Source organism: Crocodylus siamensis, chromosome 1 (assembly GCF_052110815.1).
Source record: "Crocodylus siamensis isolate JL-2025a chromosome 1, ASM5211081v1, whole genome shotgun sequence".
Taxonomy (NCBI): Eukaryota; Metazoa; Chordata; order Crocodylia; family Crocodylidae; genus Crocodylus; species Crocodylus siamensis.
Window position 1 is genome coordinate 227,686,242 of NC_143395.1, and position 72,089 is coordinate 227,758,330.

General features: G+C 41.8%; 1 long non-coding RNA gene across 1 annotated transcript; it reads right to left on the reverse strand.

Annotated features, from left to right (window-relative positions):
* Positions 1–16,355: 16,355 nt before the first annotated feature.
* On the reverse strand, positions 16,356–52,514 carry LOC149874228 (uncharacterized). The gene is made up of 3 exons (XR_016443607.1): positions 52,318–52,514; positions 41,843–42,062; positions 16,356–17,949 (listed from the first exon to the last, which is right to left on the reverse strand). It is a non-coding gene; the product is annotated as an uncharacterized LOC149874228 (long non-coding RNA).
* Between the last annotated feature and the right edge of the window lie 19,575 nt (positions 52,515–72,089).

The following is a 72,089-nucleotide window of genomic DNA, read 5'->3' on the forward strand; positions in this document are numbered from 1 at the left end:
TGACAGCACCCCAAGAGTCTCATGGCACCATGGTTAAAAACCACTGGCTCAGAAAGTAGTTGTGTATTCATCCAGCTAGTCAAAGAACAGAAACAGTACCCTACAAAGCAGCACAACTAGCCAACAAGACAGCAGCAGCTAATGACTGTTTAGAGCTCAGACAAACTCTATAAACAATAATTTGCATCATTTTTTTGTTCTAGCGAGAATGCTAGTAACTCATGAGATGAGAGCCTTAAATATATTCAGAAGTCCTCTGGGAAGTAATGGGATATACTGTACAGTCCCTAACCTGTATATTCTCATCTGAAGTGTATATTTGTGTGCCCAATAGGATGACATTTTTTGATTTAGTTGTCAGTGAATAGGACTTTATATTGTGCTCCTGTCTTCTTGCTTTCCTCAGTTGGCAGACTGCAGTGAATAAGGGTTATTCTGTTGGTTTTTTTAAATTGTTTTTTGAATAGAGGTATTTTTCATAAAGCCAGACCTGTTCATTATTCATAGGAAGCATATTGTTATAAAGTCTGGCATTATGCTTTGAGACCACTGGCTTCAGGGCAAAAGCTCTGACTCATCTCTGACTCCCATCCTGCCTCTCTTTCCTCTCACTCCCCTCACAAGACAAGTACTCATGGTGCTAGTAGTAAAGGGAAAGGGGATGATATCGGATGGTTAAAGCATTGTCATTGACAAACGTGTTCTTTCATTTGAATGTGCATCTCTAGTTGTTAAAATCTTACACTTGATTGAACCTGTAAAATGTGTATATACACATACATGCATGTAAAATAACTTGCACCTGCTACTGAAAGCACCCAGGCACAAATCTTTTTCCCTTAGAAGGAACCCATTGCTTTTCTACATCAAGTCAAGAACACTGTATGCAACAGGAGCTTCAAAAGGCTCACATTTAAAGTTTGGATAAACATCTAGTAACATTAGAGCCACAATTTTCATTTTTTCCCCATCATTTTCCTCTGGCTAAGAGATTAAAACCTTTTAGGTATAAATCTTGCAGAAGCCATGACATGTAAGGGGCTGGGTTAATTCCTAACTGTCTTTTTCTCAAGCAAAATTCCTATTTGGCTTCACTGACATCAAGGGAAGCATTAAAAGATTAGAAGTATAATAAAGATATTAGGATGTGGCCCACGAATTTTCTGGAGGATAATGGAATTCTGTGGGATAACATCCATAAAAGGCAGACAGTTCATTCCACTAAGCAGATGCACAAACATGAAAGAATAAGACAAGATAAGCTGTCTGGTTTCTTTTTACCCCTATGCATTTATACACTTTGATTTCAGAATTAAAACCATTTTACCCCACGAAGAAACACCCAGGGACGGTAACAGTTTATAGTCTTATCTTGTGTTATACAAAAATCATTCAACCTGCACAACACAGCCTCCAGTCTCTCTCACCAATTTTTACTTTTCCTTTCCAGTCTGCACCTATGTTACAGCAAGACCTTCAATTTTTGGACACACACTTTTATCAAGGGAATGTGCAGGTTTCCCACATCTCAACCCCCTTTTAAAGGGCACCAAAGACAGAAAAAGACAGCCTGGAAGTCCATATTCAATATGCCTCCAACATCCAGGTCTATCATTTTCCTTCTTGCCCAAAGGCCTCCCTAACTGAGCGATCAAATGAGTGAAGATCACAGAATTTAATAGTAAAGCTTGGCAGGCTTTAAAAAAAAAACTCAGAACAAGTGGTCTCTTACACAAGCATAACTCTTGCCCCCCTGATCATTGCACCCTGAAAGGTTGCCCATGTTGCCCACTGCTAGGGCGGTGACTGATAGTAGAACACCTTAAACCTTAGTGGGAGGAGGGAGGCAAGCCTTTTAAAATCAGGATGGTACCTATAATCTATCCAATAATATAGCTCAAGATCCTTATTTCTCATATTTGGATTTTCTGTTATTATTGACCAATGGTAGAAGAAAAGTAAGCAGTGCTCCAAAAGCTATGTTAAAATTCAAGTGTATTTCTAAAGCAGTGGTGGCCAATCTTTTTAGCAAGCATGACAGAAGATAAGTATGAAATATCAGCCACCACTGTGGCCCAATGCTGATGAGTCCCATCAACAACAGAACACCAATATCAACAGTGAATTGAGCAGCACCTACCCCCATAGCTCCCACACAGTCAAACTCTCAAGCCAGCACCAACCTCTGACTCCCACATAACTCCCCAAATGCCACTCCCACTTCTGTTGCCAGGTTCTCCTTAACTCAGTGCCTAGGGCTCACCTGCTAAGCACACCTGCTATCCAATCCACTTGTGGCACATGTGCCACTGGTTGGCCACCACAGCTCTAAAAAGTTTCTCTTTCTTGTCCTAGAGGTACTTATTTACACACATGGTACTAACTTTTGCAATGCTTAGTGCCAACTAAACCTCAAGAAGTAAGAAGGTTTGAAGGTCAGACTTCTAATTAGTTATTTGTCCCATGACATGATCCATTCTGAACATTTTACAGGCTTATTATTCAATACATTTTCCCTTTATATTTCTCTCCAAGAGAACTATAAAAAAAATATTCTCTAACTTCTACCTCCTCCTCTTTTATTCTTGTACCATGTACACTCTGTCTTTTTTCCACCATGCCTTTCTTACCATTAAGACTGACCCTCAGATTTTCCAAATAGGCAATAAAGGATAAAAGAACCTAAATGAATTACAGGATTGATAATAGGATATGGAACCTTTTAGTTTTATATTTCAAGTTCATATCTAGCCTAAGTCATTAGAGATAAAATCCATCACTATGTAACAGCTGTTCAGTGGCATGTGTGTTAAGAGCTGAAAGCCCACATCCAGTTGTTACTGGGCACTTGTCCACTGCATAAAATCTACCATTACAACCAGCATGGTTTTGCAGTCCCAGCGCAGAAGGCAAGACTTTAAATGAATGTGGAAGTTGCTCCAGGTAAACTTGCATCTCTGCTGCACATTTTGTAAAAGGAGAAAAAAAATCCAAACCAACTGTCATCCAAGATACCTGTGATTTTAAACATGCAGATTCTAGTGCCACTGTATTTCTCTTGACTTAATGTAATAATATCCAACAATGAAATAATTAATTCCAGTGCTGCAGGAGTATTTAAACAATGACAAATGCACTTGGTTTTGGTCTCTCTTACTCTGTTTTGTACACCAATATGTTCTGATTTCTACCAATGCTTGCAAGATCAAAATTGGGCTCAATGTGAAGAAAAATTGCCTTTGGCCCCCAAGGTGATTTGCTGCTGTCACCAAAGGTAATTTAATGCTCTTTTGGCAAATGGCAGCTCTCTCAATTGCTCTTCAATCACACCTTAAAGAAATAACAAGAGGTTGTTTCCTGTTTAGCTTAAAAATAATAGCACATTCAGCTCTCACTCCCAAGCCTGAGAGAATGCCATCTAGTCACAATCACCTCCCTTGAAGCAACTATAATGCTTGGTAACAGGAAACAGAAATATAAAAGTAGTATATTAGAGACACGATGAAAAAAAATCATTTCAAAGCCACCAATGTTATAGCTGCTTTGGTACATTTCTCTAATTCCCTACCTTGTTCTACTTTTTTGTTTTTTTTAACTTGTGGGGTTGATTTAGTATTTTCCTTAGTGGCATTTTATTAATATTCCTTATCCTTTCTTTACTCTGCAAACTTACTGCTCTGAATCTCTCCAAGGTTTCATTCTGTTTGCCTGAAAAGCTTCCTCCATCTTGATGATATCTTGAAAATGTGATCAGTTAAATATGTACGTAGAAAACAATTAAGAGAGCCATACAGGCATGAAGGAGCTACACAGAGAGGAGAGTGTAGGGAGATACTTATTTAAAGTTCAGTTCAGGTCAAAAAACCTTCAGAAACCCTAAGAGCCTAGGACTCATTTACAACCATGAGCAAGTTGCATTGCTTCAGCACTGACGTGCTTCACAACTGTGACAGAAACGAGCAGGAAGTGCTTTCTGAGCTCCTGCTGGTCAGCAAAACCCATCCGACAAAATCCTGACTAGGGAACACACAAGACCTAAGCAACACTAAGAAAAGCAAACTAGCACCTCAGAGTAATGTAGTCTTAACTATAATCCTACATCTGAAGAATGGTTTATATTAAACAGTCTACATTCATCCTCCCAGTACTTGAGGCAGTATTTGTGGGAATAGCTCCATAGTTAGGGGAAAACCTGAAGCTTCATTTCAGAGTTGCAAATATTGAACTTTTCATGGCCCCATCTGTCTACTGTATATGAAATGTCCCAAATTATTCTTTATTTTTGTTGGGAGGGGGGAGTGGTTGGGAGAAAAAAAAAGAATGGGATGAAGAAGAAAGTTGAGTTTGCATCATTCAAAAATGTTCATATACATATTGCAGGCTCTCTTTTCTTTCTTTCTGAAATCTATCTTTGGGTTTCACTTGATCTAGCAAGGTTGTCTGAGGGGGCTTGTTATGGTCAAGAGATTTGATGCATCTCTGTGATCAGGTCAGACTTATGGTGAAGCATTCAAAAGATGCTCAGGAGGGAACAAGAGTTGTATTGAAAACACATCTGGACAAAACCCACTGCAAATCCCGCCCCCCCATCAGATACGTGTTTCTCCCCGCAAAGTAAACTGGCATCTGGGGGGGAAAAAAAAAACTGGTAAGAAAGGAGAAGAAACAAAGAACCTACTAAGAATCAGCAAATTGACTTGAGAGCTAAGAGAACAGCAATCCAGGGTCATAAAGAAGAATCTGTTACTTGTGAAGGACAGAATGAAAATGATGGAAGAGCGCATATGATGGCAACAGGCCTGGAGATCTTAAAAAAAGTTCAGTTAGAAACTTTATCTGCACTGCTGCACCTTGGGGTTTCACCCATCGCTAGTTATTTCTATGCTGACATAACTCACAAATTAAACTTTTATTAAAAGCATTCATAAAACTTTCTATTTTTGCACATTCCAGGCACTTCAGATTTTCTATAACTGTCATCTAAAGAAGTTTCAGTCCTGAAGTACAGTAGGAAAAAAAATGTGCACTGTCTGTAGATATATAATACATGATGGCTGATCTCTGTTACAACATTTATCTTGGAATTCTGGTGACATGTACAAACCACTTGAGCTTTCCTCTTGTGGCTTTTTAAGGTCACTGTATTCCCCTTGGATAAAGATATTGGCTCACTAAAGATAGGTGAACTGAGTTTGAATTAACATCCTGACTTGTACTCCTCCTTTTGCCCTTGAACAGGGTATGGGCAGGTGGCATATTGTGAAGGAATATTTAGTAACCTTCATACATCATCTATACCCAGTATGCAAAATGTATGCTTTGTAAAATAAAAGGAGGCTATTTCAAAGATAAAAATAATATGCTGTCATATCACCCAGAAATTCAGCCATCACTCAGATTTTTGGAATAATGCCCCATCTCCTTATTATAGACATTACTTAAGTAGGCACAGGATTCATATATATTTTGCAGAAGATGCAAAATATCTAGTTAGTTATACATACCTGGAACGAAGTGTTATGGGGTTGCATAGGACTCTGGGTTTGTTTAATTAGTTATAAGGTAGTTATTTCTGAATATCAAATATTCAGTAGTTGAAAAGCTAAAACCTTGTTTTATGTATTCATTCACCTGAGTTCCATAATCCTTTACAGTTTATTCAGACTCCTGACTGCTAACAGACTGACTATAATGTGTTGCGTCTCAAAGCCTATTTTGTCACAATGTTATAATGCAAATTTCACAAAGGCTATGTTTAATGTATTACTTTTGTCAAGTGACATTTCTTTGGGAGCATTTCATCATTTCCCTGCTATGAGTTTTCATATGGTTTCATTCAGAAACCAAATATTGTTTTCAATGCATTTTTTAAAAGATGTTTAAAGTTTTCATTGTCAAGATGTAGCTTGACTGTCTCCTCTTTTAGATATTACTCTTTTAGAGTAGAATTTTCCTTTAAATAAAATAAAGAATTTTTAAATAAATAAAAGGATATGATAACTCCTCCCTTTGTAATTCATGATTAGAATTCAGCACTCACCTGGGGAAAAAAACCCGTGGGAACTGAATCTTAACTCAGGTCAAGGGGAAAAAAAAACCCATCAGCAGCTCTCTGAAACAAGAACTGAATAGGTGAAATTAGTATAAATAGTAGTCACCCAGCAGTCAAACTCCAGAACCAATGTAGCTGAGAAAATCTGGATCAATTACATTAGTTTTAGAATTAGAAAACAGAGCCATGAAAGTAATTGATAACGGTTTGTTCAGGAAATTCCACTTCTTTCCAAGTGTTGATTGGCCATGACGACTATGCTATTTAAGAGTATTCACCAAATCATTTCTCAAAACAGCTAGAAACATGGGGATTGCCTGACAGTAATTCACCTTACCAGTATACTGTCTCAGATATTGGCTAGCACAGATGCTATAAAGACAGATAGGAGAAAGCCTTAAATAGATTATTATGGAATCACTGGCCTCTAAGGGAAGTCTCTCCCCCAGACCCCCCTCAACACCATCAAACAGAAAGTGGTTTGTGGATGACATATATATCTACAAATTTATAGATAGATCTATAGGCTGAAGAGGAAAAAGAATGGGCCTCCTCCTATTCCACTGTGATCTCACTGGATTTAAGGCAGCATGGATTCTTTATCATGTCTCCCAACCAACATTTCTGTATGGTCTGCTCCTAATATTCTGCACAGGTCACGGCTTCCAGTGCTGGTGTTGCCATATATTCTGGGATGCATTGTGGTGCTACAGGGCAACTCAGGAGATGATCCATGGTTTGCTTCTATTGACAAACACACTGGTTGGTTATACAGAGGCCCCATGATTTCATGAGAAAGTTGCATCTGCTGAGATCCACTCTCCCTCTGTTCAGGCTCTGCCATGAGTGCTCTTTGTAATTGGGGCCGGATGCTAAATTCTCACTGGGGGTAACTCCTCACCACTCCATTCAACAGCTGTGTGTTGCCTAGTTTCTCACATTCTTTTGCCAGAGGGTAGTCCTGGCTGATTCTGGTGATGTGATCACTGGTATGGTAAGAGATAAAAAGCTATTTCTCAATGAGAGATGATAGCATCCTGGTTGATGTCCCTATAGGGCGTGGTAGCTTATGTTTACCGTATGGATGAATGCCTTTCATTTTTCTCGCATACTGTTCCAACTAGCTATTTTCTTTCACTGAAGCCTAAGGTTGTTCTGTACTAGCTACTGCTGGATTTGTAGGATGATCTTTAACAGTTCCACAGCTCTTCTGGGACTCTCCATGTCCTCCACTTCAGAATCTTTTGCCCCAATGACCCTGAACAAAAATATGATGCAAGGGTAAGGAGGTGCAGCCATAGGTTGATTAGCACTGTGCAGATGGAGAGCTAGGGTCATGGCTCTTCCTTCCAGCACGTGCTGTGGTGCAGATGGGTGTCTTATTCATGCCCATACTTGCTTATAGATAAGATCTATCATAATTCCAACACTATTTACTTTGCATTTTATCAAATCATTCAATTTTAATCCATCAGGTGGGAGGGTATTCCACTGACAGGGATAATGCTATTTGTTTGACATGAGATAAGGCAACCATGATCTTCAGTAAACCTGTGGCATCCATTAAGAACTTCCCAAAAGGCTCCAAAAGCAGGTACATGGAGTATCCTACTGTAGAGAGACAGTAGCATTTCTCCTGGGAAAAACCCTTTTTTCTCAGGATGCTACAGAGCTACATGTTCATTGATCTGTACTTACCTGGGAAGGACATGGAATAACACGTGCTAGCGCATTTTCCCAGGACATTGTGATGAGCATTTGTAAGGTTATTTCAACCCATTCAAGAGACAAGCCTGTCAGGTTATGTGCTGGCCTTCAACTGGTAAAGGATTTGTAGTTCAGCTTGGAGGGCCTATGTGTATAAGACTGTGGGGCACTCTGTGCTGTTCTAGGTCTTGACCTGTTTCAGTCAGGACCACTTATAATGAGATATCTATTTACAGCTTCAGTGCACCTGAATATATGTCTGAATTCAACATCTAGTTATAAGTAGGAATATGGTGGAGAGAAGCAAATGGTGGAAAAATGGTCTCAGTACATTGTATCAGTATATATTGGCCTGAACTGAAAACTTTGTACCAAACATTTGTATCAAACCTTCCCCAGACCTGGGGAATATTCAGATCTGAATTCAAAAGTCATAAAATGGGCCAGATGGAAATAAGGGGAGCCTAAACATGAGTGCAAAGGCTGCTCCGATATGCTGGAATTCCAGCACACTGGAGCAGACTCAATCAAGTCTGCTGGAGCATAGCAATTGCTGCACTCCAGTAGCATCCTGCGTCTTGTGTATCCGCATCCCTAATACTTCAAAATGGTGGCAGAGGTGTTTGAACTAAAGCTTGTTTGACAACCTTTAGTTCAAGCACTCCCACCACCATTTTAAGCATGGGGACACTAATGCAGGAGATGCAGTAGCACTTTAATTAGAGCAGCTCTCAGAGGTGCTCTAATTAAAGTGCCACCCTCTCCATCCCCAGAGCACATGTAAAAGTGCCTTGTTGCATAGAGCTTGTTGAATGATGAAAATACTACTCACAAGTAATTTATTTAGCAGCTGATGGAGAGGAACTGCAATGACTTTCTATGATGAATATTATCGAGCCATATATAAAGACTGGCCAAATAATGAAAAAACATATTCACAGATAATTTAATCATCAATTGATTAAAACAGCTCAATGCTGATTCTCTGTTCATGAATAGACTATTCATTAGTCTCCCAAGTTCTTTTAATTTTCTGAGTCATGGGTTTGGTACAGAAAAATGTACGTGAAACAAAGCAAAACAGTTTCAAACTTGACAAAACTAACGTGGCAGAAAAAAATTGCAAGTTTGGAAAATCTCTGCTTAAACCCACTCACACAAAATCCCAGTATGACGCAGAGCTAGAGTTTGTACATGGCTCTAGTGAATGTAGCAAGAAATGTTTTGCTTTTAAAGTAAGCCCTCTGGAGTACATATGTGCCCTGGCTTTGAAAAATGCCTCTGAATTCACATTGTTCACAGGCATGACACAAATAATCTTGCCAAGGCAAGGAAATGTGAAGACTCTTGATGCTTTTAGAACTCACAAAACAAGGTAATACATACTTTCTGCAACAGACAGATATCAAAGTCATTCACGTGCTACTGCTACAATAGTGTAGATTTCACATCACTGCATGAATTACAGACCAAACATTTACATATTTTTCCCAGTTAACAGGCAGGGACAGACAGACCATGTCATATCAGACATGCAGGACTGGGCCCAGATTTTTTTCTTGGAATCTCCAGCCATAAATCCTACTCTTAGGCATTTTTCATTTACTTCAGCAGGAATCCACATAAAACCAAGAGATCCACACTGGTTGATCCCAATGCAAGGTGGAATCTACTTACAACTTTAGCACATTTTGCATTGATTTTAACTACACCCCTGCCTCAACCCCCTCCACCCCCTGAGCAACTGCTAATCTCTAAAGAAAAGCCTTCCTTTTTGCTTGTAAGGAACAAAAGAGGTTATGGCCCCTTTAACAAATGATTAGACTAAGTCAGGAGTGTCCAACCTTTTTGAATGTGGGGCTGGGTCATAAACTTTTTATCACCCAGTGTGCTGGTGAGCTATATTCAAAGACCTCACAGGAAGCGGTATCACATCAGGAAGTGATGTCACATGACTTTTGACACCAATGAAGTTGCAGGAAGTGACAATGAAATGGGTCTGGAAATGTGGTTTATAATCCAAAATAAAAACAATATAAAAGCAATGATGAAATAATACCAAACACTTGACCAAAATAAACACTTTCGCTTCTACTAACTTCTCAATGAATGAAAGAAGCATAATGCAAGTTGACAGATCAAATGTGGAAAAGATATCAGCCAGAGTGGAAACTAATCAAAGCAACAAAATATGGGCATTTTTGAGAATAATCTTCAAGAACATTTACTTTTATTGAATTAACTTGTTAGTAACACATCTTTAACAAGTAGTAACAAGTTGAACCCCCAATCCCGCACAAAGAGAAACAGAAGCAAACACAATCCAAACACCAGACAGTATTTTTACAAAGATTTTTACCTGCTCCAAATTTATGCTGGAGCCCATATCGCCCATATCATTCATGATCTATTCTTGAGCATATTGTTCAGTCTTAAACAAGCATACAGAACAGCTGCAGGAGGCTTAGCCACAGATTGCCCTCCCAGTGTGACCCAGTTGGCCCATCCTGTCCCCTGTCAAGCAGTGGCTTCCCCATATGCTGTTGCACTTTCCCCCTACCTGTGCCAGCTGGTCCCAAAAGGCAGGAGGCTCCACCGCCGCTTCTACTGGCCAGTGCCAACCCAGCCGGGTGTCCCCAGCAGCACGTGGGAAGCCAGCTTCAGCCACATGCTGCCCCAGATGGGATGGGCCCAGCCGGGTTGGCACCAGCCAGGAAAAGCAGCATGCAGCTGATGCTGGCTTCCCACGTGCTGCTGGGGATAGGAGGCGGCCAGCCAGGTTGGTACCAGCCAGCAGAAGTGGTGGCGGAGCTATGTGCCACTTGGGACCGATGGGCACAGGCAGGGGGAAAATGCAGCTGAGCCCCTGCCACTCTGGCCAGGCTCATCCCGTCCCAAGTGGCACACAGCTCCTCTGCCACTTCTGCTGGTTGGTGCATACCCGGCCAGGCTGCTCCCATCCCCAGCAGTATATAGGAAGCCAGCATGCAAAGTGGGTTTTTGACTTTTCAAAGCTACTTCTTCTTGTGACAATTTCCCTGGTTTAAAACAATCAAAAAAAAAATTGAAATTGAAATTTTCCACACGATTCCATTTTAGCCTGGACTGCGAAAATATTATTGGGATAGATATATTGGTTAAGGGAAAGATGTTTTTCAAAATTTCTATGCCAACCAAAACCTCAGGGTAGATGCAATTACAGTGAAATAAAGATGATTTTGCCCATTTAACTTCCTTCAGGCAAGTATAAACTTTATCTATTACTAGCATTTTGGTAGTGCAGAAATGACAGTAGAAAAAATGTAACTAAAAACTAGGCCTTATTTATCAGAAAGAATATATGTTCCCTTGCCAAAGAAACTCTCTGCAAAATGGTCTGAATTTGATCTGCATTCACTGAGAGGCAATAGGACTAGCTGCTCTTGTATACTTATATATTTTTAAATAAAACATTTGTCAGGGAAAACATACACTTTACCTATTTTCCTTTAGAACTGAGGTATAGTATCACCAATCTCTTGCACATGACTACAAATGTATAGGAAATTAAAAAAAAAAAAAAAACTATTCAGGATAAAATGTTGTGCATTTTACTGCTTATCCAAGGATCCATAGTGACACTTCTGGATCTCAAAGGTCTCTTGTCCACTGAAGCAGTCATAACACAGGTAGCAGCAACTCGAATTTAAAAGTACTGAGTACAAAAATATCTTAAACTAGTTCTGGAAGGGCTAACGATAACGATAAGAGCCCCAGACTGTTTACAGGAAAATTTCCTGCTCAAACTATACTAACATAATAAAAATACTACATGCCCCTATACCAAACACTGCTAGACCACTAGACTTCACTGCCATGTGGAAAGAGAAGTAAGTTATATAGGTGCAAACCACCTTTATAATGGTAGTCTCCATATAAGAAAAGAAAAAGTAACCTCACACTGAACTCAAGCAGTTTTATCAGTAGAAACAAAACCAGACCAACCTGCATGTAGGCTAGGCCAAAGCTCCCAGGCTCGTTCTATATGCAACCTTTTATTTGAGAGTGCCCATTAGTAGTGACTTATAGTACCAAGCATGCTTATTCTTTAGTTTTTAGTCTAAGGAATTAGGCTTTGCAAGGATAACATTTCTCAGATTCTCCAGGTCAGTTCCAAAATCCTTCATCTTTCAGTAGCACCAAGGAAAATGGTGCATGTTCCAAGAGAAAGTACACAGAAAGATGAACCCAGTTCAGAGATTCCGTAAAGCAGTTCCCAAGTCATGGACCCCACCATTGTCTGAATTCATTGTAGGCTAAGAATAAAGCCTCTAACTTCCTATTTGCAATTACAGGAAGGTACAAAAAAGGTGGGATTTCATGTGGTATGAGCACCATCTGTGCTAGTAACTGAACTGAGACCAAAATCTTATTTGACAAAAGCCAAAACAACCGATGTACTTTTGCTTTGAGTATAACCCTTAAGTCATCATCTCCAACTCTATGTGTAAATCAGATACTCTCCAGTTCACTGCTGCCAAGGGAACTTTTGCTGAATGTATACCATAATCAAGAGGATAACATGAAACCTGTGGCTGTTTTCATCAGCCAGAACAGTCTGATGTGCTTGAGAACAATAAGAAAATATGGCATCTCCCCAAATGCAGCAGATACATCTTCAGGATTTTCTGTCACCCATTTTCCTCACACAATAGATGGATGAAAGCTTAAGGGCAGCACTGAACCATACATACCATTGTATCATTGGCAACTCACCTTCAGAGCTCTTTAAAAGAAGTCAGTCAATTCTGTTTTAACAATGCAACAAAGACTTGCAAAACATCCTTTTTTGAAGGTTTATACCAAAGAAACTGAGCAGCAATGACACCAGACATCTGCTAGAAGGGCAGCAATAAAGAACGAAGTCAGAGATATTAAGGATATAGGTAAGCTAGCCCTTCTCTCAAGTAAAGCCTGAAATGCTTTTCTCATGTAGTGAGCTCTAAGACACAGAGAAAAAAAATACAGTGCTAAAAATCAATTCTTTATTCAACAGGTGCTTCTAATCACAGCTTGAGTGGTGATTATATACTGTTCTCTTTTCAGAAAAAGAGAGAGGTTTTTTTTTTCCTTGCTTTTCCTTTTACCAAGTAGGTGCAGACAGCTGACCCCATTCTGCTGTTCAGGATGACACAAGAAATACCATTGCCCCTGCTCAGCAGCTGCAAAAGTCTGCTGAAAAGTTGGAGCGTGGGGACAAAATTAAAAAAAAAAAAACCCACCAAAAACGCACCGGGTTTGAAATTCACTCTTCATTTACCCTTTCAAATTGCTTTGGCATCAGGACTTCATCAGAGAGATTTCCAGTGGGAGTGTGTCCACCATTTGCACAAAGCATTTAAAAGCTTTCTAAATGTTATACCATCAGCTTTTTTGTAATGCAGGATATTTACTGAAGCTGGACTAGTCAAATTAAAAAAAAACAACACAAGAAACAAACACCCATGCACACACTATTTTATCTTTTTCAAAGTTTTTACATGATGCCAGTATTTGAATGCCTCGTTTCCTAAAGCTCTGATGTTTGCTCACTTGAAGCACAAGCAAATATTGTTTTGCTGATTTGAGATGGTCATCAAGGGTATCTTTCTCTTTACAACCCAATGCCTCACTGCACCTGCTGGAGGGGAAACAACAACATATCACTATTAAAGCAGATTGTACTTTTCTCAGCCTCTGAACAGGACTCTCAGTTATAACCTCTTCACATTTGCTGATGAGCTTATCAAATACTGTACAGGAACAAAAGAATATGCATTTTAAATTGTATGCTAATTAGCTTGTAATATCCTTTTTCGGCTCTTTTCAATCATTGTTTCTTTCCAGCCTGCCACTGCCGTAAGAGTTTGTCTATTAAAATTCAAATTAGATAAAGTGAAAATTGCCTTATGAATGTATGTTTTTTAAAATACAGTTTCTCCACAAGCTGCATCTTTGCCTGGGATTCCTTGTAAATATATATATTTACAGTTCATGGATTCAGTTGATGCATGTTCTTCTTTTAAGGATATCTGCCGCCACACCCTCCCCCCCCCCCAGTCTTTCCCCACTAACGCACTGAACAAGGGAAGGGGCTTAATTAGGAAGTTCAGCTTTCTGAAATCAACTTTGGTCAGGTTTTGAGCTGACAGCTGTGTGTGTTGAAGTGGATTCTGTACAGTAGGGGAGATGTGGTAACCCCATATAGGTTTATCATCCTAGCCCCCTTAGTTGTATGGGAAAAATCAACTTTTCAGGGCTTTGGGCAATGTGGGCTTGAAAGTTCCAGCTGAGCAGCACTCAACCCAGCATTCAACTGACATATGGAGTTTATGGGGGTGGCCATGCTGCTCCTTCGATGGCACCTCAGCCACCTCATCCTCAGATAATTATTTCTGGATTACTCACAGATTCACATAGTGGCTGGAGGCAATGAAAATCCTGCTTGACACTAGGTGGAGAGAAGGTGCTGACAAAAAATAAACCAGTAAGAACTGAAAGGAGAAAGGTTGGGGAAGGGAAAAAAAACCTCTGGGCAGCAGCCAAACTTTACCAAACTTAGTTACAAACTAAAATAGGAATTGCTATTTTTTAATGGGTCACATGGTTAAACTGACAATATAGCAGGGGAAAGGGTTTGATTCATTTTCCATTGCACTGGTGGAATATATTCAAAGGAAAGAACTTGGATAAACTGCCAGGAAAAAGGCTGTTTGTTGATCTTGAACTGCCATGTAAGGAGATCTCTTTGGTATGTAAATATCACCAGAAAGCTAAGCTACCTCCCACAAGCACCTTTTGTTTCACAGGTGTGTTTATTACATTGAATTTGCCCCCAGCCATAGTAATCACACAGGAATTCAACAGCAGAGCAGGGAGGGGGTTCTCATCACAGCCCTGCTCTGGATTTATGCCAAATGCTTCTCTCCTTTGACCCAGCTGCAAATGGGGATCTGGTCATTCAGACTGGGGACCAGAAGTAGCTGGACAAAACAATATCCAAATCACTGGCTTCCGTGCCATTGATCAAGGAAGTTGAAAGATGAAAGATTTTAGTTTAGCCCAGCCCTAAATACCTGATTTAATCTAAGAAGCACTGAAGATCCTTCAAAAGCCTGTTCCAAGTTATTCTTTTTAGATGCAAAACATCTAGATACTTTAGGCAAGTTTCAAACTTTTTGAGGCAACCAATTTTTAAGACTTGACTGTCAAAAACATCTTTTGAATCTTACAAAAGTATACTGTTTAAAGCTCCCCCCTGTATTTCTCCTTCCCAGCCAGTAACTAGACCAGTAGTATAAGCAGGGTGGGACTACAAAGGAAACCACCCTGTCTGCCAATGGGAATGGGCGGGGGGGGGAGCAAAAGCTTTTGCTCATTTTCACATTAAAGGATGTAACTTGTGGTAAATGAGATAACAAGCATCAGGTTATCAGGTCAGATCCTGATGGGTCACAGAGTCTATCAGATCCAGATGCTTAACCTAGAGTTAAGAGCGCGCGCGCACACACACACACACACTTTCCTTGTCCTCATATGATATCATGGTTCACTTTAAGTCTCAGGATTTGAAAACATTAAGATACATCATAGCATAGCATGCCTCTTTGTATGAGTTTGGTTCTTTCATCTGATGTGCTAAGCTTATACTTCATGCAGATGCCAAGCTGGCTCTGAGCCATTTTGGAAGAAGGCAGAGTAGATCTGCACCTTGTAGACCAGTAATTCTCAAGCTTTCTAAACTGAAAGCACCTCTGGTTAGACTTGAGGCACCACTCAGGAAATGCCAACTCTTAGTTATCACTCATTTTTTGACCACAGAAAAAAATAATAGAGCAGGTTTTTTTCTGTTGCAAGGCTCAGAAATCCATAGTTGTGGTTTTTCTATATGAAGCCTGTGGGTTTATCTTGTGAATCACATTTGCAAACTTAACAGTGCTAACATTGTATGGCAACCTGTGGCACCCTTGAAATGATCTCAAGGCACCCTGGCAAAGAATCGATGTTATAAACCAAGTAAATAAGATTTATAGTATAAGCTTTCACAAGCTCAAGCTCATTTAATGAGATGCTGTGCCATCTAAGCCAGTGTTTCCCAACATCTTCCAACCCAAGGCACACTTACATTAATAATTTTTTTCTTCAGCACACAATGCCCACCCCCCAGCACCTTATCATTGGTGAAGATTTAATGAGGGAACACCTTGAGAGGCTGGACATTCACAAATCAGCTGGCCTGTGTGGCGAAATGCCGGGCTAGCGGCTCCGGCACCGCTTAGGGGAGCCGCGGGCTTTGCGGAGTTGTGCGAGCGCGCGGCTTGTGGGGCGGAATTGAGGTAGCTCTTAGCCGCCCTCGAGGTTCGCCAAGTTGGCACAAGTAGACGACTTAGAGTAAGTAGTTAGTGTCTCTTAATCTATAGGGTGTCCGTTGGTTCACGAGGTTCCAGAGCCAGCCCTTGCGTTCCAACGGTGGAACAAGTCCAAAGCTAGGTGCGGCTGCCGACTCCTTAAGTCCCAGAACTGGTCAACGGCTCATTGATATGGAATGTTAGTCATAAAAGTTATTACGGAGTAGATATAGAGTAAAATAAAAAGATTTATTCACTCACCTGGCCTCACCCTCTTACAAGTAAGAGGGGAGGCCGGTTGGAACGAAGTTGCAGTAAATACAAGTATAGCGAGCGTAGGTATGCTGTCTAAGCTACGATGAGAGGCAGTCGAGAAGCGGAGTCTCCGATGTTTCTTCAGTTACAGTATGCTGGATACTAAAGGGGTCTGTTGGTTCACGGGGTTCTAGAGCCAGCAGCTGCCGACTCCGTAGTCCCAGAACTGGTCAACAGCTCATGAATGGGATATTCTATAGGGTGTCCGTTGGTTCACGAGGTTCCAGAGCCAGCCCTTGCGTTCCAACAGTGGAACAAGTCCAAAGCTAGGTGTGGCTGCCGGCTCCTTAAGTCCCAGAACTGGTCAACGGCTCATAATTGGGAAACACAAAGCAATACTGTAACACAGTGAATCGTTGTCAGTTGTCGGATTTCTGAGGCCTTTATCTTCGCTGGGATACGCCCAGGCGGGGAGGCTGAGAACCGGTCTGCGGGGTGATCAGGCCCACAGAGTTTTCCAGTTGTCGTCTCTGCTGCTTCCTGCTTTTTGCCTCTTTTATAAATGTTTGTTGGACTGCCTCTATGACACTAACTATAGTATACAGATAGGATAATTTTCTTTTACATAATTATTGCTAGGCAGATTTTCTACATAAGTTTCATTTCTGCAAAAATGACACTTTTAGTTAAGAAATGAAATTTACAGAATGCGCATGTGTAGCTTAATGCCAGTGGAGAGAAGTACAAAGCATTCATTTTGATTAACAGTCTACTTCAAGGTTACATAAATGTGAGAGTGCCGCGCGGCAGTTACACAAAAAAAAGAGAAAATAATATAAAGTCTTTGCTAAAAACTATAAGACAGTTACATGCCCCCGTGCCGTGGGGCAGTGAAACATTTATGTAGTGGTCTCATTTAAAAACGGGTTGATGGTGAATAGTTCTTCTTCGTTAGGTTCATTAGAAAGTTTGGTATAGACAAAGGCACTTACAGAGTTTATACGATTTTGGATATACTTCATAACACAAGAACAAATACAAAAGAAAATGATAACAGGTACAAATACTAAGAGGAGTGCTGAAAGTAGGTTAGATAGCCAAGATGAAATATTAAAACCCAGTGCATTGAAGACTTGAGAAAGTAGACTGTTGCCAACGCCAGCAATGCTGTTGACACGGGTAGCTATTTTGCGAATACTATTAACCTGTTGGTTAAGTGGAATGGAAACATTTGGAATTGCAATGCAACATAGGTCATTAGATAGGTGTAATAACTAGGAACAGGAAAACAGAGTGTGTCACTAACGATAGACATAGCATGGTGGGCATTAGCTTGTAGCTATAGTTCATTTACGAGTATTTTTAGACGTGACAGATGGTGTTGTATGGTGGTTACGACGGTGATACGCAGGGGTAGTGTCAACGGAACGATGAATAGGCTCGCCGATGTATCGCGGTAGCAGGGAATACGGCCACTTCTTCGGAGGAGTGGTTTCTACGGAGTCAAGGCGTGTATACAGGATAGGTGACGGAGGTTTTCCGAACGGCTGTCCCATGCGATACACTTGCCTGTAGAGAAAATAAACTGATTAAGGCAGGGTATAAAAGTTATATACAGAATAATAGCTAGTCTTTTATCTCGGAACGACGACTCAGCCAATTATGATGGGCTAATAATGTCTTATTGGGCGTGTCAGTTTTAACGTGATAAGTGTTTGGGTAGGTTCCTGCAGATTGTATTGTTCCTTGGTATAGAAGCTGTTTCTTTTCGTTAGGCCCTGGTATGGCTACCCAGACAAGTTCCTCCGGCTGGAATCGAGGCTCCCACGGTTCTGGTGTTTCTTGTTTTCTGTCAGTCCATAACGACTTGTCTTCATTTAGTTGGATCAGAATTTGCGGTAGGCGGCTCGTCCAATTTGAATATGTGCCGTTTCCTGTTAGACGGAGTTTTTCTTTGAGGATGCCTATGAAACGTTCAACGACGCCATTTGACTGTGGGTGATATGGTATGTGAGTGTGCCAGACGATGTTATAGGTGTTGCAAAAAACTGCTAGGGCCTTTGACGTAAAGGGTGGTCCCCCATCAGATTGGATCTCATTTGGCACTTGCCAGAGGCTCATGGCCTGAAGTAGTGCAGAACAGACGGTTTTAGCGGTGGTTTTCATAAGCGGGATGCATTGCAATTGTCTGGTGCCTAGATCGACTAGGACTAATGCCTTAGCCTGACGTTTGACTCCAGGGAGTGGTCCCATGAGATCAACTTGCCACGTCTTTCCTGGGGAAAAGTACTTTGGGTCATATGCTTGTTTGGCTGGTGCGGTTGGCGTAGTCTTGACTTTATTACATATATAGCAGGTTTGACTTCATGCCTTCCAATCTTTAAGTGTGATGGTAAATGGTGGTGTTTCAGCAGTTACTCGCTTCCATTTGAGATGAGCTTTGTTGGGGCTGATATGGCCCCAGAACTCATGTAGCCATTGCACTAAGTGTTGATTATTGACATCTGTCTTAGTGAGGATGGCTGCTGCAACTTGTTGTGGTCTATTTGCTGTTTTCTTGATGGCCTCTGCACGCTTCTCTGCATCTTGTAACACGGCATCGATGTGGGCGTGGACTGGGTCGGTGTCTGGTCGGTGTGAGCGGGTGTGTTGTAACAGAGGTATGGTTTTAAATTGAGGCAATATGGCAAAGATATCATTCCACAAGAGTTGGTTTTCTGTGGCTTGTGCTTGTCCAGTTAATATTTTGTAGATATATTGGGAGTCAACAGCTATTACAGGGACAGGTTCACGGACATTATGAGCGTCTAGGCAGTGTTGGAGGGCTCCTTTGAATGCGAGGAGTTCTTCCAGTTGTGCGTTTGGAGGTGGGGCTGCAGGTTCTACTTCAATGTATTGGCATGGGCTACAGAAGAATCCATGTGCTCCACCATGGGCTGTACTTCCGTCTGACGCTATCCAGGCAGGCAGGATGGTGCCATACATTAGTAGGAGGTTTTGGTGAGGGAGGGAAGGTGTTGAACTTGCTGGCGCTCCTTTCGTCTTCCAGTGGTGGAAGTGAAAATGGAAGACTTGTACTAATTCTTGCCAGGTGGTACTTAAGCCATGAAAAGTTGGGTCTGGTCGGTCGGGAATAAGGAGTGGAAGTAGTGTGACGCCTGATCCGATGAGGGTTCCAGTGGTTGTAGAGATGCTGGGATAGGCAACTGTAGCGAGCTGAGATGCTAGTAAGAGGGTTCCTGTGACTCCATACCGAAGTTGGGACGGTTGCATGGCTTTATAAGTTGAAAATACTAGCTTGTTATCGTTGGTAGTGCCGGTTGCCCAAAGTATTTGACTTGTATGTCCGAGGGCGACAGTTATAGACTCATTGGGGCTGACGCTGTGGTTGAGGTGGCTTCTAAGAGTTCTTGTAACTTATCATAGTCGTGAGTGGGGTCCCATATGCTTCAAGTATCAGTTTTAACGCGTAGTTGCTGATGTAGACATGCGATGACTTCTAGTTGACTTGTTGGTACATGTGCTCTGTGCCAGTTCAGCTGGCCTAGAAATTGTTGAATTTCTTTTTTCGTTGGGATAGTACCTTTGATCCAGGGGATGGTTGGAGTTGTATGCGTTGTTGCTTTGCAAGTGTTATGATCAAATACTTCGCCAAGGAAGGAAATGTGTGGCTTTGCGGTGAGTTGAGATTTTTGCATGTTTACAGTCCATTGATGGGCTTGTAAATGATGTATTAACTTTGCTGTAGTCTGGGTTACTACTTCTGGAGTTCTGCCCATGATAGCAACGTCGTCAACGTAACTCCAGATGCGAACATCCTCAGACGTAGAGAAGGCCTCGAGGGTAGCGTTGATGGCTGCTGTGGCCACTGCTGGAGAATTGCAGTACCCTTGGGGACAGACGTTCCATTTAAACATTTGTCCATTTACACACATGTTAAGTATCTGGACGTCATCGATAATAGGGATAGAGAAGAACATGTTTTTGAGGTCTAAGGTACTTCCAAACCAGGGGGTTGCCTGGTAGGCTATCATTTCACTTAAAGTCTGTGGTAGCGTCTTAAGGCTGGGCTGCGATAAAGGTTCTACTTGCTTGTTGGCACGACGATAGTCAACTACGAGTCGAGCTTCGTTAGGGCTTCCGGGTTTTGCAATGCCCCAGGCAGGTGATAGAAACTTAGCATGCGAAATTTTGGAAATACGGCCTGCTTCTTGTAGTTCATTGAGAAGCTTCTGGAGTGACTCTCGAAGATGTGACTTTGTAGGGATGGGCGTGTAGCGCCACAACAGGTGATTGATGACTTTCGGCGTATGGGGTGCGATGCTCGATGTTTTACAGGGTTCAACTGGAAATGCTTGTAAAAGTGTAGGCTTGAGATTAAATTTGAGGATCTCTGAGACACCGAGTAGGTTGACATCTCCTATCGCTGCTACGAACGACTTTCCTGTTGGGTGCTGTACACAACGGCCTAACGTGACACTGGCGATGGAGTTTAGGCCTTGTACGTGGATTCTTTTTTTAAGCGGGGTGTGGGGGGTAGATGGTTGGATGACTGAAATTTGTGCTCCGGTGTCTAGGAGGAACTTAATTGCTATTGCCATCTTGAGGCCTAGAGGGCCTTTATCGGATGAGTTGCTTTTGATGTAAATAGTTGCATAGGGGCGTTGATCATGCAGTTGTTGAGGTTCGCCACCGAGGTTAACTGCCTCGGTGGCTTCTACTCATTTTTTGGCTTTGACTGGCGGTTAGGATCCTAGTTTGATGGCGAGGGTTAATTGCTCTCCCTCTGATAACTTTCGGAGAGTCGCTTTATCTAGCCCGGATCGCCCCAATAGGAAGCCGAATCTTGCTCGCTCTAATGGCATTCGAGTAGGTGGTCCTTGGGCTGGTGGTTGTTGTGGCAAATTATGAGCGGAGGGATGACTTGGCTGTTGAATCGAGGGCTGTGTCCATACTGGTTGAGTTGTAAGGGCTGCTGGGGGAAATGAAGACGACTGAGATACAACTCCGGTGGGTGAAAAAGACTGCGGTTCTGCGAGTAGAGCAAATCGTTTTAATGTTTGACTGGCAGGGGAGTCTAGTTGGCGTTGTAAATGAAGAACAGTACTGCTAGGCTTGCCAACAGCAGTAATCATTACTAGGCGAGCTGCTTGCCCAAACCCGGCTCCATAAACTTGCTATGCTTCTTCTACTCCCTCTAGGGTAATTGGGACTTTACTAGGATCTGGTAGGTACTTATGTGGCCACTTGTCTATAGTGGTCCTGAAATCTGCGCTGCCAATTTGGTTTTCTCTAGGATCCCATCGCAGGAAAGAGCAGCCTATCATGGCATAAATAAGTGACAAAGCTCTTGGTTGTTCAAGTAGAGTAGAGAGTCCGTCATGGATTCTATAGGGACAGTTGAGAAGTGCCCCGACAGCTAGGGCAGCCGGCGATAACACTGGTAAGTCTTCTACATCTAGAATTTCGGTATTCACGCAGATTCCTCCACTCCACTGGGATTGTTGCATTAAATATCGCGCTTCTGTCTTGTCCAGCGTCTCCATAGCATGTACGACTACGAGACGGCCTAACCAGATGGCGGGGGTTTCATCTGGGCCAATTCGTGTATCCAAATAGAGTTCTCGTAACTCGCTCCGGTCGCGCGTTCTGAAGACGACGGTTGTACGTTCTGTTTTCATGGGGTTGCGCTTTCCCTTAGTTTTGTTATTTTCTGTATGTCGTTGGTTGCTCTCACCCTCGTTTTCTTCTTTTATACTTTCTTCTCCTTCTCCCCTTTCGCCCTCCTCTTGCTCCCCTTCATCTCTAGAAAATGGAAGTGTGTCATCCTCCTCTTCATCTTCTTCAGTAATAACTTTTCGAGTCCGGGTAGTAACAGGCAAGGCAGCTCTTCGAGTAACAGCTGGTAAGGTAGTTTTTCGGGTGGCAACTGGTAAGACGGCTAATGGCAGAGTTGTCGATGGTAATGGTGGATAAATTGACGATATTAGCGTGGTAGTAGTAGCAGAAGGGTTAAGTTCTGTAGTAACGACAGCGGCTAGTGGTGCGGCGGCGGCCGGCGGTGCGACGGCGGCGGCTGGCGGCGGCTGGCGGAGCGGCAACGGCGGCTGGCGGAGCGGCGACTGGCGGCGGGACGGCGGCTGGCGGAGCGGCGACTGCGGCTGGCGGGACGGCGGCCGGCGGAGCGGCGACTGGCGGAGCGGCGACTGGCGGCGGGACGGCGGCTGGCGGAGCGGCGACTGCGGCTGGCGGGACGGCGGCCGGCGGAGCGGCGACTGCGGCTGGCGGGACGGCGGCCGGCGGAGCGGCGACTGCGGCTGGCGGGACGGCGGCCGGCGGAGCGGCGACTGCGGCTGGCGGGATGGCGGCTGGCGGAGCGGCGGCGGTGGCTGGCGGGATGACGGCTGGCGGAGCGGCGGCAACTGCTGGCGGAGCGGCGGCTGCTGCTGGTGGAACAATAGCAACGACTGGGGGGTAGAGGAGCTTTGCGGCGGTGTTAACTGGAGGGTTAGGCTCTGAATACGGAGGTGGTTCCTTATGTTCGGTTAGTGTATATTCTGGAGCAGTTGGAGTAGTTGGGGGAAGGCATGGAAGTAACTTCGCTTCCTTTAAGCACTTAGGGCTCTCTTCTGGGTTGGTCAGCACGCTTGATGCCTTTGCGGCTGCTAGTTCTGTGGCATTGCGGCATGCAGTGTGGAGCTGCGACTCTAAGTCTCCTATAGCTCCTACAGCATTTATGAAGTGTCGCAACAAAACTTCTGTCACTCTACTGGGAATTATTTCTGTTTTGTTAAAGAGTCTTTTCTTGGCTCCCCTCTCGGCTTCTAGTTCGCGGCGGCAGCGGACTAGACTATCATAGGCCTTCCCAGTTTCAGGTATTCGCTGGGGGTTAATTTGGCCGGGGGGGTGCTTTCCTATGACATTATGAAGGAGCCCTAGAATAGAGGCTTGTTCTTCACTGGCCGATGACGCATCTCCTTTAGAAGGGAGAATACCTGCAAGGGCTCCGTTTCCCCCTGCGTTTGTTGGGGAAAATATAACTTTGGGGGCGGCCATTACACACCCCAGAGCAGCCGCAGCTAGTGAGCATGTCCAGATTCTACTTCCTGGTTCGTTCACCCAAATGCGACCAGAGATTTGAGTCTTAGGGTCGCTATCACCTGCCGCATGATAGGCAAGATGATTCCAAAGATCATCAGAGGTTAATGGGGCTGAACGGTGTCCCAGTCGCCAGGGACACATGCAGACTAGCATGGCCTGATCGTCTACTTGGGATCCTGTTCGTGACGCCATGTGGCGAAATGCCGGGCTAGCGGCTCCGGCACCGCTTAGGGGAGCCGCAGGCTTTGCGGAGTTGTGCGAGCGCGCGGCTTGTGGGGCGGGATTGAGGTAGCTCTTAGCCGCCCTCGAGGTTCGCCGAGTTGGCACAAGTAGACGACTTAGAGTAAGACTTACTTGTAAGAGGGTGAGGCCAGGTGAGTGAATAAATCTTTTTATTTTACTCTATATCTACTCCGTAATAACTTTTATGACTAACATTCCATATCAATGAGCCGTTGACCAGTTCTGGGACTTAAGGAGTCGGCAGCCGCACCTAGCTTTGGACTTGTTCCACTGTTGGAATGCAAGGGCTGGCTCTGGAACCTCGTGAACCAACGGGCACCCTATAGATTAAGAGACACTAACTACTTACTCTAAGTCGTCTACTTGTGCCAACTCGGCGAACCTCGAGGGCGGCTAAGAGCTACCTCAATCCCGCCCCACAAGCCGCGCACTCGCACAACTCCGCAAAGCCCGCGGCTCCCCTAAGCGGTGCCGGAGCCGCTAGCCCGGCATTTCGCCACAGCCTGGATAGATTGCACCCAAGAGTTCTAAAGGAACTGGCTGACATCGTAGTACGGCCAATAGCAAGGATATTTGAGAACTTGTGGTGCTCAGGAGAGGTTCCTGAAGATTGCAAGAGGGCCAATGTGGTGCCTATATTCAAGAAAAGGAGGAAGGAAGATCCAGGGAACTACAGGCCAATCAGTTTAACCTCAATCTCTGGTAAGATACTGGGGAGAAAAAAAATGTTAAACCATTAACAACAGGCTAATAGAATGCAACATTCTGAGAGACAGCCAACATGGCTTCATTGCAGATAAGTCTCACCTGACCAATCTCATTTCCTTCTATGCCCAGGTGATGCATCACCTGGACAAACGAGAAGAGGTTGATATCATTCATTTGGTTTTCAAAAAAGCCTTTGACTTGGTCTCCCAGGAAGTCCTCATGGTAAACCTAGGGAACTGTGGCCTCGACAACCTCAACGTCTGATGGCTGGGGAATTGGTTCCATGGTCAGCTCTGCGGTCATACCCAGAGAGTGATAGTTGATGGAATTGGGTTAACATGTCACATGGTGACCAGTGGAACTCCCCAGGGCTCTGTACTTGGACCAGTACTCTTTAACATATTGATAAATGATCTGGATTCAGGTATCCGAAATGGACTGGCTAAATTTGCTGAGGACACCAAATAATGGGCTAGCATGGTCACACTGGAGTATAGGCTGGTGATTCAGGCCAACCTGGACAGTCTCTCACGGTGGACAGATCAAAACCTGCTGGCATTCAACATGGAGAACGCAAAGTGCTCCACCTCAGGAGAAAAAAACCCACATCACATGTATAGGCTCAGTAGTCCTACACTCATGAGCACCATGACCAAAAAAGACGGAGGGGGCGGGGAAGTGTCATGATTGACCACAGGATGAATGTTAGCCACCAGTGCAATGCCACAGCTGGAAAACCAAACATCTTAAGCCAGACCCAGGAAGTTTTCCTCCCTGGTGAAACTGCAGCTAGAATATCGTGTCCAGTTCTGAGCTCCACTTTAGGAAGGATGTGGACAAGCTTGAGAGTCCAGAGAAGAGCCACAGGCATGATTAGAAGACAAGAGAACAGCCCTTATGAGGAAGGGTGAGAGGCATGGGACTCTTCAGCCTGGAGAAACGAAGGCTCAGGGGGGATTTGGTAGCTACTTATAAGTATATAAAGGGTGTGCATTGGGAGCTGGGAGAGCATCTGTTCACCAGGACAGCCCAAGAGAAGACAAGGTCTAATGGTCACAAACTCCGGGAAGACCATTTTAGGCTGGACATATTTTCCGTGCCCCCAAAGCCTGGAATAGACTCCCCCCCACACACCCCAAAGTGGTTCGAGCACCTACTCTAGACACATTCAAGAAACACTTGGATGCCTATCTTCTCAGATCATTTGACCCCAGCTGATTCCTGCCCCTTGGACAGGAGGCTGGAACCAATGATCTTGCAAGGTCCCTTCCAGCGCTAAAGTCTATGAAATCAATGAATTTAAACAAAACTTATTTTCATTGTGAAATCTGGGCTTGTTTTGATTTTCAGAGTTGTTTTATCCTGGCAAGAATGGATGACAGTGCAACTCAGAGCTCTTACTCCAATGATCTCAGACGCTCTCTTTATTTCATGCAAGTCAGGCTTAAAAAACATGACTCGCACAGTATATTGCCATTTTCAACAACAAAACCAAGACTGCACATCCTGAAAGTACTGGATATTCATTTGTAATAGTCAACCAGAATGAGTCCAACAGCATGTCACCAAATTTAATTTTAAAATTGCAATCTATCCTCAATTCGGTAAGTTGCTCTTGAGCCATTATTGAAATAGTCTTAGGATTTTCCATTGCAGTTGAACTTCATGGATCACGGACCTAGTAAAAAGTTCAATACAAACCAAAGGGAAATACAAACTAAATTTTTATTCAGGACTTTTCAAATGCTGAGAAATTACATTGGCGAAAACACTGCTAGTTAAATCTGCTGAATTTCCCAGAGGGAAAATTTCTAATTTGCCTTTTACTACATTTTCATGCCAGAGACCTACCTTAGATCTAAACCCATGCAGCTTATCAGTGCTGGAGAGAAGGTTTTCATTGCTTCCTTACATTTTCCTGTTCAGATCGTTGAAGTTTCAGAATGTAATCACCCATGTAGGCAAGCTTTGCGCGCCATGCTACATCAGCAATCAGGTCCGCATATGCAGATTGCTCTGAAGTTAAGAAGATTTTTTACTTCCTCTCTGAGCTCATACAAACACAACAAAACTTTCCCACAGGAAGGCTGGTGTACTGTGATGTTCTGCTTCCTTATCCTCACATAACAATGAGAAAAGGTGACATTTCAAGGGCCATGCTTCTATTAAGTTCACAATTTTTCTTGCTCTATCCAATGCTGAGGAGAGTTCTTCCAGCAATGTTTTGGCCACAAGCACTTCCTGTTGCAGGAAACAGTGAGTCACAAGCACATCGGGGGTTTCTTGTTTGACCTTGTTTAAAAACACTTTCACTCTCCCTGTCATAGAGGCTGCCCCCTCTGTGAAGACATTCAGATGCCCCCTCCTTAAGGTAAGCCATAGTAACCCTAAATGTTTCCTCTCCAGTCACGTTACCTGGTTTGCAAAATGAAAAAAAATATTTTATATCATCTCCGTCAATGTACCTGATGTTAGCCAAAAGCTGAGCATGACCACTGATGTCTATTGACTTGTTAAGCTGCAAAGCAAATTTTCCAATTGATTTCATTTTTTCCTTGAACAACAGTTTCAATGTCAGCAGACATATCATCAATGAGGCAACTTACCGTACTGTCTGAAAGGGGAACCTTTGTGATTTCACTGACTGCATGCCAGCCTAACATTACTCACTAGTAAAATTAAAGACTGCAATTGTATGTGGCTTTTTTGTCTTTATAACAAGCTCAGCGACCAAGTAGCTTGCCTCCAGTGCTTTATCAGATACCGTTACACTGTTTTTCATTATTCACACTTGTTTTTCATCTTGATCCTTCAAATGCTTTAAAAAAAAAGTCTTTATCCTTGTTGGTAAGAGACAGGTGTTTGGTTGTAAGATGTTTCAACTGACTTGGTACAGTGGTATGGTTTGAAAGTTTCTCCCTTCACATGAGACATAGTCAAAGAAGGCAAGCTGGTTCACCAGTAAATGAAAATCCATAATGCAAATGACTCTGATAGTAGAGTTGGCTCACCCCTTTGACTTCCTTGTCCTCATGTTCAGCTTCATTGATGCCAGTAGATGTGGAGGCATCAGACTCGTCTTTTCAATTATTTATCCATTTTCCCTTTCCTGTTCAAAATTTACCACTGACTACATACTCTGAGAATACTCCACTCAACACTATTTTTTTTACCATGTACAAAGTCATTAGAGCGTACGTAGCATGATGTACCATCTCATGTCTGTACACCATAACAGCAACACGGCACAATAGACTTTGCTTCTATCCACAAAACTAATTTATATAAACAATATATTTCATTTATTCATTTATTTTTCTAATGTATGACTTTTCCCCCCAAATTCCATGGCACACCTATTCATTTCTGGTGACACATCATAGTGCCATGGTACACCGAGTGGGAAACAATGATCTGAGCCATTGTACCATTGCCACACTTTCAGGTCAACAAGGGGCTTAAACTGCTACAGCATATCACAGAACAACCCTGGGTCTGCTCTAAGTTATAATGATGGTGCCTACAGATATTTGTGGAGGTTATGGGGAAGTTTGATAGAGTTAAAAATGACTACCCAATCTAGGGTAACTTAGATGGGGGGCTAGCAGGGGAGTTTGGGGAGATCAGGGGGGCAGAAAGCCTCCACAGGGATTATCAGGAAGATTGGGGTAGCAGGTGGGGTCCATGGAGGGATTGGCAGTGTCTGGGAGAATTTGACAGAATCAGAGAGGCTTGCAGGGTCCATGGGGAGACTTGGGAGGATGGGGGCCCCTCTCTCATATCCCTTGGGGACCAACCCCTCTACCCCCAGACAAACAACCTCCCCTCCCCCCCCCACCAGTGAACCAACACCCCCCAGGATCTCGCTCACCCTTCCCCTACTTACTTCCTTGGCTCCCAGCACTGGCAAATGCTGGTAAAACTGGCACTGGCAGTAGTTTTCAGGATGGGGGGTGGGTGGTGGGCTCAGGAGGGCTTGCTGGTCTGGGCTGAGTAGAGTGTACATCTGGGGGTGGGATGAAGGGCCAAGGGCCTAAAAATAGTCTGGTACCAAGGAGGAGGTAGGAAAAGTGAAGCCCCAGGAATGGGACTGGTAGCTGGGTTCTCTCAGCCCTGGGAACTATATTGCAGGGTTTTTAGTTGTAGCGATGTTGGTCTAAGGACATAGGCAGGCAAGCTTCTTTGGGTAGATGTGAAACCTTTTATTAGACCAACTGAGTAGTTGGAAAAAAGTTCTTTGCAAGCTTTTGGGCACAAGGACCCTTCTTCAGGCAGAGGGACTCTCATTCCTTGGAGATTTCAGAACAGCAGAGAGTCCCTCTGCCTGAAGAAGGGTCCTTGTGCCCAAAAGCTTGCAAAGAACTTTTTTCCAACTACTCAGTTGGTCTAATAAAAGATATCACATCTGCCCAAAGAAGCTTGCATTCCTGCCTGGAAACTATACTGAAATTCAGAACAGTTAGATTGGTCTAAAAATGGCCAACTTTATCTAAGTTAGATTGCCTTGGAAATGGAGTTAACTTACATTAGTTTGGCCATTTTTAGACAGATCTAACTTTCCTGAGCTTTTGTACGGTTTGCACTTAGATGGACCCAACTTGAAATCTAAGTATAAAGTCCACACCTGGGCAAAGAAAGTTAAATTGGATGGCCATTTTTTCTGTATACACTATTTCTGTAGCCAAATGCTTTGCTACTTGTGGGGGCCAATGAAGAGCTAGTAGCTGTAACTTCTCTTATGTACTCTTCCCAACTCTCTCCAGCCATAAAACATGCCCCAGGTCAGAACTGGAGGATTGGTAGCAGAGATGGTTATGAAGAGATTCTTAACTGTCTCTTCAGGGCAGTTCCTTGGCTGGTTTGTCTGGCTGTGCAAAGCAGGCAAAACAGGATTTGAGAACCGAGCACCTGGTTCTATCCACGCAGGAAATCCCTCACGCAAAGAGCCAGATATAAAAGACATTCTTGTCCATATTAATCTAGTCTATTTTATTTGATTAGGACATGTTTTCCCCTATATTGGGATATTTTATTCATTCTACCTTGGTATTCTGTTGTATTTCAAAATGCATTTATAAAACTTCATCTTGCTTTCTCTCTGTCTTATTAAGAAGCAGGATTTGAGCCTGGGCATCTGATTTCTAAGCCTAAAGGTTAAAATTATTTTAAAATGATTATTATTACTAGTAGTAGTATTAATAACAATAACAACAACATATTACCTCTCATTATAAAGTATTACCTGATAAACTTGTCAGGGGAGGATATTCCTTTTAAGTACACCCACAACCTCTAGAAAGAAAAGCAAAAGCTGTTTCCATCTGGCAGGGTCCACATCAATCTGCTTTTAACTTGGTTTATAATTAGACCTAAACAGATTTCTCAAATTAAGTACAAGTTTAACTCCTAATATCTTTGCAAACAGAAGTGAAATAGATGAGAGAGGCTCGGGCACCACCTACAGTACAGCTTTCTGAACCAGGAAAAGTAGAGCTTTATCAAAGCAGATCTACAAATCCCCTTCCCAATATCTGTTCAATGATTGCACCAGACTGGGCTGGGAGGTCCTAAGGTGGCTGTACAATGTTCAGAGTTGTGTAGCAGGAAAAAAAAATGCCTGGAGAAGTTTTATACCTTAATTTTTACTCCCCACAAGAGATATTCAATTCACTTCAGGCACCCAAGGATACAGACTGGGACTGACCAAATCGTCTCAAAGGTGACTAAGTCCCAAACACAGCCAATCAGGGGAGCATTGGAAGTTAGGGTTAGCCTCTGGGAGCAGGCATCTATTTTTGCTTCCAAGCAAGGTGCAATAAACACCTAAATGGACATTTATTGAATGACCTGGAAGAAAGAAAATATGCTTCAACAGGGAAGACAAAAAGGAGGAAAGGGGAAGAGAGGGAGGGGTAATTTCCCTTCCATGTATAGGTGTGCTTTGCTGGGTTTTCCTTCTTTTATTATGATTTTTTTTTTTTAAATAAGATCACCTGAGGCAAAAAATGTATAGTTTGTTAAGACTTAATTGCTATGGCGCATGAGAGAAACAAGAAAAAAGAAGAAAAAAAAGACCAAGAAAACACTCCGTTTTACATTATTATTAACATCACTTCAGCTCATGAAGTACCCAGACATATTAAACCAACACAATAATTTAGACATTGCAACACTTTTGCTTTTACACAAAGCTGATTGCTGAGTCGAGTGTAAAATCCTGGAGCAACCCAGATTCTTGAAGGGAATGCAGTGGAGGGAAATTCTTATTTTGGTCATAAAAAAAACCTATTATCTTCTCCTTTGCCACAAAAACCTTTCATGAAGAAAAAGGTAAGAGATGCACTACAAACTGAATGCAGAGCAAATTATTTAAGTTGTAGGAATTTCTATTACAAACACACCATTAGTGCGGGTCTGTGTACTGCATACTATTTATTTGTGGTTTTTTAGTTGCTGACATTGACTTTGTAAAAGCTCAACATAGGGTTTAAATCAGGAGAAAGGCATTACCAGAATTGCCTACCATTGCACGATGCCTTTACCCAGGCAATTGTTTCAAGTCTGTTTCAATCTGGTCAATGCAAAACTCCCCTCAGCTTGCCCTTACTAATCACCCCAAAACTGTTCTTAATCCATGCTTTTACTAACCCCCATTGGTTGAATACAGATAAGAAGAGAATGCAATATACAGGACATAAAGGATTAAATCATGCCAAACATCTTGTAAGAATGAAAGACCAGATGACAGAAAATAGTGCTCTTCTAATGTATCATTGTAGATTTCCTCTCAGCCCTCTATGACCAGCAGGAGGCTCATGATTTATATGTGGGTAGGCAGGCAGAATGGCCATCCCCCTGCAGTTCAGTGTGCTTCCCAACCTCCCTTGCCACACTTGGAGAAATAACTAGTCCAAGTTTACCCTCTGATGAAATAGGGATTTTACTACCCCATGCTATAGAACTATGGGCTATGTGAGAATTGGAGGTCCTGGAAACCATAAGAAGTACAGAATCTGCCAAATGTAAAATGAATCTGGTATCCCATGAAAGGATGGATCTGGGCCTCTGGAGATCTGGGACTCCCTGCAAGATGAGGTTACAAGTCCAATGTTATTCTATACGCAGTGCATAATGAGTAGCATCCCAATTTAGAAGATTAGAGTGATTGTATAGCTGTGATGGTTCAGGAAACATGCAAGAGGAAAAGATTTCTTTGGGCGATACATTTTATTGGGACAACTGCATAATTGAGATGGAACTAGACAAGCTTTCAATTCAAGGTGTTCTTCTTCAGGTCTGAGGAGGCCCATTATCCTCTTTCTTGTGTGGGAAGAATTCAGAAATCAGGTAGATCATGTGTGAGGAAGCCAATAGCAGTGTTAAGTCCTTGTTTCCTAGCATAAAACTAGCTTATGCATTTTTGTTCCCAAATTTGCTTTTTAAAGATGTGCGGTAGATTTCCCCTGAGAACAAAAATAGTGAGGTCAGAAAGGGAATAGTTTTTTCAGTGAAAAATATGTTTCTAATGGTTTACATATGTTGCTGTCCTTTATATTTTTTTTCCTCTGTAAGAAGTAGGTCTGTGCGAAGTGGCTAGTATTTGCTTTGGATTCAGCCAATTTGGGGGGACAGTGATTAAATTTAGTGATTCAAATCACTGTCACAGAATTGATTCAGCTGAATCTGATTTAGAGATTCAACTGTTGCCGAATCTGTGAATCAGCCAGGCCCATCCCCACCAGCCCACCCCAGCTCCTGGTTCTTTCGGGGGGAAAAAAAATACCGCAGCTCATCCAATCCCCACTGCCCCCCCACTGTGTGGGGGGCTCTACATGAGCCCCCTGACCTTCCCCCTCGCTCCCCCAGCCTGCCATGGGTGATCCACCTGGGTCAGCTCCAGCCCTTTAATAAAAAACCCCCAAAACAACAAAATGAAAAAAGCCCAGGGACTCACCATTCCTGCTGGCAGGGGGGCAATTCCCACTGCCCCCTGCTGCCATGAGCCCCCTGAAGCCCCAAGGCCACTGCAGGAGAGGTGAGTCCCCAGACTTTTCTTGTTTCTTTGTTTGTTTTTTTTCTTAAAGGGCCAGAGCTGGCCTGGGTGGGGCACCCATGGGGGAAACCGGGGGAGCTAGGGGGGAATAAGGGGGCTCATGGAAGAGGCCCCCATGCAGCATGGGGCAGTAGGGATTGCCCACCCTGCCCAGCAGCACCCGGTAAGCACTGGGGCTTTTCTTTAAAGCACCGGGAGCTGGGGCGGGTGGGGCACCCATGGGGGGGCTGGTGGAGTGGGCAGGGGTTGAGGGGGCTGGAAGTGCAGGAAGGGGCATCCCCCATAGTCCCCTCCCCCAGCCCCCACTCATCCACCCCTAGTACTTACCAGCTCTGAGTCTGGCTGCAGCTCATTGCTGCAGCCGCTGGGAACTGCCTGAATCAAAGCTCTCCAAATCTCTTCTGAAGATTTGGAGTGCTTTGAATCAGTTTGGACCTTTAAACTGGTCCCCCAATTCAATCTGGATTTGGAGATTCTGCCACCAGATCAGGCCAAATGTCCTCCGAACAAAATCACCACCCAAAGTTTCAGACAGCCCTAGTAAGAAGCTTCCTCATAAGCCTGTACAAGAAACATAACATTATCTGCAACTCTCTAGCTAACACACACAACTCCATATATGCAACAAAACTATTCTGGAGATGTTTGGAAAAACTGAGAAACCATCTTCTTCACCTAACCTATTCCAAACAGGACCAACTTAAACAATTAGCTAAAGAAAGAAGCTGATTACTGAGAGAGTAGTGCAGTAGCAGAAGTATGTCTGGTTTGTCTGCTACCCATGAGAGCATCTCTTCCAGGTGTATTTTATTATCACCATGCTGTCTTTTCTTCTCAGAGCTGAAGAAGAATATTTTGCATTCAAAAGTTTATCTAATTCTATCTTAACTATTCAATTGGCCCAATTAAAGAGACTGCCCCATGAAATCCTACCCAATTCAGAGGAACACTTACACAGAGGCTTATCTTTAAAACATCCTGAATCATTTTGACCCTATTCAGCAAAGCATGTAAATGCAATTTTAGTTTTCAACATAGGTATAGCCTCACAAATATCAATGAAGTGTAAGCAAATTCTTAAAATTTGAGCGAGTGCTGAAGTGTTTTCATGAAATAGCACAAGATATCTCTAAAGGTCTGGAATGACCAAAGCTACCTCTACTGATGATACCATTCTTGTTCCCCGCTCAGTTTCCATTCACACTGATATTTTTAAATTTAAGGAAAATGTAATTAATCTGAGCAAATTTTTTTTAACATTTCTTAAAAGTAGATTTCCTACACACAAATAGGCACTTTAGACAGCTGACATGGTTGAGATGGACTTGATAGTGAACACCAAAGGCATTCGCCCCCCACAACAAGTGAATTCTTATCATTTTTTTAATGACTGTATTTTAACTATGGTCAGTTCCTATTAAAAAGAAACTAGTTACTATTTCCTCTTTATATAAATGAATCCCTATTGTGAAAGTTGAGCACAATATAAAACACATTCACTGTTAAAGAAAATATTTAAAAATGCAAATGCATTCAAGCCCAGTACATGCTGTAATTAAACATTTCCTATAGAGCTTTTATTAAAAAAAAACTTGGAAAACGTGACACTGGCTGAGGACTCAGACTTGCAGATCCTAGATTCCAAGCCAAGGTCATGTGAGGATGAATTCTACATTTGTAGGGTGATGAAAGAAACTGTTTGCAGGTGAGGACTGGACATTGATTTCTCTCTCAAACTAATCTGATGACTGTTTCAAGCTTATGGGGTCCTTGCTACTTCTGATTAATGGAAGTATCTAAACCTATGGGGTGGGGAGAAATTGCACACCATAGTATGCATCATTTCGTGCAACTCCCTTCATACAAATCAAAATACAAAGGGCTCTCTAACTGTTAGGGTGATTGTCTTGCACCAAAGAGGCCAGAGTTTCATTCTCTGTTCAAACCAAAAGCTTCTTTTATGACACTGGATAAGTAACTGAATTTATTCTGTACCTTATTCTCCTCATCTTTAAAACGGGGATATTTCCTCTAAGTTTCCCTATACAAACAAGAATAGCATCACCAGGAAAAATTAGGCCATTAGGGTGGCCATCATAGAGGACATTCCAGTTTTCTGCTACTCTGGCCTCTGTCCTCTATTTATGTGAAACTGGACACCTTTGTGTCCTTTATTTTTCCCTTGAAAAGAGAAATAAAGGACATAAAGGCGTCAGGTTTCGTATCAATAGAGGACAGAGGAAAACCAGACTGTCCTCTATGATGGCCACCCTAGTCACTATTCTTTGTTATAACCCTACAGCCTGGGGGTAGAATACTCTATTAACATGGCATGTAAAGTCTTCTGGCAGCAAAAAAAATTGAACGTGGGTCTCCCACATCTTGGGTGAGCACTAAGCACTGGGCAAAGGCAGGCACCAAAACTACCTCCACCTCCTCTGCTTTCTCCATTTTGTGATTTTATTTATTTCCTTCACTTTCCTTAATGGTGTCCATAAATAAAATAGCCTGGCAGTTCAGGCAGCTTTGTAGGAAGGTTTATGAACCCTCAGGTTAAGGAAGGCCTAGAACCCAGGTCTCCCACTCCTTGGTCAAGTGCTATCATCAGTGGCAGCAATCCCTGCATTCAGGGATGATCTCTGACACAGGTTATTTATGGGTCCTGAGGTGACTTAAGAGTCTAGTCCTTGAGCCACAGATCTGCCTACAGAAGCTCCAGTTCTTGCCTCAGGAAAGAGTAGACTGTAGGCTGGGAATCCTCCTCTTTTCCTTCCTCTCTTCTCTGCTTTGAGAGCAAGACACTTTACCTCAACATGGCTGCCACTTGGTTGAGGTTGCAGCATCACTGGAGTCAGCTGCCAGCTCCTCCCAACTCTTGATGTCATCATACATTTTCTTGAGGTATTTCTTCAGTGTGTTCATTTAGCGCTTCCTTTGGCCACCACAAGATCTCAGGATGTAACTAGTGCTCTAACCACTGCACTAATGGGCAAAAGTGTCTACCACCCCACTTACTCCTCCAGGTGCTCTCAGCAAATGTCACTAGGCCTATTCTGTTCCTACCTAAGAAATCAGAGACTTAGAAGAACATTAGGCGCTGCCCACATGGATTTGAATCAAACAGAGCTTAGCCAAGAGTTCAAACACCTACATGGCCAACTGAGGTTACTTATAAGTATGAGCAAGAGTCCAGCTCTAGGTGCCCAAGTGCCTTTTCAGGAAACAATAACATTGCTCACTAAGTGTATTTGTTGCTGGTGGAGTAGGGATGATTCAGATCACTACATGACTTATGCAGCTAAATTCCATCTAAGTCCTATTCTGGAGACTACAAAGTCAACTTGGATGGGATTTCTACTTCTGAGCCATAGTTTCCCCATACATACCATGGGGATATTAATGCAACCCTACTACACAGGTAGCTGTGGGTAAAAACAGCTAGTTAATACAAATAGGATGACTGGTGAATCAATTCTGTTTTCCTGAACATATATTATTTCCTGAGCAGCTATTTCAGCCATCTGTGTGTACCCATACTTAATCACTGTCAATTCTTTCATTTTCCAAACATCTAGTATAATGAGACATTTTGTACAAAACAATGCTTTTGCCAGTTCTCTCCATTTGGGATTTGAACTACTAAACAATCCTCAGAAATCATGGAGAACTGCCATGTGCAATGGCCACATGACATCCTACCATTTAATTTGAGCTACAATATGTGCAAGTTGCTGCCAAAGCATATGGAGTTTTCTACAGGACAACATAATGCTCTGAATTCTGTCTCTAGCCAGCCACCACTCCTCCGCCTTCCCCTCAGTTCTGCACTTCAGAAGCTCCAGGGATAGAGAGGAGACAAGGTTTCCTGTGGTGTGGCCACAGAGCTGTCCAGCTTCAGAGTGGTTCTTTGGACACAGAGTGGCTCAGCTTCCCCATTTAGAAAACAAAATACAGGGAGATCTTCAAAAGATTTCAGTGTATTTGATGAAAACCTGGCCCAGGCTAGATAAGGCCAGGGAATACAGGGGGGCATAAGAATCATGAAAGCCATCCCAGGCCTTTGATGGAACAGAGGTTTGAACAAGCTAGGCTTTCCTCCCCTGTCATCACAAAGACAGTCTATATACTGAGGCCCTAGAGCATGCCCCGCTCTTTCTTTGACCAATGCTAAGGCAAACTTTTCTGAATTAGTTTCATACACTAGTCTCAGGTCATTCATTCAATAATCTTATTGCTCTCTCTTTTGAGTACAATGCTATGATACATCTCTTTGCAGTGTTCAGCCCTGTCAAAATAAAATAAAACAAACCATTTAAGTCCTATCACTACAGATCTCGAGATGGTTGAGGGAGGGGAAGTTAACCTCAGTTCAGGTTTTAATGCTATTCCCATTGTTGGAAATTGGCTTTAACATAAATTGGGGGGAAGGGAGGCAGTTGCAAAAATGATGACTATATCTTACCCATTTGGTAAGGCAAGCAAATCTTAAAATTAAAATCAGGAGGAATTCACATTACAGACTCATTAATTTTCTACTGAACATAATGGCAAGCTGGTAAAGCTTAACGGTTTTGATCCTTGCTCAGTAATACCTCTGGACTTTAGGGTGCCTACCCAAATCAACCTTGTAATACTACTATCCACATAGTTTGAAACGCATTACTTTCTCCAGTAGTACAAGAAGTGAAAGAAATTTTTGCTTCTTCACAGAGATTTATATAAAAGCTTCCCTCTCACCCATATGCCAATACACTTCTCAATATTTCCCTTTTGTATTTAAAAGATTATAGTGGAGTGTCTTTATTGAAAGATGAAATGGTGTCATTTTCATTTTGGTGAATATGAGCCTTTTATTTGCAAGAAAGCTTATGTTTTCCCATTAGACTCTTGTAAAAAAGTAAATATATTTCAAGCATATACAAAATTACGCATGTGAAAAACATCTGAAAAAAATCAAAATGTCTGAAACAGATGTAAGAAGAGTTTTTCAGTAAAAGCTAGCAACATTAAAATACTAGTTCTAATTACTCTACTTCATGCATTTAAATTTATTAACTTGAGGCCATATGTCGCCAGTGGAGTTTGGCTCTATGTTCATGAGTCAGTTGACAATGAACAGTTAAGTCTCACTAAATCGGAAAGGTGAAGTTGGGTGAGCTTAGCTAATGGGAGAAAATGATGCGACTACAAATCCAATTCACCATAGGAGAACAAAAAAATCTGCTATATGCTTCAAACAACAGCTAAAACCTTATATGGAAACACTGATTGTGCCACTGTAATTAAGAATGTCAGCACTTCCATAATAACACCGTATTTTCAAGGGTTAGATACTTGAGGTTGAAATCCCCATCTAGGATTAAATTGATGCAGCTTATTTCAACTCAATTTGCACTTACTAAAAGAGTTGGCCCATAAAACATAAAAAGTTTAAGTTACAAAGTACATGAAGTAATAGAACTTACCAACTTCTAGAGAAGAATTACAAAGGAGGGTTTTTAGGGCAAGATTCACTACAGCTGTGCATCTTGAATAGTCTTGTGGAGAGAGCATTGCAGGGGGCAGGATACAGCACCCCACTATTCTTTCTGATCCTGTAGCATGTTCCAAATTTTTTTCACTGATTAAATTAAATGAAAACACATCCTAAGCCACCATGAATTGGATCCTGAATATTCTGAAGTGTGAAATGCTGCTCAACAAATGGACTAGTAAATTTGGAATAGTCTAAAACATACAAAAATAGGGGCAATTATGTGGACAAGTAGCAACATACTATATAGAAAAAAAGCAGAGCTCCTTATCTGTCATATTGGATTCACAGAAAAGCAGGGGCTCAACATACTAACACGGTGTCCAGGAGATGTCTAGCTATTTTCTCTTCTTTTGGGCTCATGCAGTAACCAACATCTATAGGCAGCTGTAAAAAAAGCTACTAAGAAGAGGTAGTTACAGTGTAGGGGAAACCAGAAGAAAACTGGGACAATATTAGAGAACTACCAAATACTTCCATTAAATCTGCTTTTCTCTGAATAGGTTAGCCTATTCTGACTCTGTAGAGCTGTCGATCACCGATGACACTCAAGCCTTATCCAATCCCTCCCATTCCATGCATGTCCAAACGCAGCAGTTAGCCAGAAAACGTATCTTGGGTGCATGCCCTAGTAAATATGTTTTCAGGGAAGAGCCTTAAAATGCATTAGCGGGCATGTGCAAGACCTAAGCCACTGACTATGCCTAATGGCTGGATTACACTTGGGGTGCAGACAGAAGTGACAATTTTTGCTCGATCTGGCCACAGAAAGCAGATTATAGCTGTGACCAAACAAGTGTACAGCTGCAGACAGCTTCAGAAAGGGCCAGTCAGATGAAAACCTGACCCTCATTGAATGAGGTACCAGATAAAGACCTTTCCAAATGTAGTGTATTTTGTAACTTGTGTCTGCTGAGTTCCCAGCCTGCCTGCTTTCAGAATGGGAGGGAGAGAAGGGAGCAGAGGGAGTTCAGTCTGGGTGGGGGGCTCCAATTCACCCACCCCATCCCTCAGCACCAGCTAGGGAACACCAAGAATGAGCTGCCTCTGCTGCCTTCCCCGCCTTCTATTCTGAAAACAGGGAGCCCTGGCAGAGAGCTCTGCCATTGCTATGGGAACCTGGCTGCAGGCTCCCAGCTGCAAATAGATTCCCCTCTCCCTGGAACCAATAGTGAACTTCTGTTTGGTCTTGAGTAATGCTGTAACTCAGAACGTTTTGCAAAAATCATTTTGAGTTACAGCTGGAAGCTGCACTTCTGTCTGCACCCTTGGGTTTCATGGAATGGAAGTGAGTGGGTGGAGTGTGTTTATTGGCAACACTCCCAGGCAGGGTAGGATCATCAGATCACAGAAAAGTAGGGTTGGATGAGAACTCACAAGGTCATCTTGTCCACTCCCCTGCTCAAGGCAGGATCATCCCTGACTAAAGCATTCCAGCTCCAGATCTGTCCAACCTGCTGTTGAAAATTTCCAAAGGTGGAGATCCCACAACTTCTTTACATAATTGGTCCCAATGCTTGACTGTGTTCATAGTCAGAAAATTCCTCCTAATCTCCAACCTTAGCTTCTCCTGCTGAAGCTTGAGGCCACTACTCCTAGTCTTGTCCCTACAGCAACAGAGAAAAGGCTAATTTCCAGTCTATCGATAATTGCCCTTCAAGTATTTAGAAGACTGTTATCAATCATTCCTCAAGCTTTTCTTCTCAAGACTACATAACCATAGCTCTTTCAACTTTTCCTTATAAGTCAGACTTGCTTCCCAGGCCCCTAATAATTTTTGTTCCTCTCTGCTGAACTCTTTCTAAACTGTCCACATCCTTCCTGAAGCATGGGGCCCAAAATTGGACACAGTATGCCAAGTGAGGCCTCACCAGTGATGAACAGAACAGAGGAATCAGTTCCCTCAATTTGCAAGTGATACTTCTGTTTATATAACCCAGGCCTCTTTTTGCAACAAGAGTATACTGTTGACTCACATTGAGTTCATATTCAGGGGGTTCATTCAGTAAACCCCAGGTCCTTCTCTGCAATACTGCAGCCTAGCCATATCCATAGTGTCTAGTATTCTGAGACTTCAAAGAAATTGACAAATATTCAATTTATAAATATTGCACCAGATCCCCCTGAGGCATCTTGGGGAACTAACATCCTCCTTTAAAGACAGTCTTCAAGAGGAGGCTTGATAGTCACCTGGCTGGCGTCATCTGACCTCCATCCTCTTTCCTGCCAGGGGCAGGGTGTTGGACACAATGATCTATTGTGGTTCCTTCTGACTCTATAATCTATGAATCTATGGATCAGGGTCAACATTTTCATGTAGAACTGCCCACCTTGCAGCTCTTAGACTGAAATCTTTTGTTATCAGTTGTTCTTAGTAGTGGTGAACCTGAAATCTGGACCTTACTTCTATACCAAGACATTCCAAATTACACTGGCCTCATGTTAACCAATGCTGAGCTGCTCCACTGAAGTTAATGAGAACTGAGGGCTATCAAAATATCTGAAAGCCAGGCCACTCTGTTTAAGGTGGCTAACCACTTAACATGAGATAGAATGTAGGCATCTGTGATTACAACTTTTTCCCTTCATGAGATCCCCAAGACCATATAGCGATCACAGCCAGAACGTAAATGTTATTTATATTTTGTCACCTACTGTTTCATATATCCATACCATACACACAAACAAACTGTGCAATAATTTAGATTTCCTTTTCTCTCCTTCCAAATTATGGATGGATTGTGTTCTAATTATATAACTACATGACAGATGGGATAAATTCTGAATTAAGAAAGAGTCTCTAAAAAGATCTGTAGCTAATGTTTGTCATATTAAAATGCACAAAAGATTTTCATATGTTAATTTAGAGATAAGGCTGCAGTCAAAAATAGAAAATGAAAAAAAAAGTTAATGTTCTTAAAGTCATGTCGACTATATGGCACATACAGGTTGTTTTTCCTATTCTTGTCAAATTTAACAAATGTTTGTTTGTGTTATTAAATTTATATATCATAGGAGATCCAAGGTATAAAATACTCTGTAGATTAAAGGCAAAAATAGATCATTGTGTGTGGATTCCACAAGCACCTTGAGCCCTTACCTAAGGCAAGAGACCTCCTGTACCAAAAATAATACAGACAAGACAAGACAAGGCCAAGTCCCTCCCCTGAAGGACAAGGTAGACAAAAAGGGAATGGTAATAAAGGTATAGAGAGAGAAATAAGTGTGAAGGGTGAAATTACATGCTACATTCAACATCCCACAGAGTTCATAGATTGGTAGGGTTTACGTGGTGTTAAAGTTAAAATGTGCTGTGAGTAATCATACACTAAGCGTTAATACTGTTTCTTGCCTGAACAGCCCTGACTTTCCACTGGAGGGCTAGTAAACAGGGGCATAGCTAAGAGCCAGGACACCTAGACTTTATCCCTGCTTTGGGTGAGTAAGGAGGCTAGGAGTGGTACATCCTGAAATGCTGGAGAACTGTAAATTGCTCATTTTAGCTCTGTGGAACAGACTAGTTACCCTAAAACGAGCGAGGGAGCACAGCTCAGAGTTAACTCTTCCCTGAAATAGTGTAACTTTGAGACACCAAGAGCTTTAATGTGCAGGTGCTTTAAGTGCTCTTAGCATGATCTAAGTGTAATGTGTAACTTCGCCCTTAGTTACCCAAACAAAAACATCAGATTAACTGCCCAAATGGCAATAGAACCCAGGTTTCCTTCATTAAGCGCTCTTCTCATTAAGCCAGGTTACCGTCTTTTGAAATGTTTTTTTCAGCATTTGTTGTAGTTTTAACTGAGTGACCTTAACGGAGCACTTACTTCAAATGATAGATTGAATTTCTTTTTTTTTTTTTTTAAATAGTGCAGAGAAAATGAAGCATCCATAGGGCCCTTATGTGGGTAGCCCTTGTCAAACGTATGGTAGAATTCCACAAAGAATATCCTTCAACTGGAGATCTGACTCTGACATACGCTGTACATCAGCTTCTAGCGCTGAGGCCAATGTTCTCGTCTTCTACAGGGAGCACTTTTCTCCATCCTACAGGAAAAAGGAAAGGGATTGGAATCAAGCTATAAAACAGGAGAAAATGCAGCTTTGGAGAGTCAGTTTTTCCTGTGAAGTCCCACCCTACTTCTTATACAATGTTGTGCACAAAATCCATCCCTTGGTATCTAAATAGCCATTTAATTAGGCTTTATGTTTCACATGGTAATAAAGCATATGCAACAGGAGAGGCAAAAGTTCACAGCTTTGATGCTAATTGGAAGCAAGCTTGTTCATTGGAAGCAAGCTTCTGCAAGGCTGAGTTAACAGGGGAGCAAAGGTGCAGCTGACTATATAGTGATGGCTATTGTTTGGCAAGCGAGAAAAAAATGTAGGTCCTCATCCCATAAACATTTGTTCACAAGAGCAGCTTGACTCATGTAAATCACCCTACTCAGCTCAATGGGGTTAAGTATAGTAATGTATTTTGACAGAATTTTTAAAGGGCCTTCCATTTTTACATAACGGCTTATACGCCCAAAACAGAAGAAGAATGCAGCAGAAGTCACAGGAAAAACCTAAGATTACAAGATGCTTTTCAAACTCAGAATTCAGTTCTGTTGCCATTTTCTCCAAACCTCATTATTTTATCCTAAGCCTTGCACATTTGGCAAGGCTTTTTTATTATTTTATTTTTATTTTAAACCTTAGCTCAATCGGAGCTGTGTTGCTAGCTCAGGTTTCATTAAACATTTTTTTTTTAGCTTTGTATGGCTATGAAAAACAGCTGAGAAGCATGTGCCCTTGGAAATAAAGGTATCACTAGTCAAGGTCAATATTCAGTGAAGAGTTTTACTGTCACTAGTTTATGCAGCATATGTACTTATCCTAGTTTATATAGTGATCATTCAATCCCACTTGACATACCCAGGAGGTAAAAAACAGGGTATCATCCAGGGTTTATACACCCTTCGTTCTGCATAACAATACTTTTGTGGATTCATTTCATAAAGTTCACTTCATGACATTTTTTATGATTCTATTTTTCTAGATTTTAAAATTTTGTAGTAAATGTCATGCTTCTGAAATATGCCAGACAGGTAATCCCAAAGGTGGAGGCCACTATTTATGCCCAGGTCAGAAACGGTACTGGAAATGGAAGCCTTCCCTTCATCACACTGTATTTATGTGCCTCAACCCTGTTTGAGAAACTGGAAGGCTGGTTCAGTTTCAAATCAAATTCAGGTCCTTGGCATCTCTGCTGATTCCACCAACAGAAAAGAAGTATATCACAAAACCCTTAGGATACAGACCATATATTTTAATATGTGTATTTCCAAGTGTATTATTCACAATTAAACAAACAAGCAAGGCTGTTATAGTGCTGGATTTCTTTATCTAGTTTCCAAAAACTAGACAGATTACCAACTCATTTGACATGGGATAAACGGCAGTCTTGAAGAAAAGGCCATTCAGTTACCCCTAAACTGAGCTGCATGCCACAAAACCCATAATTGTGGGATGTCTTGAGTTTGTTTTATTGACATGGCACATGTGGTTTCAGCAGATTGGCGGCATTCAGCCGTATCATCCTTACGTTTGTATAGATTTTATATCAAATGCAACAATGCACTTTCTATAATAAGGCCAGAATTGCATAAGAAATATTTCCCAAATGTCACTCCCTAAATAGTTTCTTTTGCACTTGGGGAAGACTCAAAGCCTCACCATCTGAAGAGAAACAACCACTGAAAATTAGCATCCAACATGGGAGTCAGATAGCCAGGCAGACAGACCCTTGAGGACACGTTCTGAGGTACGTGAGCCAGACCCTCCAGCCAATGATGAATTCAGATGTTAAAAGTGAAGGTCCTAGTGTGAATGACATTTGCTAGTCACAATATTCAAGGGAGTACACTTCTCACAGGGGGAGCGTTAAGGAAGAGACAATATCTTTTGGATACGTCTAAAAGGAGAAAATATTCTTCTGGTCATAATGAGATCAGGAAAGTCTTGTGGTCTGGTAAACATACATACCGGGGGGCAGGAGGGAAGGGTGGAACTTATATACATAGTATGGGTTCCCCAAGAACCCAATGGAAAATATAGATAAATGGCCAGCTAAGAAACCATATTTAGGTCTTCTAAGGAAACCAGGGCTTGTCTAAAACTTTCTGGGTAGAAGGTGCTTTGGTCCCTCAGGTAGCAGGCTAAGTAGAAGTTGTACCCTTGGTTTTAAGATGCAAGGTAAAATCAGCTTGTTCCAAAATTTTCTTTTGTGCATTTGTTCTTCTGTGTCTGGCTGTATCTCCACATATGATAACTGATTTTTCGTGCTTGCTCTGGCTTTTCGTTATTTTTTGTAACGTACCTATTGTCAGTAACAGCTATAGGTATTTTTATATGTGTTGGAATCTGGTGCTGGGCGCTTTTAATTAGCGAGCTAGGCTAATTAAAAGCACCCATGCATCACATGCATCAGTATCACTGTGCATCCCTACAGTGAAAAAATGGCAGCGGGTCACTTGGAATTAAGGCTCAGTAGATGCGTTTGATTTCAAAGCGCACCCCCACCACCTTATCAACATGGAGATGCTGATAAATGTGATGCACAAGGCTGCCGGAGTGCGCCAATTTCTGTGCTCCAACAGACTCGATTAGTCGAGCACTGGAAATCCAGTGCGTCAGAGCAGGCTCCACACATGTGTATAGGAGCCCTGTGATTTAAGAGCATTTGAACATTTTGGTAAGGCTGAGGCACCACAGGCCAAGGAGTTGGCTCCTGGCACATCTTAATCTGTTTTCAGTGGTCTACCAGCAGACAACAGGCAGGAGTTTGGGGCTGAAGGGCACCCCTAAAGGTGGGAGAGCACCCCAGGAGTGTCTCTCAAAGGCGCACCTGACCATATCCAGGGTCGCGGTATGTCACAGTGCATATGAACAAATGAACTAGAGAGGAGAATGGATGGCTATAGAGTTGTATTCCTTCATATACTGTTTCATGCTCTAAGTGCCAGAAATTAGGTGTTTGATGCAGGGATTACAGCATGAATTCTGTGTCTTGTTTAACATGCACGAGCCATCCCAAGCAATTTTAATAGCTCCTCCTGGCTTTAAAATGCATTACTCTATTCAGAATTATAGGAATTATCTACAGCTTTCTGTGCAAGTACATTTATGTTATATGCTTTCAAAAAGAGTATCAGTAAAACACCATTTTTCCTTTCCTTACCAGACCAAACAATTGCTATATAATATTGCCTTAGTATAAAACTTTATCTGAACAACTGTTTCAGTACTATAACACCCAAATAACTCTACTAAAAATGGTAGCAAAGTGTCACTGCTGAAGGATACAATCAGGAAGAGACAAATCAACTTGGGTAAAGAGAAAACTGACTGGTCTGCATCAAACTTGAACCCAGTTGTATACATTTTTAACGTTCAAGCAAATTCTGTCAAGATTAATCACACAGGGAGCAGAGAACAGAGCAACAGGGCAGGCAGGGAGCATAGGTCAGGAACCAGAAAGCACAGAAGCAGATTGGGCAGGAAAAGAGGATCAAAATGGCCTATGAGAAAGGTGTAAGGCTTACCTTGTGGCTTGCCTGCCTAAAAGGTTGCCCCCCCACCCACCCCGGACGGTTCTTGCAAAATTTCTAGACTAATTTGGCAAATTAAAGGGAGAATTGGCCTCCCTAAGTCCTTAAACCCCAAGCAAACTGTTTCATAAAAAGCTGGTAGCAGAACCCAGGTTCACTGCTCACAAACCATGTAACCCTGCCATGTGGGAAGATTTGCCCATTGCTAGTTACACAAAAAAGGACATTCACAGAACTAGGATTTTAATTTGCTTTAGTGTTCTCTCTGATGCTTTCTATTTATAGTTTTCATGTCATTTTACTTGTTAGGGTTAAATTTACAATGACTCTTCTGCCTATTACAATGTTTATTTTCATTTTTATGGGCAGCTTGGTATAATGGAATCTCCCAAATAATGGTTTTATGTTGAGTGGTTTTGTGTCGATTTTTTTTAAACTAAATTTTGCTTAAGAAATAGGTGAAGAAATTATGGCCATTTAAAATCCACTTGGTGTTTTACTTCCATAGTTCTTATATGTGGAGCTGGTAGGAATCAGATTCTCCCATACACTAGAAAATTCTGCAATTTCAATTATTCCCATTCCAAAATGAAACGAGGAAGAAAAAAAAATAATATTTTTTCACAAAATTGAATCAATGAGATGTCATTTAATATCAAAATATTACACTTTGATGAAACAGAAATGTTTCAATTGTAATGTTTTTAATTTCTGAAAATGCTTTTACATAGAAAAAAATTATGATTTGCTTTAAAGTGATTATTGAAAACATGATTTGTCTTTTTAACTGAAAACACTGGACTTTGTTTTTCTCCCTTAAACAACATTTTATCTAAATTAATACATATTGAAACAATTCAATTTTGATGGTATTATAAAATGTTTGTGCAAAGATTTCCTCATAGTCCTACTTACTAATGATAATTGGGGAACTGAAGAATATTGGAGGCTCTAATTTTGTTGTTATCCAAATAGGAATATTTAAGCTTGCAAATATACTTAAAATATGCAAATACATCACCTATTATAATGCATTAACATTATAGCTTAGAGGGTTAGAAGACCACAGTGGAAAAAGAGCACAGAAAGTGCACAATTATGAGAGAAGGCTGAAAATGGTTGAGGGATTTAAGCAAGACATCTAGATATGCATGCTCAGGGAAAGGCAAAGTGCTCAGAGCTTTCCCATCTCTTCTATTCATTGTCCATGACACCCATTTTCCCCACACACCTATTACTGATTCACTAGTATCAGAGAAAAGGAACAGTTTCTGGTGGCCATCGCAAGATAATCAGAATAAGCCTTCCCCAACCTTACTTAACACAATTTAGTCTTTTTGAATGACCAACAAAGAGGGAACCCTCTACGCAAAGACTTGGTGAAAGGCAGCTAAAATTGAAACCATGTTTTAATGGAATCCAACTAACTCCTAGAAACACTATTATACTTTCTTTACCCAAGTCCTACTGCTAGTTTCCAAAAGCAAATGCATACCCCAAGGAATCAGCCTGGCATTGCTAGTGTATAACCTATGTAACACTGCCTCCTTGTAAAACACTCATCAGGCTATTTCAACTTGAAAGGCATATTCAGTGGCTGTAACCTGTAACTGTTGATTTTTAGTCTTCTCACTGTTCTATAAGTAGAATTGATCTATGAAAAACAATCCACTGCAGGCTGTAGAAGCAGTTTCAGATGAAGCTGCATCAGTGGAAGTTACCCAACAGAGGTTTTGTTTACTAATTCTGCCATAATGGTCCAAATACAACAGCTTATAAAATGTAATGCCACAATATTTTGAGTGGTAAACTGTGGCACTTGGTTTATAGAAGATTTTATATTTGATCACATCACTCCACAACACCCATGCTCTGCTATTCTAAGAGCTCAGATCACTAGACAGATGTTGCATTACGAACAATAATGCTAGTCTCATATTTTACATCAATTTAACCAATCAGACAAAGAGCAGGAGTGGCAAAGTGTTATGTTGCGAGTATTAGGGAGAGGTGCAAAAGCTAGAAAATATGATTTCTCATCCACTTGAACCAATTGGCGAGGAGCACAATAAACTCAATGAGAGATTTAGAGGCAAATAAAAGGTGAAAATGAGGATCACTAAAATGCTGTGCAAGTTTCAGTTACGTGCCACATAGAAAGGCAGCTTAATGCAAAGAGATGCTAACAGCATTAAAACAAAAACATGAAAACAGAAGTCAGTGGTAAGGTAGCTACACAGCTCTGAGAAAAACAATCAGAAGAATGTTCAAGAATGACCTGAGACACTTTTAAGTACCTGTTCTTTACATAAATCCCTATTATCTCTACGTCAGGTACACAGGAATTTGGATAGCTTCTTTTGAAGATTTACACACTTTAAAATCAAGGCCCCAAATACTCAAACTGCTACAATTAAGCATTTGTTGCATTTTTGCACAATAAAAAGCACTCGGTGACAGGAGGCCACCAATGTTTTAAAGAAGAGGCACCAAACAATTTGCCTGTGATAAACTCATATTAAAGTTATGCCTAGGCCAAAGATGGGGAGGGAATCACTGATTAGGGAAATATGCTTGTTCTTTCCATTAAAAAAAAAAACAAAAAACACTTCCTTATAAGTGCAACTACAGAATGAGACAGCACCACTGGCTGGGCAAACAAATTTAGGGTGTGTGCAGATGTTACACTTAGATCAACCTAACTAGAGTTGAAATAACTAGTTGGTTGATCTAAGTGCTGAACTGTACTTCCATTCAAGTTTAGATTGGGAAGAAAAATGGCTGGTGCAATCTAACTTGGTTCACATGAAGAGGTGCACAATGTAGATCAGGCTAACCTGCACCCAATCTAACTGAATGTGTATTAACATGTTCAGAGTGTAGCCTTGGGTCTAAGAAAGCCTAGCTCCTTGCCCCAGCCCTTGGACTGTGCTTCGCCTATTCTCCATCCCCTCACTGTCACTGGGCTATTTTTAGCTCTCCGACACTCCAAACCCCAAACAGACAACCTCTTCCTCCTGTACCCGCCAGCTGTCCTGATCCTGCCAATACCCCTAACCCATTAGTCCCCACCTCATCTCACCCACCCTTCCCCTGATTTAGACTGTATTTCCAGCATAGCTCCCAGCACCAGCAATGTGTGGACATGCAGGATCCCCATCTATGATCATGCAGCTTAAAGTCAGATCAGGTCCCAGGACTGCCTGTACATGCCCTTAGATGATGTGCATTTTAAGATATTAATAGGAAAATGTTTCCTCATTAATGTATGTGGTGAATTTTACAGTAATCATTAGAACTGGTCAAAACATTCTGTGTTTTTTTTTAGTTTAAAGTGGACTTTTATTTCATTAAAAAAAAAAAAAAGGCTTAGTAATCCCTTAGATCATTTCAGCTACCCTGTCTCCCAATGACAACTTCTTTTTAAATACTAAAACTGTCATTATATGAGTTAGGCTTAAGCAAATAAATATGATAACATTAAAAACTGATAATGCCACTAGCCTAGTATGTTGGAGACTGGGGTTCAAGTCCATGCTCTGCCACAGATTTGGATTTGATTCTATGTCATGTCACTTTCTCCCCCTCTATGACTCAATTTTTTAAATCTGTAAAATGGGGATAATGCCTATCAGGGGGAGCTGTTGAAGTAAATACTGTAAAGATTGTGGGGTGCTCAGTTACCAATGCACATTACAGGAATACCTAAGAGTGAGATAAAACAACATAAAAAAGCTACAAAGGAAGCTTAAAAAACCCCTACAATCTAGCTATGTGAAAGCACAATATATTTTTGAAGTTAGTATCTATGTGCCATCTGTGAATAAAGACATACTTATATTGGCTTTGTTCATGGTAGAGCTGGGCTACTGAAACAAAATAGCTATTCATAAACCTTTGTCCCAATATATAATGTAAATTCACTTTGATGGTCTTTGCAGTCCTACTTAAACACTATGCACAACTACTCATAGAGACAAAGACACATTTTTGTTTGAAGGGTAATCATAGGAGGGAATAATCTAAGTCCCATATAACTTAATAGTTTCTTTGTGGGTTTGGAAAATCAAACAGGCAGCCAAAACAACGCATCATGACAAAAGTGACCAATCACAGTAAACAGCAAAATTAGGGACATCAGCTATTCAAAGCAAGTCACAGGGATAACTGTGTAGTCTTTCCATAGGCCAAAGTATATTCAGAATAAAGCAATTCTCAGAATATTTTTTCAGTAACATGGAGACTTATAGAAACAAAAGTCTTTTCACAGATAATCCATGAACACCATAAAGGACTAAATTCACTGCATAAATTGTTTGTTTCAAATAAATTCCCTAGCTCAAGTTCAGGCACACAATGCCACCTACACTATACAAATACTGTAAAGAGACAGTAAAATACTATAAACAGAGCTTCAATTTGCTTGTGTTGTTGCTGTGCTGTTAGAAATGCCTAAGTAGCTCAATGACAGGAAGCCTAGTGGGAAAAGCAAAACAGTTAACCTGAAGGGAGATACAAATCCTGTTAATTTCTATTGACTCGGGTATTTCGATGGAAGGTTGTTAAATCAGAAGACATTGTTGGTTCCTGGGAGGAAATCCTCCAAAGTCTTCTTTGCACCAAGATCATTTGCTGGAAATTGCAAAAAAATGAAGGATTATGATCACTTAATAAGAAACAGTAAAGACCAATACATCCTCTACATCCTCCCCCCGCCACCCACCCAATAATGAGTACAGGTTGTTTAAATCCTAAACAACTGCTCTCTTTATTCAGTCCTTCTGTATTCTTTGATTAAGGTTTCATCTTGCCACATACCTAGCTTTTCATTATTTTTTTTCCCTTTGGAGAACACAACTATTGCCTTAAGTATTTTAAAATTCCACTGCTCCAATAGGTAGGGAGTCTCCCTTTTACAGGAACTCAATGGTATTTACCAGCTAAGGAACCTTTAAGCCACCCAAAATATACCTCATAATCAACTAGCCCACAGTCCTGGGAATATTAAATGCTAGATGACATATGTTCGACAACTTCCAAGGTGTTCCTCCTCCTCCCCACCCCAATGCTCTGCTAAAGCATCTCAAACTAGGCCATTACATACAAACACCAAATGTTCAAGTGGATGATCCTTAGATAAAGTAATTTTAACATTCCCCTCCCTGTTTTTATTATGTTGGCAAGTGCCTTTTTCTTATTCCCATTTTGTCTGCGGTACCATATCGCTGGAGTGCATGCCACACATGAAAAAATGAGTAGGAAGTAGCTGTCAAATGAAAATAGGGACAAGGAAATCTTAAAGCCTGTAAGTCACTGTACTGTGTAGTGTATGATGAGGGTAATCATTAAAAACACATCAATCAGTGGGAGCTGTTTTGTTTTTTTGGAAAAAAAAAAAAAGAGAGAGAGAAAGACAGAGAGAGAGAGAGAGAGAGAATTTGATGGTGTTGAAGGCCCTGAGCATTACATAGTCAAATTTCTCTGAACAATAACCTTGCAATGTCCTGCAAGCTTGCCCAAGGGCCTAGACTGGCACACATTCCTTAAGACACAGTTCATAATTAGTCTTTTTCTTCCGCATCAAATAAAGATGTTGATACCTCAGTTCTATACAGAATCCTGTTTCTTGTGTTGCAGAAAAACAGGCTTGTATTATGCCATGCCCTCACTGAGACAGACCCTCTTTTGGGCATTTGTGTGCATGCTAGACAGATGGCATGTCCCTCAGACTCTTAAATACGAAAATACTAAAAGACCCTGTAGACACCAGGAAAATGAAAGGAAAGCCTAAGCCCAGCAGTAATGGAGCAGCAAGGAATGAGAAGGGAGAGTAATAAAGGGTCCAGAAGGAATGTGTGTTTGAGGTGGTTTCATAACACAGTCAAATCCATGCATACTAAAAAGCCACCTTTGTTCCAGGCAGATTTTGCCTTGGAACTGAGAATACTTATTTAATTATTTCATCACACCTATAAGATGGCTCTTAAGGTTTCTTGCAATACTATTCTGTACCCAAATAATGTCTGAAATGCATGATATTTAGAAACATAAGGATTCCCAGTCCAGCTGAGAACTGTGGGTCCCTGTGGTCTACTAGGCTGTCTATAGCAGAGCCCGGCATTTACAAAGCAAAAGAAACTCTGCTGTAGACAGAATAAATCTTATCCCCATGTAAATGTTACCCCACTCTTTACTAGTAGAGACTGGCTTAAAGCCTTGAAGCATGAAAGTTTCTTGGTTTGTTTTTTTGTAATAGTCTGTTGCTGTTAGCCTTCCTATTTTAACTATAGAGTTTTTGTTATGTTTATATGCCCAGTCCCTGTTTGAAACATGTTAAATTCTTAATCTCAGCAACATCCTGTGGCATTTAGTTCCAATCAGCATTAACAGAGGAACAAGGAGGTCATTTTGGAAGTATGAGACCTGCCTTTCTGGTCAAAAATGTTCATCAGAAAAGTCCTCAACATTTCACACTTTCGAGCAAAGTTGCACAAAAACCCACAGATTCTGCTTTGCTAGATTTTCTTTTATTTTGACCAAGATCCACATGGGAGCAGAACCAAAATCTTCCAGAATTTCCAAATATCCATAAGGGTGTGTGCAGATGAAAGGGGGGCCCTAAATTGAAGTGGTGGGTTTTAAAAAAATACTGCTTCAATTTAGGGCCGATTAAACCCCTGTGTCATGCACGTATCGCACTGACTTACCTGCCTCTGCCAGGGAGGGGAAGGTGAGCTGCCAGTGAACAGAGTGGTCCCTGGGCTGCTGGGGGACAGGGGGTGCTGGTGCTTCCCTCTGCGGCAGCAGCAGCTCTCCCCCTCCCCCCAGGCACCCGGCTCCGGCAATCCTGGGGGGGGGGGCACTGCAGCCATGGAGGGAAGCGCTGGGTCCCCACGCAACTCAGGCAGGCAGGCTCCGGGGGAGGAGGTGGGGAGTGGGGAGGAAGGGGGAAAATCAGGCTTGCCACTTTTCTTTCCTAGGCTACTGCCAGGCTGCCTGCAGGGCTGCGGAGCTGCACATAGCCCAGTGCTTCGCTTTGTAGCTTTAGGGGCAGCAAACTAAAACTCCTCAGAGTCCAAAAATTATGCAAGAGGAAAGGATTTCTTAGGGTGATATCTTTTATTGGACCAACTGTGCAGCTAGGATCAAGTCAGACAAGTTTTCTTACAGGATGGAGTTTTTTCAAGAAGACTTTTGCTTTCCTGAATCAGCACTAAACATGTAACAGCTTAGCCTAAAGCCCTCCTGAAAAGTGTTCAGCACACTCCATATTTTATTATCTATATGCTAAACTGCAAGGGCTTACAAAAACTAGGAGAAATCAGAGTAGGTCACCAGAAGCAGCCATTGGCAGCCCTGCCTGCTTGTTGCAAAGACCACCATTCTGTAAACATGAAATGTGTTGTAGGCTGAATTGACTCCTTCCATTTCTATGAAAAAGGTTTTTGCCTAACCTGTTAAATATTCAGCTCTTTCCCTGCTGGCAAGCTGAATACTTTATTGTACATCTAACTTTCTGTTACTTTGTCTATACTGTTGAGGAGAGCAGTATGTGTGTGTGGGTGTGTAAACGCCCACACACACACGCGCTAACTACATAACTTAGCAGTTTCTCCTACTATCTTTTCCTTAAGTATGTATCCCTCAATTATTTTGCTTAAAGTATATCCAAAATCATAGTTATATACAGACAACATACAATAATCTATACAATGACACAAGCAGCATAAACATATACAGCACAATGTTGACTTTTCAATCAGATCACACATGCCATATCAGTAAAATAAACACAAGAAAATCTGCATGACACCCCATGAACCTCTTAAGATTTGGTGGAGTTTATGACACTGCTCAAATATCAAAGAGTAAAAATGGACTATGTACTGTAAATGGAAAAGCTGGGAAGATGCAAAGCATAATATACGTGTAGTCAGGTCAGGGTTACAAGTGAAAGATAAGGGTAATAAAACAGCAAAGTGTCTTAATGCTAGAGGAGAACAGAAAGGGCTTTTACAGATCCATCAAGCCTGTTAGATAAAGAGAAGATAATCAGCAATGATTATTAAATGTCGGAGCTACTCAACTTCTTATTTAATCAGTCTTTAACAAATTCAGTGGGAGGGGGAAAAGGAAGAAAGGTACTAAAAAGGACACAACCTAAATCCCAGTCTTCTCGCTAGTCCAGTAGATTCATCATCCTATCTTGATTCCACTGAAATAAATGACAGTCAATTTTAACAGAACCTAGATTTAACCCTACAAGTGTATGCATCTGATAACATCAGCCTGGCTCATAAGAGCCATTCACCACCTCAGGGCAAAAAGACACACGGCATGCCCAAAGGTTCACCCTTTCCCAGTGGAATCCATGCTCCTCGGGACATTAGCACAGCTCCGGTACCCAATATGTCCTTATTCATTTCTGGAAACACTTCTGAGTTCTTGAGCTCTTTGTTAAAAGTCCCACCACCCTACACATGTTTCACCCAGAAGAGGGACATTGTAAATAAAAGGAGAATGCTGATATTGCTAGCCATAATGCTCTCCTTCATAAAGAACCATAGAGCAGCACCCAAGGTGAATGTAAGGATATAAATCTATCAGTAACCACTCCATATAGACTAATAAGGGACTAATAATATTTGAGACTTTATGCTGTATTGTGATGGAGATAAAAGTATTGGCAAATGAAGTCATTGATATTACTTACCTTAAAAAAAACCCAAAACAACCAAAAGCATAGTCGGATTTTTTACCACACAGCTGCCAAATTACAATTGAATAAGCAAATAGTTTGCAAACTTATTTTTAATGTTTGACTTTCCAAGCTTATATTTTAATATACAGGTAGTTCTTTGCATCTGTATTCAGAAAATTAGTTAATGAATTTACATATCCACAAGCAGGTAACTGCGATAGACCACTGAGAACCTGGAAGGCATCAGAGGTTCAGGGAAAAATAATATTGTACATCATATTGGATAGTGTCTTTCATATAGGACCAGAACACATAGATGATAGAAGAGAGCAAATCACAAAAAAAAAAATGCATCATCTTAAAAAGAACTCCCAAGGGGAGACATCATTTACCAGTAGAGTACTTTCCCTACAGAACAACCTCTATTATCTTCCCCAGCTAAATCTGAAAAGCTCCAAGCAATGGTATCTTCATCACTTTCCTTTAGAGACTGTTTCACATTGAAACACAACTTATTCTTGAGATTATTTTTTCTGCTATTCAGCCTAAATTTTGTGTTTTTCATTTCATCCATTACTCTTACTTATACCTCCATTTGCCACACTAAATAATTCTCTTCCCTTCTATTTAAGCCTCCAAATAGAATGTTCCCTCTTAGTAAAATCATATCTATTTAGCATACATCAGTCTCTCTCATAAATTAATTATTCCATATGTAGAAGCATAAAGGTCATGGACTGGGCTGGGAGAGTACCTGCATTTCTCTCTCAGATAAGGATTGCTAGTGAAAAAAAAAAAAACCCAACAACAACAGGAGCACCAGCTCTGGTGAGAGTTCTAAGAACTATGGAGTGCCAGGCACAATAAAATCTATGATGTTTACTTACTAAAATTGACCTGCCCCCTAAATCTGGATACTTTATCTGTAGCAAACCCTACCGATTGCTCCTCTGCATAGGATTTGTGCAAACCTACTGAAAACAGTGGTCAGTTTTAGGTAATAATGAACAAGAAACTGACCCCACCCCCCGCCCAATATTAAATTTAGCTCATCATGGAATACAGTTAATGCTACAACACAGTGTTGAAACTCAGCTGCCACACTTGGAGAGAGGGGATCCACTTTCATTTAGTCTGTCCAGAAGTGCAATGGCACCTTCAGTGAATGAGCTGCATGGATCTACCTTGGCATAATTTCAACACCACTGGCAACCACAGGTAGCAATAATGTTCATTTCTTATAGCTTCTTCATGAATTAATTCAAAGCACTTTACAGTATCAGGCAGTAAAGAGGGAGGGAAAAATAAGAGTGCCCTGCAATCACTTCAGATATTCAAGGACTGTCATAAGCCAAATTCGAGAAATGTTCCAAAATGTCTGTCCTCTCAGTTTATCTGCTAAATTAACCCCCTCAGAATCTCACTGCTTCAACACTATTTCCTCAAGGAATTTCCCTGCCCCTAAATCAGTTTTGGAGTGCCTTATATGACATGTTTATCTGGAGTAAATTGGCTTTGCTCTGTTGTAAGTGGAGGGGAAACAGGGTACATGGCTTTATGTCAGTATAAGTCACTCTACTCTCAGGTAAAGTTGAGGCAGTAAATGAGAAAGCGAGAAGTATACAGAGCTGTGGGTGTGTCTACATATGTGGAGAAGCTTGAGAGGAGAGCCATGCGCATGATCAAAGGTCAGGAAAACAGACCTTATGATGAGAGGCTGAGAGCCATGGGGCTATTCAGCCTGGAAAAGTGCAGGCTCAGTGTGATCTGGTGGCCGCCTATAAGTTGATCGGGGTGCTCATCAGGATCTGCGGGAACGATTGTTCACCAGAGCGCCCCAAGGGATGACAAGGTCAAACGGTCACAAACTCCACTGTGACTGATTCAGGCGGACATAAGGAAGAACTTCTTCACTGTCTGAGCCCCCAAGGTTTGGAATGGACTGCCACCGGAGGTTGTTCAAGCACCCACTTTGAACACCTTCAAGACGCATTTGGATACTTATCTTGCTGGGATCCTATGATCCCTGCTGACTTCCTGCCCCTGGGGCAGGGGGCTGGACTCAATGATCTTCTGGGGTCCCTTCCAGCCCTAATGTCTACGAAATCTATGAAGTCTGTGTTTTAATGTGTATTAGCATAATTAGTACATTCACCTACTAACCTAAAAAAGTGGTATTTAGTTAATGCACATTAAAATAGGCTAATGCATATTGAGACACTTAAAAACTACGCTCTTTAGTTCACATGCGTTAAGACAGGCTGATACCTGTTTTTTTTAGTACCTCACAATGGAGGTACTAGATTTAATGCATATTAACTAAAGTGCATTAATGTACGTATAGATCCACCCTGTGTGTCCACTCCAGAATGCACAGTAAATTTACTGCAGAGTAAAATCCTGGGTAAATTACTCCACAATAATTATGTCACGTTTCCAGGCTCCCAATTTCACAGATACGGGCAAGGGAGGAAGACCTTTTCTGCAAGGAAGGGAGACTTTCATTTTACACACACTTTTCCTGGAGCCTTTAATATGCAACTATTAGCCATAGAGAGTTACCCACTTATTTGGAAACCAAGTAATATTGCTTGTTATCATTAGTGTGTCAACATGGATTAAACTACCTGAAAGGGTGATGGGTGTTTTCACAGACAAGTAGGGAATGATTGTCATTGGACAAAATAGTTTACTGTGTCAAGGCCTTAGAGAATGCCATCCAAACAAGAGGAGATATGCCAGATTATTGTTAGAAATGCTAGTTATTGGCAGGGATACAATTGCTCCTCCAGACTCACGGTGCAGCAATCCATCACTGAGAACAAAAGAGCCTAAGGGGATGGAGTCACTATATAAGGCTAACCCAGAAAGATACCTTAATGGCTATAAAACCCTTTTTTGATTTCCAGCTTGAAAGGGTGAGTGCATGTCCCAGAAAACTGGCAACATCCTTGTTCTCCAGGGCCTACTTCATTGTCCCTGTTGCTTTTCTTTCTACAAATTGATTTCTCCTGGTCTTTGTAAGCTTTTGCAAACTGGGTCACCTGAGAAAGCCACTGGCAGCCTTTCCTGTATGTCCCAAGGATCACTGCTCTGTAAACACAAAAGCTGTTGTAGGCTGAACCTACTCCTTCCCCTCTGCTCTCTGTGAAGCCTCCTTCAACCTCCTATCAACCAGAGTCAGATTATGAGCAGAGAAAAAAGAAAAAAAGCACACAGAAAGAATATAACAAGCGCCAATGCAAAGATGAAGGAGACAGAAGAGTAGAAGTAATAAGGATTTGAGAGCAGGGTGAAAACACAAAACAAAGAACCAAGCAAAATACTTCACTAAACAAAAAAAAAGCAAACAGTGGATGCAGTTTGAAATGCTACAACATATATACAACAAATGGGTCAAAGACTTGGGGATAAATCAGTAAAAAGACCAAAAGTGGAGGGAGGAGGATACATTAATGTTTAGCATTCCAATCTCCATCGAAATATCTCAGTATTTCTTAGCAAAAGAAGTGGCAGAGCTGCAGGGGTACAAAAGTTGCTCGGAGGCGTTAGGGTGCACAGGGAAGAAGAATAGTTATCTTAAATCTTCAGCTTCTCATTCTCTAGAACTTCTCCATGCATACCTGCTGCTAGGCCTTCACACTAAGAAGGAAGATATCCAGAATTTTCTGTTTGACTAATATATACATTTATACATACACATGCATACACCTATGCCTTTTTTTTCCATTGTGGCTAGGTACAGGCAGTTAAAAAGACCAAGGCTGAATCAATTCAGCCTTTGCAGGTTAGCCTAAACTGCACAGATTAAATTGAAACAGACATTTACCTTTGATTCAGGAAATGCAGCCATGTGCCTGCAGTGGCTCAGGTCAGATGTGGTGGGAGGGCACTAGAGCAGGGGTCTTCCAGGGTGGGGAGGAAGTCTGGGCTGCATCCCCAGCCAGCCTTGCCAGGAGGCCATTCCCTTTCTTCTTTTCTAGTTTGCTTTTGCATGTGTGGGCCCCCCAGGTTTTCAGATTTGACTGAACCCCAAATGAAATAAGCCCATTCCCTCATTTTACCAGGTTTTTTCCTGGGGATCTTTAAGAAGAGGCTTGATGACTACCTGGCTGGACTCATTTGAGTCCGGTCTTTTCTCCTGCCCAGTCGGGGGGTCGGACTTTAAGATCTACAAGGTCCCTTCCACTGACTAGGATCTAGCTGGTGCCAGGTAAGGGAGGAAAGGCAGGACTTCAACCCACTGTGTCCTCCTTTTTTTACCATCTGTACCTTCCCTGCCCTTGTTGGTACCCGAGGGAATAATACGGCTCTCTCCGCTATAGCTGCTCCTCCAGAGACTCCCATGACAGCTACTGGAGCCATGTACAACTGAAGCCACTGGCTTTAGGAGTTATGGGGCCAGGGAAAACATGCTAGGTTGAAAAGTACAGCCTTGAATTTCCAGGTCCGCCTATCCACAATTTTGCCAATTCCCAATATCAGAAAGCCATCAGAAAAAAAAAAAAAAATCACAAGATGCAAGACAGATTATCTGAATTAATCAGAAATGTGACTAGGTAATCTACCAACTGTTACACAAAAGATACAAATATAGGATCTTTAATTTTTTTTTTTTTATCACTTTGAAAAAAATATGGCGGTTAGGAACCCTTAAAAGTCACCAGTTCGGACAACAAAATAATCGAGTTGGAAAGCAGGAAGGAGAAAAGTCAAAATGATTGCATCAAAATTAGCCAGAAAGCTGTCAGTGCTGCTGAAGGACTCCGATGACAAGATGAACACGTCACATCACAGCTAAGGTGTAATCATAAGAGTTAAGAGCTGTGCCATATGGCCTATGGGGATCTCCATGGGTTCAGAAATTTCTGGAACTGGGAAGGGCCCCTCAGGCTTAATAACATGGCTCTGCGTGACAGATTGCTCCAGCATGGGGCCCAATCTTGGCGTGTGCGTCTAGGGCAGTGTATGGCCAGACAGAGCCACCATTGAGGTCAGTATCGGTTTGGGCTAGAGTGTGTGGCCAAATCACAGTGGTGCACAGCCAGATCAATCCCGCATAGGATTAGACCCATGGGCCCACTCATCATCCAGTGAATGGACCAACCTTATGCCATTTGTCTGGCCCATGGGACCAGGAACTTGGGTACCAATCCTTTAGATTAATTTAACCTGACTAGACAACAGTAAAATTATCCTGTGACTATTGTACTCTGTATGCTATATACACAGATGTATACACACTCTGTATGCTATATCCCACATATAGAGAGAATAGCATACATAGAGCTGGGTTCTCACCCTTTTTAGACTCTAGGCATCCCTTGGAAAATGCCAGCTCTTAGCTTTCACTTACTGTTTTGACTACAGAAAACTAACAGAGCAATTCTTCTGTTGCAAAGAACTCGGAAAGACAGGTCAGAACGTATCTGACACTATGGATTCCTATCTGAAATCTCTGAATTTGTCATGTGAATTATGTATGAATGTTTGTGTACCTAATAATGAACCCTGCAGCACCCTTAAAAGCATTTTACAGCATTCCAGGGTACTATCCCACCCTGGCTGAGACTAACTCATACAGAGACTCTATTTTCCCATCATTCAAACTGCTACTTCAATGTCAATTTTCTTAGTCATTTTTACATTTTTTTATATTCAAACAATGTAACATAAATATCTAGATGCATTAAGAAAATTGCACCATTTTTTTTCATGTTATATCAGAGTATTTGTTTTTTTTGTCTCTAACCAAACCCGTCAGATTTACAATACACACAGTGGGAAAAATCTTCTAAGTTACACCACTTGAGCTTCCAGGGATTAATGTCAATATCACCAAAAGCAGAATTCAGGTTGATGAGCAGGACTGGGCCCAACCTAGAAATACTGAAAATAAAATGAGGTAACGGGCCATCTATTGGTATACCTGTATCCCTACCTGTATGCAATGTTAGAAGAAAAGCATCTGGATCCCATCTCATTGGAAGTAGTGCTTTCAGAACAGGACATAATTCTTAATAGGTACAGAATCATTACACACTGCTCTCCTTCATATCAGTGATTGTGATGTTATAAAGGTAAACACATTAGTTAAGTGATTACCCCAAAGCTCCATTCCAGAACTGTCGGCAACATCTTGGATGAAAAACATGAGTAACAGAGGATATACGTGAATAAATGCAGGCAGCATTGGTTTAATTATCCACAAGCCTCCTCCGTGAGACTCAAGGAAATACACAGCAGGGTGACAGTTTCCTAGAGGAATTCACATTGCAGTCACGTATAAATTTGTTCTACATCACTGCTATGAGCGTTTCCACATGTCACTAAGAACTCAACCCAGGTCTCAGCATCTAGTTGCTACATATAAATAATACAGATACATTCAATTATGTAGAAGGCCTACTACTCTAAGAAATAACATCTTGTTCAATATTCAAAGAGAAAATAAGGAAACAATCATAAAGTGATTTCAAAGTAGATAATGTAATAGCCAACCCTATGTAGGGAAGCTTGAACCAGTGTTCTTTGGGAAAATGTAACATGCCTACCTGGAGCATATATAGGAAAACCTGTGAATAAATTTAATGCAGGTAGATTAGAAGGTATTCAGACAGCAGTACCAATGTAGAGTCCATCTTCTGTAGAACCAGCCACATTTTTGCGGTTATTCAGAAGGCAATTGCATTGTTTGTTTCTCCATGCGTCCCACCGCCTGATATCAGTAAAGCTAACCTGCTACTTACAACCTGGCAAGAGTCTATCACTATAATAAGGTAAAGTTACATGTTACACTTAGACCATACTAAATGTTAAGCCATGTTAAAGATGGAATGTGCTGTCAGCAGCTGCACAGGAAGAGCTAATACTATTTCTTGCCTGCACAGCTCTGACATGTCATTAGAGGGCTGGTGAGCAGGGACATGGCTAGGAACCAGGACACTTGGACTTTATCCCTGCTTTTGTTGTGAGGGGGGGGAGGGAGTGAAAGGGGGAAGGAGATGAGAGAAGTGTATCCGAGGACGTCAGAGGACTGCAACATGAGCATTTCATCTCCATAAAGCAGACTGAGCTTACCTGAACAGGAGCTAATTAGCACAGCCCACAGTTAACTCTTATCTGAAGTGACATAACTTTGAGATTTTTAAAGGGCACTTGGCATTAGTTAACGAGCTTTAACATAAAGATGCTGGTGTTTTGAAGTGCTCTTAGAATGGTTATAGCATCGTGTGCAACTTCACCCTAACCAGCACTAAACTCTAGTCCCACTTTATATTAAGGTTCCATTTGCATACTGTCTACAAAGAGCTAATAAATTATTAATGCATATCTTAATAGCTACTTAATCAATTTCTTAAGGAGTCTAACTAATCAATAGGTTGTTTACTACAATGGTCAGTAACCACAACACCTCCTGATGTGGTTGTAACTATCTCTAACTTATGCCCGTGACCAGTTTGTAACATTTGTGCCATCATCTATTAACCCTTTAAAAACAGAAATTTACCATACAGGATGCTCAAAGATTTCTTGGCCTGAACACCACAAGCCCACCAACTACATAGGAGTAGGAGGGCTGTCTGCAACTGATTGACTGCAGTAAAAAAGCCACAGAGTACATATCATCATGGGGTGTGTCTGCACATGCATTTCATCCACGATCAGTTTACCTGCAAGTAAACTACACGCGAGTTAAGGCTCCTGGGGAGTAGGCCCGTGTGAAGCAGCTAGTATTCGCTTCAGATTTGGCTGATTTGGGGAACGGTGATACAATCTGGTGATTCAAATCACTGTCCTGAATCAGTTCAGCCAAATCACACAGGCCCATCCCTCATGCACTCTCCCAGTCCCAGAAATGGCTGCCCCACCCACCCCAGCTCCTGGCACTTGGGGGAAAAAAAGCCCCAACTCACTGGGTGCTGCTGGGCAGAGGGGTGATCCTTGCTGCTTCCCACTGCATGGAGGCTCTGCATGACCCCCCTGACCCCATCCCTCCTCTAACCCCTCCCCACATCTGCCCCAGCCACTCCAGCTCTGACCCTTTAAGGAAAAAAAATCCCAGACACACGAGTTCCTGCCTGGTTGGGGGGCAATCCCCACTGCCCTGTGCCATGTGGGGGGCTCTTCCAAGAGCCCCCTGAAGCCCTGAGGCTGCTGCAGGAATCAGTGAGTCCCAGGGGTTTTTTGCTTTTCTTTCTTTTAAAGGGCTGGAGCTGGGGCGAGCAGAGCAGCCATGTGAGGCTGGGACAATGGGGGGTGGGAGGGAAGTTAAGGGGGTCATGGCAGAGCCCCCCACATAGCATGCGGCAGTGGGGGGCAGCAGGGATCGTCCCCCTGCCCAGCACCTGGTGAAGCGGGCAGGGACTGCCCACTTCATCAAAGCTGTCTGAGTCTTTTCCAAAGCTTTGAATTGATTCACACTTTTTTATTGGTCCCCCGATTCAATTTGGATTAGCAGATTCAGCTACCAAATCAGGCCAAATCTCTTCCGAATCAAATCAGCACCCAAAGCTTTGCACAGCCCTACTGGGTAGGTGTTTACACATGCAAGGATGTGGCAGCAGATTTGCTGCTCTTAGTAGCAAACTGGTACCACTTCCTGTGGCGCTGCAATGGACCCCTGCTGCCACCAGAGGGAGCTTGAGGCTGCGGCTACAGCTGCCAGCAGCCATCTTGAAGAGGCTCTCTGCTCCCTAGTCAGCTACTTCCCTTGTCAGGAACAGTGTTGACAACAATGCATGGCCCACACCCCTCACCCCCATCAAGGCACCAGGTGAGCCACACACCCACCACCAGGGCCAGGGCACTGGGTGTGAGAAGTGCTGGCCAACCACCTCCTCCTGCACTTCCCACTGTAGCCCACCTGGATGCCCCACAGCACCTGCAGGCTCCAGGCAAGCTGCTGGGGGTGTTGCAGGGAGGTTGAGCTGGCCCCAGCAGCTAGGAGCAGTCTGCACCTGAATCTGGATGCTGGCAGGCCTAGCAGGAGCCTGCAGCACCTGAAAAGACTGGAGAGCATGGACCTGGCAGGCATGCAGCACTGTGGTGCTAAGCAGCGGCACCAGGGTGCAGGCAGGCTGGTGCGACTAGCTTGCAGTCTGCCCAGGGGCCTCAGGCTGTCTGCATGTGCCCCAGGGCTCAAAATGCCTGCAGACTTTTAAGGGCCGGAGGCTGGGGCTGCCATAGAGCCGGCTCAGCCCAGGGTCAGGAGGGGCTCCCAGCCTGAAGCCCTGGAGCTAGCCTCAGGCTGGCCCCCTAGTGGCAGGTGTGACCAGGAGTTAATTTGCTCCCAGTTAGCATCTACACGTGCATTACTGTGCAGTAGCTACTCATCAGTAAATTTGCTTTTGCAGGTAAGAAAATGTACTCACAAGTAGCATCATTTACTGTGCAGTAAGCATGCACGCATGTAGATGCACATGCTTACCATGTAGTAAACTACAGTACTGTGCTGTAAAGTGTCCTCATGTAGATGCACCCATGGGGTTGCAAAGGCACTTGTGAAACAAGGAATATCTCTGCAATCTATCTGATGACCAAGCCAATAACATGGTGGGGAAAAGAAAAAAAAAATCTGAATGGCATGCTAGCCAGCAAAGAATTCTTAGGGGGTAATTCCATCTTAAGGATGAATTCTGTAAGTATGAAAATAAGTATCCATTCCACTGTTAATTCAACTTTGCCTTGAACAAAACACTCATCAATAACAGCAGTTAGAAGTGACCCCCCCAAAAAATAAATAAATAAATAAACAATATTCCAGGAACTAATGGGATTAGTTTTAGACCAAGAAACTTAGCTTCAGTGAAACCAAAGTCTCCTGGGGAATTAGACTCTGTGAAAATCCTGAATATTAGGAGAGAAGAGGAATGTATCCTAATGGCACATTGAGAAAACATAGTGATCTGTCCTTACCATCTGAGGCTGAGTTTTTTTGGCCAAATACTAGGCACAAACCTGTAATAGGTTAAAAATTCAAATTTAAACAACATTTGCACCTACCATATTTCTACAGATAAAATATAAGCACTTGGAGAAATTCTGACTGGTTTCCTTCTGAATTATTAGTTAGAATGGAGAATCTAATTTCAAGTAAAAGAAAAAAAACAGTTCCATCTATTTACATAATGTATTACTTCATAATATATAATGTACTCTCCTGTTGCAACATTATATCAATAATTTACCCAAAAAAGGTTTAATAAATTTAATTGTGTTGCTCCCACTTACCAGCTACTTTAGAATAATTTAAAGCTTGATTCCTGATGCATTGAAATTATTCTAAATGGTGCATGCTGGCAAACACAAAAAACCTTTTTACTCTCCATTTGCAAAATGACATCTGCTCTGTTTCCATCTTTGTTTTCAGATGCAGGGTTACTTAAGCATTTTATTTCTTATCCTGTCAAATAGCGTTGTCAAAAATAGTGAGTACACATTCTTTCCAAGCCCCTGTAGACACAAAATTACAAGACCTACACATAACATTTTACCAAACTAACATATGAGAAAAGAAATCACATTAACTTCTTTATTTCTTTCCTTCATAAAGATTTTCCCTCTTCGAGAACATCTGCAGACATTTGTAGCTACAATAAGGGAGAAAGCCTGACAGGTTTATTTTGATGGAATAGCAACGGAGCAGTTAAGGAAACTAGTTTTCCATTGTTAGCTGAATTTTCAATCATCCCCTTCTTCCTGTAAGCATAGTTCTACTCTCAGTCAGTCAGTCTCATTGGCAAGCACGTGCACATGCACACGCACAAGACAATTTCTCTTATTTAATCAGATACTACATATCCTTCCAAGATAAAATTTTGGTGACCTTTTCAAAAACCATGAAATTCACAAATAGAATTTTTTCTTTTTTACATAAGTTTTAAAAATACGTGGTAATGAAATCCATCTACGGCTGACTATTTGACTTTAGATTACTTTTTCCTGAATACTCTAGATGGTAAATACTAAAGAAACAAAAACATAATGCCTGAAAATGGTTATGTTTATGAAACAGCCTTTTCCCTACTACTGTATCCATCATTCGCTCTCAGCTCACCTGACCTATACCACTTGTTCACCTTCATTGTGCTCCTTGTGATCCTAAACCAGTGGCTCTCAACCTTTTTAGATTCAAGGCATGCCTCTTTAGAGTCAAGGAACCCCTCAAAAATTCCAGACCTTAATCTTTACTAGTTTTTGGGTTTTCTGTTGTAAAAAAAAAAAAAAAAAAAATCAACAGTAACAGTTGTAAAAAACTCAACAGGAAGATGACAAGAGGTTAGAATATTTTTAACAGTATGAATTCCTGTTCAAAATTGTTTGGCTTATATTATGAATTTGGTTTGTATACCTAATAGTGTGCAACACCCAGAGGTACTCTTGAAAGGTTTTCAAGGCACCTCCTGGTTGAGAATCAGTGCTCTAATCCAAATACTTAAGTACATGTACGTATATATGTACGTGCAAGTAGGTTCTTAAAGCCCAAGGACCTACTTGCATTATATGGTCATATAAGTCTGTTCTGGATAAGGGACTATAATTGTCAAAATATACGCAATTATACATAAAATAGATGAAAATATGTGTTATTTGTCTATTCAAATGATTACAGCTGATAAGTTTGAAATTTTTCAAGTGACCCATTTCTCATCATCTCCAGATTTGACTTTACTTTTTGCAAAATTGAAGCGTTCACAATGACTTGGTGTTAGTTGGTGTAAGCTGGGAGGGTAGAGGGGAAAGGTGAAGAAATCTAACAGTATGGAGCAGTCTGAGTCACTTCCAGGCATTCTAAGACTTTTACCTTCTTTGTTACCTCCGAGGCACATGGGAACCTATGAAAAAGGTTTCACTGCTTGTCAGACAAGCAGAAGTTCTTAAACCTACACAATCCCTTTAATTACAACCTGGGTGTGATGACTGCATGGCTACTTTCTACACGTGTTTCAGTGCACTAAATAACTCCACCATAGGTTAATACTTATCCCAGACAGTGCTGTCCTACAACAGAGATAATTAATTTATTGTGCCCTGTAAGGGGCGCATTTGTAGATAGTGGCACTTTATTGCAGAGCTAATTAGTCAACTCGGCAGTAAAGCACATGGGCAGACGTACCCAATGAGTCATAATATGTATGCTTTTAGTACCTCTTCTCAGTCTTCTTAGCAGTGGAGACAGTAAAACCATCTATTACTAAGGTAACCTGATGCAGTTTTTAGTTTCTCTGGGCTGACATTCACCTTGATGATGCCGTCTTCAAACTGTGTTTATATAAAGAAAACATAGTCAAAATGGTTCAGCCACTTCCATGAACAAGGTTAAGAAAGATGTGCTGTCTTGCCCATGTTAAAGATTCTGATGAAGAGCTCCCCTCTCTCTCTTCCCCTTCCAATCCCTTCCTCTGAAGCAAATATGACTTTTATTTTAGAGAGACTTCTTTTGCCATCCATGAGAAAAATCTATGCAAAACGTTGCTAAAAATTACAAGCTGTTGCTTATAATTTTGCTGTGAAAAAATCATAGTTCACACATGCTCGGTAGAGTCTTTGAAGATTTTAGCAAGTATACTCTCCCCTTCTCCAAAATTCCAGTGAAAACTGGTACACTCAGAGCTGATATTGGGAAGGGGACTTTTCCTCACAATTGCATTTGCAATTCTGGGTTATTGAAAGCTTTGCAAGGTTTTGAACTGGAGACAGGAAAACTAAGACCACAAAAGAGACAGTGACTCTTTTTCTTATGTAGCCCAAGTACCATGGGTGATACGAAGGCAGAATGGGGCAAGAGGAGGAGGAGATTTGGGGGGAAAAAAAGACTAATAGTAGGAAAGGATAGAGCTGAAGCTAGGACAAGAGACTGGCAAGGAAAGAGATACTGTGCTTTGGGAGTGGGAGTGGACAAAGATTGGGGTGGGCTTGGAAAAAGAGACCAGGGCTGAGTAGAAGTGTGACAGAGAAAGGGAATGAAAAGGAATGGAAAAGCAGTAAGGAGTTGGAGTGCAGAAGGAAAACCAAGACCAACTGGGAACTGAAACTAGGACAATACCCACAGCAGCAGGGGACATGCCAAGGTGGAAAAAGGAGCCTAAACTGGGAGCTTGGGACTGAAGTTCAGAATAGGGGAAAGAAACAAGAGATGGCTGGTTATGGGGACTCACTGAACAAAGAAGCTGGGAGTTGTGGGGATACTTGGGACTATATAGTGTGGTGCAGTGAGACTAGAACTTTGCTAGGCAAAAAAACTTGGGCTGGTACGAGGAGAGAGACAGGCCAGGGAACAGGGAGATCTGGAGTAAGAAGAGTTGTAGGGGAGAAGACTGGAAATAGATGAGTAGCCCAAAGAGAAACCTACAGCTTCCTTAAAAATCAGTTTTTATCTATAACCATAACCCAGCAATATGCATTAATCATAACTGGAGACTTCCTATATGGTATCATTCCCAGGCAGGGGTAAAGTGGCTGGGTGCCTTCATCTGTACATTTTTGTACTTTGTGCTTTCAAGTGTCTGAGTTTCTTTCATGTTCTGCACTTCCTAGATTTTTAATCCTTCATTTTCAGGTAATTCCACCACCTCCCATGAACTAAAAAAAAAAAAAAAAAAAAAACCCCACAACAACTATTTCCTATGTGGTGCTTTTCATCAGGAGGTCTCAGGGAGCTTTACCAAGCAGGTCAACATTGTTATTCCCATGTTACAGATGAAAATTAAAGATGCTGTTGATTACCCTAAATTATTAATGCACACTTTCAACCTTTACTTTATTTTACTGTCATTTTTCCCTGCAATATTAACTTGTGCCGCTGCACTGAGGGTATTTTAGTCGTGTATTTTTTACATTATGTCAAAAGAACCCTGAGTATGGAAGTGTACTCTTTAGCATTTACATACATCCCAATAAATAAAGACTGCTGCTCCAGTTCTTCCAACAATCCCTAAGTAAAATCCTCATTTTTACCTCCAAGCACACTACACTCTTTTCCAAGCCCACCTTTCAGTATGGGAAAGCCCCTCACCATTGCTCACAGGCTCAATCCCCATCTGAAAGCACCCTTTCCTACCTCTTATAATACTGTGGCAACAAGGATGAATATTGGGGTGATAATGACATCACTACTGTATTTCATTTCTATGCAACTGCAAATCAACAAAACTGCACCTGGGGACCTTTTCTTTCCAATGTCTGGAATTATCACATTGATTCTTGTTTGTGGTGATAACAACTGTGCTGTCTCCAGCCTGAAAGTAGTACAGTGTGGGGGCCGACAATCTGTCTTTTCACATAAATGGCTCTCCTGGTCTCTAATCATCTAACAGGCAGTCGGTAAACAGGAGAGTGAGCTCATGCATGAGCGCTGCACTGCTAAATAGCTTACTCTGCAGAGCAGAATTGGTAGGCAAGGTATCAAGTGGGAAGTCTTGAGCAGGAGGGATGAGATTAGGACTGTTAAATGTAAAATATATCTTACCCACTGTTATGGGCCAATGAGTCAGAGGCAGGCTGACCATGGAGGCAGCAGCCGCTGAGAACACCATCTTTCCTTTTCTTCCTGGTTAATGTGTAAAAAATACTTCAGTTCCTGTCTTTATAAGGGGATGAGAGAAGCTGGATGTTTTCATGTTAACAAGGCCAGATGGCATCTTGACTACTCAAAGAATTTTGATGAAATAACTTCAGAGCCATTAGCTCTGAGAATGCTTAGGGGTCCGATAAATGACTGGAAAAGGGCAAATATTTTCCTATTCTCTGGGTCCTGCTTCTTAGTGGCCGTGGTTTCGTCCCTTTTTCTTGGTTCCTGTCTGCTGAGCCCTGTGCTCCAAACTGCCTTTCTGGCTTCCATCTCCAGTTCAGACCCTTCTTCTCTGACAACCAGCTCTTGGCTCCTGGCTTACCTTGATAATTGCCTCCATCCTGGCCCTGTACAGCTATTGCTACCTGCTCCAGACTGGGCTAGAGGCTGGATCCCTACCTTCTGTTTGTAACCACCACTCTGGTTTGTGTTTCTACCCAGGGTGGCTTCCAACATCCTGATCCTTTTAGCTCTTGGCCACCTGGCCTACCTGCTACTGACACTCTGGCCCTAATTTGGACTCATGCATCCCTGACCTTGCTTGTTCCTTGTTCCCTAGATTTCCAAATTTTTCCCTTGAGACATATTTATCTCCTTTCCTCTTGTCCTCAGAGTTTAGAGTCTCTAGTCTAAGTACCTCTTAGGTCTCAACATCAAAATGAACAGATGTGAGTCTTTTACTGTGTCTGTTTATAAGGATGTTCATTCCAGAAGAAGAAATTTCTGAAAACATATGGTGAGCTAAATATACTGACGATTTTCTCAGCTGGCTTCATCTACACAGGAATGTACCCTGAGGTGGAAGCATTTAGAATCCCCAAAATTCAATCTACAGAATAAAAACCCTATAGCATAAGGCTCCGTACACCCTAGAAGGCAAGTTGGGAGAGAACTGCTGCTTATCTTTGCCCAGTCATAATAATCTAATGCTGGCTTCATGCTAGTTTGACAATAGGCGAGTTATGTTGATTTCCACATCATGCGTACACAAAGTGTGGTCATAAGCAGCCACTAAGAGCACACTACTGCCTTCACATCATGCCCAGGAACACTGCCTTGCAAAAAACACCCCTTATCTCCTGTACTTTTCCATTGGGTGTGCACCATATCCTGGAAACAAGGCCACATAGATGTCTTAGAACAGCCCAGCACCACCCATTAGGCCAGTAGTTCTCAACCTTTTGACTCAAGGCACCTTGCATTAGACTCAAGGCACCCCTTTGAAAATGCCAGCTCCTAATTTTTATTTATTTGACTGTGGAAAAGTAGAGCAATTCCTCCGTTGCAAAGAACTCAGAAAGATCACAACAGGTCAGAATGTTTCTAACACTACAGATTTCTAAATGAAATATCTGGGTTTATACCACAAGTCATGTCTGAACACCTATTAGTGCTAACATTGTGTGGTACCCTATCGTACCCTTGAAAGGCTCTCAAAGCACCCCAGGATGCCACAGCACTCTTGTTAAGAATGATTGCTTTAGATCCCTCCATTTGAGACTTCCTGATTGGCTAAGATGGGTCACAGGGACACCCCTCAGCAGTTGTTCCAGGTGTGACATGAAGGTAGGTTAGACATGCCTCTTCTGAAATTGAAAAACTATGGGTAACTCCTTGACATTAACCAAGCAAGCAAGGAACAGAGTTCTCCACCTTCTAATAGCCATTACATATAGCAAGGAGGCATGCACCAGGTTGACAAAATTAAGCCTGCTACAAAATTAGAAGGATTCTCTAGCTGTGTTTTGAACTTCTGGGTATGTGTGCATGCACACATACAACTAGTCAGCTTGAATCATGCTGTTAAATTCATTTCTTTACACAGACTCTCTGCCCGTAACAAAAACAGAACATTCTCCTCCCAGACAGCCACCTCTGTGGCTGATCCAGCCTGGGGAAACAAAGTTAAAAGGAAAGGAAAGCATCTCAGACCTTTCACACTTGAGTTACTGTTTCATTATTGTTGTATACTTGGCTTAAGCCTAATAGAAATGGGCATTTGAAATGTATAAGGGTATAGGATCAAACACTGAATACAGTGTTTTAGGCTCTGATTCTAAACATGATTAGTCCTACTGATAAGGAGTATTACTCAGTGGGGATATTCAGTTGCTTTGAGATAAGCATGTACATTTGCATCTACAGGATTTTGAACTCAGATTTATAAGGGAGTATAATATTAGATGCAGTACAGTACAAAGTTCAACACAGAAAGCAAACTAGTGAATTGTGTCTTTCTGATGAATTGGAAAGGAGGAGGGAGAGGGAGGGGAAGGTATCCCATTTCTGTTTGTTTCTGTTAGTTGTTTTTTGTTTCACCTTTGCAGAGACACAGATTTCAGCAGTGAACCAAGTGAAAATGAAACTGCATATTACAATGGCAAGTATAGCTGCAGCAAAGGTGATTGGCAACTTAATTCTGTTAGCTGCCTTGTCTTGCACAATGAAATGTTAACCATGCTAATCTGAAACCAGCTGATCACAAAAAGAAAAGCTTGAGGGAAAGAACTTGAACAAGTTTTTAGGGAGAATGTCAGGTATATGTCAATCAACCTGTACCCCCCCATGCCTTTTTTTGTTTGCAGCAAAGTAGCCCATATACTTATTTTTTTAAAACAATAAAGGATAATTAAACACTGGGGAATATGCCAAGGGATGTTGCAAATTCTTCATCATAGGATCTCTTCTAAAGAGAAATGTTCCTGCCTAGTTAGAAGTTATATTGCTCAAGGAAGAAAGCATTTAGTGAAATCCTCTGGCTGGTGTTATACAGAAGATCAAACTAGATAATGTCCATTAAGCACAGCTCTGACTCCACAAAACATAGTGCCATTCTTAGAATGAGTCTTGATTACAACAGCTACTCAAGCAAACTTCAGTATCAAAAGATACTGTGTGGCACTTACCCTCATTTCTCAGAACAAACAAGGTCTGACAACGATCATGGGAGCAGCACAAAAGGAGGGGGAGAAAAAAAAATTCCCTAAGCAATTTTTTGCTTTCTATACATGCTCTAATTTCCCCATCTCTTGCATCTGTGACTGGTAAAAGTTTGCCAAGAAAAAAATGAGGAGAAGAAAATGTTGCACATTTTCCCACATTTTTTAAAATTTTGAATTTAAAGAAGAATCAGAAATTGGGAAATTTTCTTTTACAATTTATTTTCAAATGTCAAAATTTAAAAAGTCTCAGCCAGTTGCAACATT